Below are 72,089 nucleotides of genomic sequence, written 5' to 3' on the forward strand. Positions count from 1 at the left end.
ACTGGACAGTGAGCTGTCAAAAGGTTTTTGACACTCTGAAGGAAGCAATGTGCTTGTTAAGAAAACTCCAGATTATGTCAAGCAATTCATTATGCAGACTGATGCCTCTAAACATGGGATAGGAGCGGTCCTATCTCAAAAAATGGCCATGGTCAAGGCCAACCAGTGTCTTTTCACCAGTAGAAGGCTACTTCCCTGGGAACAGCGTTGGAGTGCTATAGAGAGGGAAGCCTTTGCTGTGGTCTGGTCCCTGAAGAAGGTGAGGTCATAACTATTTGGCTTCCACTTCCATGTTCAAACCGACCACATGCATCTCAGGTGCTTAATGCAAATGAAAGCTGAAAATCCCAAACTGCTAAGGTGGTCCATATATCTGCTGGGAATGGACTTTGAGATGGAACTGAGATCTGGACTTCCCATGCCAAGGCAGATAGCCATTCCCGGTTTTTCCACTTAGACGATGAAGACTGTCTAGGGGAACGTTAGTCTCATCCTCTTTCGTTGAGGGGGGGGGCATGGCTAGCCCTCACTTTTTGCCTGGAAAATGATGTCATTTTGACTGGAAGTGCATAGGATCCCTGCCAACCAGGTCCCCTGTGTCAGAAGCTCTTTCCCTAAACTGTACTTTTTGTTTCCCAATTGGCACAAGTTCAGTCCCCCTGGTATGTCCCTAGTAAATGCATTAGCACTGAAGTGGGACCCACAAGGGTAGAAGCACAAATTGTCCCACCCTAGGGTCTCCACACCAAGTCCATGCACCCTGCCATCGCTGACTGCCTGCCTTGGTGCTAAAAAAAACGAAGAGTTGACATAGCACACATCCCTGTGTGCCATGCCCACAGGCACTGCATGAGATATAGGTAGGACACCCCTCTGTCAGGCCTTATAACCCTAAGGCAGGGTGCACTATATCTCATGTGAAGACATATCTGCATGAGCAGATATGTCCCTGCAATATCCATGTTGATTCTTGGATATTGTAAGTGAACAGGGAAGCCATAGAGAGTACATCGTCTGGCCACTCGTCATTACAAGTTCCCCAGCTCCATGATGGCTTCAGTGAATTATGGGATATTTGGTACCAAACATCACGTCTTAATAAATGTGCACTGATTCCACTGTCAGATTTATTAGAAATTGCACACAGAGGACCCCTTAGAGGGGTCCCATGAAACCTACCAACTCTTAGTGTGATCACCAACTGGTCTAAGCCAGCCTGTCACCACTAGACAAAGTTCTGACCTCATGGGGTTAGTGCCAGCACCCTCAGAGGTCAAGAACCAAGCCTGTCCTGGGCAAAGGTGTTCACACCTTCCCCCAGTCAGGAAGAGTCATCTGTGTCGGGAAGCTTCAAAGGCCTTGCTGCCTTTAAAACGAGACTCTGCCGCTCCTGATAGAAAGAGCAGACTCACCCTCCTGTCCTAACCCCCATTTGGCAGGAAGACAGGCAGGAAAACTTAGAAAGAATTGGAAGAGTGCCCCCCTCTACCAAGTCCACCCCTGAGGTACTGGTGGCGAGGTAAAGCACAGTCTTAGTGCTCAACATTCTGCAGATGATGGGACTTCTCCAATCAGGGCTAGTGCTAGTGCTATGTCCCCCTCCCAAAGGAGGTGGGCATAATAGAGGGTATGACACCCCAGATTAGGGTCCCATTGGCCATTACCTGTTCCTCCCTTGTAAACACTACTAAAGTTAGTAATTAGGTGGCATCCCCAGACCCTCATCTCAGATTCCATGGACGCAAAAAGAAGACAAACGAAAAAACGCTGTTGGACCGAGAACTGCAGACCTCATTTTGACTTTGGGTACAAAATCCTGCCTGCTGCCCTAGAACTCAACAATCACCATTCTACAGCTTGTTTCGTCACTGTGTGGCCTCCTCAAGCCCTGGAGGGTCATCAGCACTTCACAAATCACCAAAGAACTCCCTTGATCTAGAGGTACTATCTCCCTGTAGGCACAGGCACCAAAAACAGCAAAGTTGAGTCTAGCGTCGTCCACCTCCCCAGCCAAATTGGCGCCTCTGATACCAGTGAAAAGTACACCTGCTCTGGAGGGTCAGCGCGCCTCTGCACCAAGTCTTGAGGCACCAGGAACTACCAGAGTTGCAAAGCACCAATACCCAGGGTACCAGACACCTTGCTACAAAAACGAGTCCAGGAGCACTCCAACTCTACAGTGAGCCAGCACCCAACAAGGGACCTCAGGACTCCAGAGACCTACCTCAGCAGTGACCCAGCAGCTCCAGAATCGTTGCTCCAAGGTGCCAGCTCCTGACCACAAGGTGCATCTTTGCCCACCATTGCTGAGCTGCACATCTTCACTTCAACCAGCTTTCCCGGCCAGGACATCTTCAATCCAACTGTGCTTCCGCAGCCCAAGAGCCTTACGACCTCTACTGTCCCTTGAGAGCTCTCGGACTTGCCAACATGTCCCCCTTTGCTTTGCTTTTGCAGGTGGTCCCTTGTCTTTGTATCACATCAGCTATGGAGACTCCTTTTGCCTTTTTCTCCCGAGAACTTGGCCTTGGCACTTTGTACCTTGACCCTGAATCTCCCAATTTCCGAAAGGGTATCCACACCAATAACTGTACTGCACTGCTTTTTCCAACTGCCTTTTTGCTTCCATAGGAAATGTATGGTGCCTTATTGTGCACAACTGTGGATATTGCATTTACTGTGAATTTCTCATATTGCCAAAAGTATTTATCTTGTACCCGAAGTTCTTGGTCTAAATATTTATATAAGTAGAAGTACTATTTTTCTAATTTGGTCTCAACTTCATTCATTGAGCTTGTAATAATGTATTGCCTTGGTGTGTACAACAAATGCTTAGCACTACCCTGGGCCGGACTGGGAACTGAAAGCAGCCCTGGCAAGTTTTGCCAGCCCAGCCCCCATCCGGCACATAGCAAGCGAGCGCAGCGAGTGAGTCCGACCACTACTAGGTGGGGTTGGGGGTTACAGCACATTTTTCATTACATATTCAATTGTATCGACTTTCAAAGCACAGTAAATAGTAGATGATGACCGTAAAGAGCACCAGGTCTGAATAGTGATGAGGATCCCTGCCCCCTCTCCTCCAACCCTCAAGCGGATCCGCCAAGAGTTCTGAACACTCATAAAAAATAAATGAAGAAGTCTGCATAATACATTCATTGACAAAAAATATTATATAGAAACGCTGGGAGCATGAACAAGCACTGACTGCAGCAATAGGCCTGGCTATGTTTTTACATGGGGAGGAGAGGAGGGGAGAGAGAGAGGGAAGGAAGGAATGGGGAGAGAGAGAGGGAGACAGAAGAAGAGAAAGGGAAAAGAAGAGGGAGTAAAAGAGGAAGAGAATGAAGAGATAGAGGAAGAAGAGGAATGGGAGAAGGACGGGGGAAGGATGGAAAGAGAGAGAGGGAGCAAGAGAGAGAGAGAGGGAGGGAGAGGGACAGAGAGAGGGACAGAGAGAGTGAGGGAGAGGGATAGAGAGAGAGCGGAGGAAGAGAGGGGGGAGAGAGTGAGAGAGGGATAGGGAGAGATAGAGAAAGAGAGAGGGATAGAGAGAGAGCAGAGGAAGAGAGGGGGGAGAGAGTGAGAGAGGGATAGGGAGAGCTAGAGAAAGAGAGGGAGCGAGAGAGAGAGAGGGGGAGAGACAGAGAGGGGAGGAGAGATAGAGAGGGAGGGAGTGAGGGAGAGAGAGAGGGAGTGAGTGAGAGAGAGAAAGGGAGAGGGAGTGAGTGAGAGGAAATGATAGAGAGAGAGAGGAAGCGAGAGATATGGGGATATAGAGAGGGAGGGAGAGCGAGTGAGAGAGTGAGAGAGGGATAGGGATAGTTAAAGAAAGAGAGATTGAGAGGGAGAGAGGGATAAATAGAGAGCGAGTGAGAGGGAGCGAGAGAGAGGGATAGAGAAATAGAGAGAGGGATAGAGAAAGAGAGAGGGGAGGGAGCAAGAGAGGGAGAGAGAGAGAGAGAGAGAGAAAGGGAGAGGGAGAGGGAGAGAGATGGGCGAGAGAAGGAAAGAGAGAGAGGGAGGGAGAGAGAGAAGGAGGGGGAGAGAGAGGGGGCCTGAGAGAGAAAGAGACAGAGAGAGAGAGTGGGAGAGGGAGAACGAGAGAGGGATAGAGAGAGAGAGGGATAGAGAGAGAGAGGGGAAGAGATGGAGAGAGAGAGGGAGAGAGAGAGAAGGAGCGAGAGAGAGATAGAAAGCAGAGAGATGGAAGGAGAGAGAGGGAGAGAGAAGGAGAGAGAGAGATGGAGAGAGGTGTATATATATATTTACATGTTATTCAGTATGTTGATACCTGTTTTGTTATACAATAAGATCTGTATTATCTAGTTCAACTATTCCCTTATTCTGTAGTGAAACAATATTGCATTATGTGAAACAACAATGGCTCTTTGGTGTAGTAAGGGTAAAATTATAATTAAATTAGTGGTATGCTCTGTAGTGAAATGATGGACATCTTTCTCTCTCTCTCCCCTTCCTCTTTCTCTCTCTCTCTCCCTCTCTCTCTCTCTCCTTCCATCTCTCCCCTTTCGCTCTCTCTCTCTCTCTCTATATATATATATATATATATACCTCTCTTTCTCTCTCTCTCTATACCTCTCTCTCCTTCTCTCTCTCCCTCTCTCTCCCCTTCCATCTCTCCCTCTCTCTCTCTCTCTCTATATATATATATATTTCAAGTATTGTCACTTCTAGGCAAAAGAAAGAAACAATTCGCCAATAGTATCCAGCAACAAAGAGTCGACCCAGAAGTGCTGGTGCAGGGTAGTTTATTTTCGTGAAGCCAGCGCTGCCGCCATGACGCGTTTCGCCTCCAGGGAGGCTTGATCACATGATATATATATGAAACAACAAAAGCCCTTGTGCTTCGGAAGTGCACTCAAAGCTGACTCTCGCCATCCAGCATGTTTGCCTCGCAGTAACTTGCTTTCCGGTATCCTCTTTACATTATGCCACATCTGACGCGTTTCGAGGCTGGAACACCCCGTAGTCATGGATATCTTCACAGAGGGAAATGACAACTCAGCGCTTCGTTCACCCTTTATTTATGGAATGAAGCCGCCCATAGTGGGCGTGGCACAGTCTGGACGCATGTAAGAATGCTGGTAAATGAAGTCCAAGAAACGCTGAGTACAATTATTTCCTTAAGTAGGCTCAGTCCCCCTGTGCTCCTTCAGGCTGTATTTTTTATTTCCTTCAGTAGGATAAGGATTCCAGTCTGCAAGTGTTCCATCACCCTAGAGACAGCTTGCTTTACGGAAAGGAAGAGTTCATCTCCGTGGCCGTTTTCCATCTAGACTTTGCAGTCGATAAAGAAACTGGTGCATCTCCCCACAGCCAGGGCAGCCGTGTGCTTAATGTGAAACAACAAAAGCCCTTGTGCTTCGGAAGTGCACTCAAAGCTGACTCTCGCCATTCAGCATGTTTGCCTCGCAGTAACTTGCTTTCCGGTATCCTCTTTACATTATGCCACATCCGACGCGTTTTGAGGCTGGAACGCCCCGTAGTCATGGATATCTTCACAGAGGGAAATGACAACTCAGCGCTCCGTTCACCCTTTATTTATGGAATGAAGCCGCCCATAGTGGGCGTGGCACACTCTGGACGCATGTAAGAATGCTGGTAAATGAAGTCCAAGAAACGCTGAGTACAATTATTTCCTTAAGTAGGCTCAGTCCCCCTGTGCTCCTTTAGGAGAGATAGAGAGAGAGAGGGAGAGAGAGAGAAGGAGCGAGAGAGAGAGAGAGAGAAAGCAGAGAGATGGAAGGAGAGAGAGGGAGAGAGAAGGAGAGAGAGGTGAATATATATATTTACATGTTATTCAGCACGTTGATACCTGTTTTGTTATACAATAAGATCTGTATTATCTAGTTCAACTATTACCTTATTCTGTAGTGAAACAATATTGCATTATGTGGAACAACAATGGCTCTTTGGTGTAGTGAGGGTAAAATTATACTTATATTAGTGGTATGTTCTGTAGTGAAATGATGGAAATCTTTCTCTCTCTCCCCTTCCTCTTTCTCTCTCTCCCTCTCTCTCTCTCTCCTTCCATCTCTCCCCTTTCTCTCTCTCTCTCTATATATATATATATACCTCTCTTTCTCTCGCTCTAGCTCTCTCTCCTTCTCTCTCTCCCTCTCTCTCCCCTTCCATCCCTCCCTTTTCTCTCTCTCTCTCTCTCTATATATATATATATATATATATATATATATATATATATATATATATATATATATATATATATATATATATATTTACGGTACGGCAGTATATGCGCATGAATGTAGTACAGAATGTCCCCTTGACTGTACTTCCGAATGTAGCCATCTTTGTAACAAATATGACCATCTCTGTGCTTCTGTACTACAAAATAGGCAATGATTGTATTACAGAATATGCAATAAGTGTATTATAGAATGTCATTGCTACCCTACCGAATGAGGCTACTTTACTATAGAATATGTCATAATTTCACTAAAGAATAAGGCTATTATTGTACTGTAGAATGGGCATTAATGTAATGGCGTTTCGTACTATGGTATATGTTCGTTATTGTACTACAGAATGGTCCCATGACTGTACTACAGAATATGCTATAATTGTATTACTAATGCAATCATTCTCCTACAGGAATGAGGCCACAACTGTACTAGAGACTATGTCATCATTTCACTACAGAGAATGGCTATTATTGCCCTACAGAATAGGCATTAATGCACCGCAAAACATGCTTTTATCCTACTGTAGTAAATGTGCATTATTGTACCACAGAATGTTCCCATGGCTGTACTGTAGAATGTGCCCATAGCTGTTTAGAACATGAGTATCGGATAATACTATCAATCAAATATTCTTTATCTATACTATCATCCCACTCTAATGTCCTTAAACAATCAGAGACGGCAGCACCAGACAGATACACAAAAATAACCACACGCGCAGAAAAGAGGCAATCAGATATTTAATTACACATGGAAACTCTGTCAGACTAGCATTTAGACACTGACACAGTGGCAGACACAGTCATGGTGCCACTTTAGCACACAATGTAGCTAGACACAAAGACCCAGATGGATGCAATCACACAGAGACAGACAGTGTACACACTGTGAGAGACACACATACACGTCACAGCCAGAAAAACAGTGATACAGCTATATCCCAAGAAATACATTAATATGTAAATAAGTAAAATGTTAGCTACCCAAGAGAACTACTCTCCTCATGGCTATTAAGTAGTTTGGAAACTACTGCAATTGTGATTTTTGTATAGCTGTTTTTATATTAATGATGTAGTATAAAATGTATTTTTATTTTTGTATAGTAATTTTGAAATTGCTGTAAAATGTTTCTTTTAGATTTTTATTTTTACGAGTACGTTTTTACTTGGTGATGTAAATGATGATAAATTGATCGAATAAATTACTTACTATTATGTATAAACAACACACACAATGGCACAGTGGTATACAAGTCAAACACATGCTGTTAATCAGACGTACATACAGCACAGAAACAAAGTGACACACAGCAAAGACACAGTGTCACACCATACTTACACAATGACATAAAACATGCACACGGTGACACTGCTGCATACAGCACAGATACAGTGAAACACAGATCAAAAGCACAATGACACATAGCCCAGAAAACAGTCACATAACACACAGTACAGGCTCATAGTGATACAAAGCACAGAAGTCATGATGCGCAGCACGGACAGTGATGGACACCACACAGCACAGGGATGCAGCAGAGACCACATCACAGCAAAGCACACATCTGTGGCACACACACCTGTTGCTGCCGAAGACACCACTGTCATAACATCTAACACACCCAGACTTAACATAGCCAGACACACACACAGACTCAAATATCGGACACAAGGCACAGTCACAACGACGACTAACACAACTGCATTTGCTATATCAAGCCACACACATACCACAGCCACAACTTTACCACCACAGCCAAGCCAAGAAAGGACCATGAGCCAAACTCAGAAGAGACTGAGGAGGTGGAGGTAACGAATGTCCCCAAAGTTACCTCGAAACTGTAGAACTGGTCCCAGAGAAGAACATCTCTCCACCGACCTAGTTTGCTACTCACCATGGAAGTTATCCAAGTCACGAGAACACAAGTCCTCAGCCTTGGCCTGTTCCTGCTTATGGAAATGATTCATGCACTGGGAACATTTATGCACAGCCCCTGTTCCTGCCTGTGAAAATGATTCCTGTTCTGGAAACATCTCTCCACAGCACTGGTCTGGTCCTATCTGTGGAAATGTTTCCTACGGTTCTGCGCTGCGCAGTAGAGTCAGAGAGTGTGAGTCTCTTGAGACGAGACCGACCGCACCAGAGTCTCCAGTTTGTGAGTGAGAGGCTGGGGGCCACCCATGCATCAAATAATGTTTGCTCCGTTTTTTTTTTTGCACATACTATCAGATTAGGCCCCAATCTGATGGTACGTGCAAAAAAATGTATTGGGCCTGTATTACTTTCATTGGCTGTCCCATGCAGCCCCGAGAGGCCTAGCAATCACAGTAGGCCGCGATTAAAGTAGGAGAACGAACGAAGCAGCCCGCCTGCACCTTGCGCACCAAATCAAAAATTGTAATCATCATGATGATTGTTTGTCACGGTCCCTGACGGTGACAATCATCATGGATTCCTCATGATTACAAATTTATTTTGATTTATTGCCTGCAGGCATAGCCCACAACGGTCCTGTTAGCACGCAACTCAGGCCACCTCGCTCCGCACTGCCTCTGCCCTGCTCACAACAAAAATCAAATCCACTACTGCGCGCGACGCCCGCCCACTGCCACCACTGCCCACCATGAATGGTCATTCATTGCCGAAGACTGGAGTGGACGGAAAAACTCACCTGCTGCTGGCCGCAGACGGGGGGCTAGAAATAATTAAATTATGGCCGGACGGTCAGGCCTGCGCACGGTCCCTCTGCCTCTCTGTCTCAGTCGACTGGGATGCAGGCAGTTTTAATTGAGAGAGGCCCAATGCGCATGCGGCATGACAATTGGTCGCCCATCAACCCCACCCTAAGGGTGAACTGAAGAGTGGCGCGCAGACGCGTTGGAGGAGGAGACAATGCATCTGCACACTGCTCACAGGCACCTCCTCCTCTTCCTGATTATTAAATCCACCTAGGAGCAGGCTACCTGCACGGTCTGCACTAGGTCAATGCAGTTGTGCTTTTTTGCCTGCAGGCTGCACCGCGTAGCGAAGACACAGACGGAGAGGAGTAGTAGTCTCAGTCTGTCAGAATCAGACAGACAGTCAGACTACTGTGACTCTCTCTAAAGCATAGCTGCCAAGGTTTGAGATTGCTTATGTGCGACATTTTCGTAGATTCAGTGTAGTTATTTTTATTTTACTGAGTTTTATATAGCGCGAACTTGACCCGAATCGGGTATCAGAGCGCTTTACATAGCACCAGTTGCATTACATGAGCACACATTTATTTTTTTGTTTGTTTTAGGCACGGCGAGATTAAGTGATTTGCCCAGAATCACAGGATGTTCAGCGTCAAGACTCGAACCCAGTTCCCCTAATTCAAGGTCGACCACCCTAGCCGTTAGGCCAACTCCTCTCCCCAGTATATAGATAGCTATAGATTTACTCTACCTAACTCTACAAATGTTTACCATGGCGAGATATATATACCTTCACGGTAACAATAGGTGGAGTTATGAGTGACATTCAATGACTAATGTGTGACACTAAAATGACACTTTCTCGCAAGTAAAATCAAGCAATGAGGTCCATGGAGACAGATAAATTTCAGAAGTTACACCCATAAGAGCAGCGAGAAACTGTAAGAGGATCTTGAAACTGCTACATAGCACCTGAAATGGAAGGGCACTAATCGCTCTTTCATGTTTTTTATTTATTTTATAGTGAAACACGTACTAGTGTAGGGTGTCAGAACACTTTACATCATGCACACATTATAGAGAGATAATTAATCATACGTGTGTAAATCAGTCTAAATGATATGGATGTTACATAAAACAGTGAGGATTATAAATTGTAGAATCAGGGGGCGTGGCTTAGCGCCTGACGGAGATGGCGGCTCCCGTGTAGAGCTCCTTGACGGGACCGGGCGGCTGCTTCTTCTTCGTGCTGCCTCGGCGCCGCGTTTTCTCCCAGAAGTGTCGGACCTCATGCTGAACAACCTCAGAGCTCCCTGGCTCGTTTTTGGACAGAAACTCACCATATTTCCAGCAATGTGAGTCCTTTTCTTCTGTCGCTCTATCGCGACCGCCATTTTGTTTTCACTCGCGATGCTGAGGTGCCGATTTTTCCTACCTCTAGTGAGCTGTTGTAACTCCTTGGGATGTTTAATGCCTTTTTTGTAGCTTTCCTGCTACATTGTGCCATATTATGAGTTACTGTGCATGTTTCCTGCGTCATTGACCTTGCCCACAGTGAATGCAATTTTTGGGCGGCCATTTCATGATTCCTATTCCTCCTCATCATACTTTTTGGTCACCTCTTTGCTTTTTCTCTCCATGGGAAGGTCTAAGGGATCTTTTTCCACAGTAACTCCAGCTAAACATATTTTTATTAAAAACTGGAAAGTTTTTACCCAATTTTCACGCCTACAAGACTCTCTTCCCCCGTCTGACGACATGGCAGCTTCTTAAACTGCGTCAGCGCATTCGGGGAAATCTCTCACCAAGCGTGTTCGTCAAAATTCCTCTTCTCCACCGAAATCCTCCTCGCCTGTTTCAATGGAAGTGTTGTTAGAGGAAATAAGGGCATTACGTCCCTTTATGGAGGAAACTAACTCCAAATTGGAAGATACCAACGCTAAACTACAAGTTCTCACAGCTTGATACCAGAGTATCAGCAATTGAACAGTCTATTCCCTCCCTCACGGACACTTGCTCTAAAGTTTCTCCTCTTCAGGCTCAAGTCTCTCTGCTTCAACGGCATGTGGAGGAGTTGGAAAATCGTAACAGGCGTAATAACCTCCGCATTTACGGCCTTGAGGAGAATCAGGAGGGGTCTGATCCAATCACATTCTTTAAATCCTTCATTCCTAAAGTTCTCCGTATGCCAGAGGGCACTGTTCTCAACATTCAGAGAGCACACAGATTGGGTCGCCCGTCTTCACCCACAGCTCCCTCATCGAAACCTAGAGGCGTTATCCTGTATTTCTTGGAATACACAGATCTATTGAAGGTCCTTTCTGCTGCCAAATCCTCTCAACGTATCACTTGGTCTGGATCCACTCTGTTCTTCGCCCAGGACTACGCCAAGGCTACAGCGAATCGGCGGAAGGCTTTCCTCAACTTGAGACCTGCTCTTCGTGCAATGGGCGCCTAATATGGTCTTTTCCACCCCTGCCTTTTTAAGGTTACTTTTAACAACAAGACCACTACGTACGAAGACCCGCTCCGTCTACAGAGTTTCATAAATGCTCATCATACCGAATCCATGGACGCCTCCTCCTCCAATGTTGGCTGATTTCTCTTATATGTTTCCCTTCTTTGGTCGTTGTCACAGTATCTTATGTCTTGAAGGCTGACTATTGTATATTCTAATTTCTTCCTATATAGTTCTTATTTGAATTTTCTTGAAAATTTTGTGTTCTGACTTTCTTTGTTTCGTTTGTTTGACTTCGAGTTTTCATATTCATATTGTGTTCATATTTTCTCCCACAGCTCTTTCACTTTTTTGATGTGGTACCTCCCGGTCCTCCGTCTTGTTCGCTCCCGGTTGTGCCAGCCGTCCCGTCTGGTTCTTCCCCCTCCCCTCGTATCCTTGGATTTCTCCTTTGTAGGTATGATCTTTTCCCTTGTATTCCCTTCGTTGTTTTTCTGCAAGTTGTACTTTTTTCATCCTTTCCTATCTTTTGCCTGTACTGTTTTTCACGTATTTTTCTCATCCTCTCACATTTTCTCTTCTTCTTTTCCTTCTCCTTTTCTACTCCCCTCTCTTTTCTTCTATTTCTCTTCTCGGATTACTTCTCTTCCCATTTTCTCTCACCTCCTTTTCCTTTTCCTTCCTCCTTCTTTTTTCTCTCAGATTTATTTCTTTTCCAGGTTAATGCATAATTTCATTTCATGTTTGCTTATCGATTGTATCCTTTTTTTCTCCTGTTTGGTTGTTTTTCATATATTACATTCTTGCACTTTTTATTGCATTGTTTGCGTTATATTTGCATTTAATACTTTTACTGCATATCATTCAGAGTTATCTCATGGAATGTTAAAGGTTTAAATAGTCCTATTAAAAGACAACGAGTACTAGCTCATTTGGCTAAATTAAAATCTGACGTTGCCATGTTACAAGAGACCCACCTTAACGATATTGAATCTTCTAAATTGAAAAGACTTTGGGTCGGTCATGTTTTCTCCTCCCCCTCTTTGGGGAAAAAGAATGGCGTAGTCATATTAGTTCATAAAAAGTTTGCTGTTACTGATACTCAACTTGAAATTGATTCTGATGGTCGTTTTATAATCTTGAGATTGACTGTAGATAATGTGCCTCTTGTTGTTTTCAATGTCTACGCTCCAGTTACTGTAGATCACTCCTTTTGGCCCCTCATTTCAGATAAATTGATTTCCCTAAATGACAATTACATTATTTTTGGTGGCGACTGTAACCAAATACATGATCCCTTCCTTGACAGACACTCCCCAGTTACCTTCATTCGATCCAAAATGCATAATCAATTTACTTCTGCTATTCGCCGTAAATCCCTAACAGACATTTGGCGACTCTGTCACCCTGATCTCCAGGAATACAGTTACTTTTCCCCTCCTCACAAAACCCAATCACGTATTGATTACCTCTTCCTTAGCAAATCCCTTTCCCAATGTGTCCTTACATCTGAAATTGGCTTCATCCTCATATCCGATCATGCCCCTGTCCTAGTAGACTTTGAACTGCTACCCTTCTCTTCCTCACCTGGCAGATGGCGTTTTAACAACTCCCTTTTGGCTGATTCCAAGTTTACTGACCAGTTCAATGCTTTCATTACTGACTTTTTTATTACTAACTCCACCCCTGATTCCTCTCCTGTCATGATTTGGGACTCTTTCAAAGCAGCGGCCAGAGGATTTATAATTAATTATGTTTCTAAAAAACGGAAAGGTTTTGAACGTCAATCTTCCCTTCTTCTTGCAAAAATTAAAAAGCTGGAATATTCCTACTATCGCTCACCCTCTGATTCCTCTCTTAAAGACCTTATCTCAGCAAAAGTTGCTTTTAATAAGTCCTCTACTGACGCCGCAGCCTCTTACTTACTGAAATGCAGTGCCCGCTATTATGGAGGTCAAAATAAAATGGGTAAACTCTTAGCCAACTACCTCAAAACACGTCAAGATAGGACTCGGATTGCCTCCATAACTGACTTGAATGGAGATTCCCATTTTAAAGACGAGGATATTCTACATGATTTTGTCTCCTTTTATAAACAACTTTATACCCCCGAATCCCCTCCTCTTCCTGATGACTTGACCTCCTACTTCCACTCTCTCACTCCCCCTTCTTCTTCCCATGTTGACTTTTCCACACTCGAATCTGATATTACTCTAGCGGAAATCTCCCACGCGGTGTCGGTGCTTAGACGTGGCAAAGCCCCTGGCCCTGACGGGTTTACTATTGAATTCTATAGCCACTTCTCCAAGCAACTCCTACCTCATTTACTTCTTCTTTTCAACTTTTTTGTTAATGATGGCTCCTCCCAAGGTACTTTTCAGGAAGCAATGATCTGCCTCATCCCCAAAGACAATAAAGACCCTACACTCTGTAAAAACTATCGACCCATTTCTCTTGTAAATACGGATTACAAAATCTTTGCCAATTACTTGCCCTACGCATAGACCCCATATTACCTGAAATTATTGGCCCAGAAGAATCCGGTTTTGTCAAAGGCCGCTTATCGTCTGATAATTCGAGAGTTTTCTTCAATGTCCTCAGCAAGGCTTCTACCATTCAATATCCTTTGGCAGCTATTGCACTCGATGCCGAAAAGGCATTTGACCGTATCAGCTGGGAGTTTATGTTTTGCGCTCTTTCTTGGATTGGCTTTCCTCCAAAATTGATTTTCCTCATTTCCCTCCTGTACTCTGGCCCCAGAGCTTCTATTTTCGCAAATGGGAAAGTTTCAGACTATTTCTCTCTCTCTAGGGGGGTTCGCCAAGGCTGCCCTTTGTCCCCCTTACTGTTTATTGTTGCACTAGAACCATTTTTAACAAAGATCAGGCAGGACAGTCTTATTACTGGTTATAACCCTGGTCCCAATCAAGTCAAACTCTCAGTCTACGCAGACGACATCCTTTTTTATTGTTCTAATCCTGAATTCACTATTCCCTCCTTTCTTCATCAAGTTGAAGCTTTCTCTTTGGTTTCTGGCTATCGCCTTAATCGTGATAAGTGCGAGATCCTACCTCTTAATGTCTCCTGCCTTCGTCACTACTTTGATCGAACTGGTTTCTCCTGGCAACCTTCCAAGATTAAATATTTAGGCCTCTGGTTCTCCCCTTCCATTTCGGATACTCTAAAATTAAATTTTGAGTCTATCTCCAAGAAACTCTCTGACTCTGTCGCTAGATGGAATCCGTTATTCCTTTCTTGGTGGGGGAGATTAGACTCAATTAAGATGATGTTAGCTCCTATCATCTTGTACTCCTTATCCATGATTCCTGTTCGAATTCCTCATTATTACTTCAAAAGATTGGATTCTCTTTTATCTAAATTTCTCTGGCAAAAGAAGCCTCCCCGGATTGCATTACCCTTTCTTAAAAAAGATAAATCCCAAGGTGGACTGAAATTCCCTGATTTCAAATCTTATCATTATTCCTTTTCCCTGAAACAAGCTGCTCGTTGGTTATCTACGGACCCTCTCACCTACCCACCAGTATGGTTGTCCATGGAGAAGTCTCTCATCTCCCCTTTTGACTTTTCGGAAGTCCTGGCCTTTTCAGCTCACACTCCTTTTTTACGCTCTCCTATTATCGCACATTCGTGTCACATCCTTGCCCCCCACATTCCCTCTACGTACCCTTCCCTTGCTTCTTTATCTCACCAATCCATTTGGCACAACAAACTCCTTCGCATCAAAAATCGCTCCTTCTGCTGGAAATCTTGGATTTCCAGAGGGTTAAAGTGGATCTCGCAATTGCTTCATGATGGAGTGCCCCTCTCCTTTCCTGAACTTCAGTCTCAATTTCTCTTCCCCAACTCCTTTAAAAAACAATATAACTTATTACTCCCTGCACTCCTTCTATTCCTTCAAACCCTCCCACCCTCGTCTGACTTCCCTCCCCTCTACCCTCTTTTATCTCCTCTTTTAAACTCCTCATCTTCAGCTTCGCGCATTTATTCCTGTCTGATAACACCTTCTGATCGCACTAAATCACGCGCTGAACTGGCCTGGGAACAGGATTTATCAGTCATTTGGCCCGTCTCTTTATGGGACAGGCTTTGGATTAAAATTCACAAAACTTCTCGTGCTGCCAACACCACACAAACCCTTTATTTTGTTTACCAAAGATTATTGTTTTCTCCGTCCAGATTATCCTCTTTCTCCCCTGATCTTTCCCCGGCCTGTTGGTCCTGTTCTTTTCCCTCTGCTGACTTATCTCATATGTTATTTCATTGCCCTAAGGTTGCTTCCTTTTGGCGTGCTATTTGGTCCCGTATTTCCATTATCTTCCGATTTCAACTCCCCTTTTCCCCTTCCACCGTGCTCCTAGGCTCCCTCTCCCCTATGTTGCCTCAATCCCCTTCTCACTATAAGTTATTGGATCTTTTCATTGCAGTGGCCTTTCATTTGATTACCTCCAACTGGAAAGACTCCTCAAAACTTACCTATTCTGCCTGGTGGAATGCTATCTGTTTTCACCATAGACTTGATACTAATTATGTTACCCCTGTCTCCCTTGCCATCAAACGTGCCCTACTCTGGATCCCACTCACCAACTACCTCTCCCTCTCCCTCTCCCCCTTCTATTAATAATGTCCCCATCAATACCCCTGATGAAGTTCGTAAACCCCCTTGAAGATTTACCGTTGTCTTTTTGCCTATCATTTTGCAGTTTTCTTCTCCCAACTGTAATATATGATTACATTATTTTTCGCATCCAATGTAATTTGTGCACATGTTATTCTACTCCATTTTACTCTTATTGTCTCCCTTTTATTTTCTATATTTTTTCTCTCTCTCCTTCTTTTTTCATGAACGAGAGTGAGTTGTTTATTGAATCCGCTTTCTTATTCTTTTGCATTGTTTTATTCTATTTTCTCTTGTATATTGCTCTTTCTTGAATGCATTTTCACTTTTGTACCTTCTGTTTGGTTTCAATAAACTTGAACTTAAAAAAAAAAAAAAGAATTGTAGAATCACATTTCATCCATACACGTATGCAATATATTTTAGGAGTGTTTGGTCTGGAGAAGCACAAACTCATGATTTCAAAGGAACCACTGTGGTTGGTTTTACTTAAAATAACATATTTCTACCCAAACTAAACCTTTTAGCAACATTAGGATAATGGAAGTCTGAGGAAAAACATAGTGCTCTGCTCTAACCTATAACACTCCGTTTGAATACAGACCCTTCAGTGTAGTTCATAAGTAATTGTGCTATATTAGAATTGTAATTTAGGATTGTAATTTATGAAGTGAGATTAAGAAAAGGATCTCTGTGACAAAATCAGTAACCCATTGAGCTACCCACATAAAATGCACTTTAGTGATCTACATGTACACGTTCTTTGCAGCAGGCATATTAACCCGCTGTGCTGCTTCAGGATGCGTGAAAACTGCTACTATACAAAACGCCGATCTTGTTCCAGCAGGAACATTATTCACAGAGTTATGCTGGCATGGTTTTAATTGTTGACAGAAAACTCCTGGACACACAAGAATCGGTAGAATGTGTTTTTTATTTGTGAAAACACAGCACCAGAGGAGAGAGGCGGCCCCACATCGCCGTAGTTAAAAGGGCAGATTTCCATGTCATACTCACTCGCAGGCGGAACCAGCAAATCAAAAGCGGTGCCAGCACTGGTTGCACCTGCTTATAAATACACAGAACACATGGGCCTCTGCATTGCATGGCGTAAAGTAAAAGCCAACTGAAAACACCTTCAGGAGAGGGAAACCTGGCCTATAATGCACCGCACGGGCCCCTGCGCCACAGCAGCTGTAACAAACAGTACTCTATTATTTAAATTAAAAAAACGGTTCCTACCTTAGAAGTCGAAACAGCATAAAAACCCACTGGGCTACACCTCACATGATCATACCAGGGCTTTAACATGTCAGCTCCAGTGTGACTCTTTCCGCTGTGCCCTCTCTGATGCATAACCATTATCAATGCAATTTACATTTGGGTTTTCAGCTTTAAAACATGACATTTTAGATTTCCTTAAGAGCCTTAGGAGACCCAGAACAGCGGCTGTTATGCAGGCTCAGTCAGGGCTGTAAAATAAAGTATATTTTCAAGTCCAGTGCTATTTAAATGGCAGAGTTCAGCCCGCCGCGACACCAGCCTGACATGAGCAGCCAGTAGCAGAGCTTCTACAGGCTCAGTCAGGCTGTACATTTAAATGATATTTATAAGTAACACAGACCTGAGTGAGTCACGGCCATGACGAGTCTCCGGCAGTCTCTTTGTAATGAAGATTGTGTGTGTGGAGTCTCTCTAAGATGAAGACTGTGCGACCGCTCTGACTTTGGTCCAGTCGCTGCAGCATGATGAGGCACCAATTAACGGGCGGCACAGGCAGCAATGTGAGCAGTGCACGCCGTCACACGCGCAAACTAAAGAAGCACAACTGTCGCTCTTTTGTGCCGTGGCCCGCCTCACGAGTGACTACTTCCTGCCTCCACTATCGGCAAATGACACAATGTATATTGTTGCAGTCACATGACACCATTTCATGTGAATGCAGCCGCCGATGAAGTGACTGACGTGGCGTCACAGACCGAAAATCGGCCCCAGCCACAAAACCGGCCCCCTGTCAGAAAACCGGCCCTCCACCCCATCCAGCCTACCAGGGGATTGCACAGTGCCCGGAAGTTTCGGTCCGGCCCTGGCACTACCCTCTCATAAGCTTAACTGCTCACCCACACTACCACGAAATAGAGCGCTAGTATTATCTATTTTTGCCTCTGTATACCAATAAGGGTCTCTTCAACCTCTCTGAACAGTGTACCCTTATGTGGTGCACAATATAGAGAGGTGGGTTTCCTACACAAAGGCTAGTCAAAGGCTAGTCAACTTCCTCATCATCGTGACTATGACTACCGCATAGACCTTCTACCAGAAGCTGGCATTCCATGCAGTAGGATTTGTGCCCTTTGTGAGTCAGAGACACAACATCTGAAACACCATTTTTAGGAGAATCTGTCCACAGGGTTCATTAGGCCATCCCAGTCACCTGCTTCCTTTCCTCTCTTCTTTGTGCCAAAAATAGGGGGGAGAGTTGAGCTTGTATATAGATTATCGAGGCATCAATTGAATAATTTTCAAAAATCAATATCCCCAACCCTTAAAACCAGTATTACTGGACCAAATTAAGGGAGCTATAATTTTTATGAAGCTGGATCTCTAGTGCACTTATCATCTCTTCAAAGTCCGACAGGGTGATAAATAGAAGACATCTTTATTGATGATATCCTTATTTATTACAGCACCATCCATGAACACATCGGTCATGTTAAAACTGTGTTAAAAAAGTTGCAACAACACCACCAAAATTAGAGTAGTGCCTATTCAACATGCCTGGGATGGAGTTTTTAGGCTATGCCATCGGACCAAAAGGCATTAGGATGGGCAAAAAATGGTACAGGCCGTAGCTCCATGGCCTTCTCCATTCTCATCTAAAGCCCTGCAAAGTTTTCTGGGTTTTGACAATTTGTATAGGTGTTTCATTCAAGATTTTTCAACTATCATCCAACCAATTACTCAACTCCCTTTAAATGGATGCAAGAATCTAAAGAAGTATTAAATCTTCTTAAAAGACTATTTGTACAGGCACCAATTCTCTGGCACCCTGATGAGACCTTACCTTTCCTATTGTAAGCAGATGATTCCCATCATGCTTTGGGAGGGGTGTGATCTTAAAGGCACCCTGATACAGGTCGGATACGCCCTGTAGCATCCTACTCTCACAAGTTCACTCAAAGTAAATTGATCTACAGTATTACTGATAAGAGTTATTAGCAATAAAACAGGCCTTTGAAGAATGGCACCACTATTCAATGGGAGCCAGGCACACAGTCGAGATTTATTCTGATCATAGAAATTTGCAATATTTTAAATCTGCACAAATCCTAACTCCACGCTAATAACGATGGTCACTGTTCTTCTCTGACTTTACCATAATGTATCTTCCTGGGCCTCAAAGTGGTTAGGCAAACACCTTAGATGCGGAAATACTCCATATGTTGTGGCATTATTAATGGTATAGTGGATTGTTTGGCACCTGTAAACACAGACGCTCCCTCACTAGCTGGTATTAAGGTTCTGATTTTAATGTTTGTGGATGACACGCTAATTATATCTAAAACTCCTAGTGGCCTGCAGCGTGCTTTAGACATTTTTGAAAAGTTTTGTTTCACGAAGGGCCTAGAAATTAACGTGGCTAAAACTAAAATGATGATTTTTAATCCGCATCGTACTTTTAAGGGGAATGTTTTTATGAATGGGAAGCCACTTGAATTGGTCAAGGCTTTTACTTATTTGGGTGCCCATTTGGGCAAGGACCTCAAATAGGAGCATCATATAAATGTGGCAGCTGTTAAACATCGCCAAATTGCAGGTGCTCTCTCTTTGGAACATAAAAAGTCATTGTCCAAACCAATCCTGCCTGTACTAGAAGTTTATGAATGTAAAGCAGTTAGCTCTGTCCTCTACGGTGCTGAACTTTGGGGCTTTGAGAAGTTGACACCATTGGCCCTTTCCGAAAACAAGTTTTTTCGTAACATCATTAGCCTCCCGCAGAGTTCACCTTTAGTACCACTAAGATATGATCTGGGAAGGAAAGCTATTGTTGATAGTGCCAGGTTACGCCCTATTCTATACTGGCGTAGGCTTTGGACGACACCTGAGCTTTCCGCTTACGCTGCAGGGTTTTTAGATGTCATGAAATCTGATTCATTTCATAAGATTCGTTGGCTTGCCCACTTAAGAAACAGCTTGGCAGCGCTGGGCATGCAAACTCTTAGGGATAGCCCTACGGAAGCTGCATTTCCTTCGAAAACAATTTTGAAGGAAAGATACTGGGAGCAGATTGCGTATCAGACATGGAGTGGTGCTGATTCTTCCACCATGGCGGGGGTCTTCATAGGGGCAAAAGTATTGCCCAAATTTGAACTTTATTGGGACATTATTACTAAGCCTGGAGACAGGAAGCTCTATTTTCAGCTCAGAACCGGTTCTTTAACCCTAAAGGCTTTAACCTCTAGATGGTCTGCTGTAAATACCACTAATATTTGTCCGGTATGTGAGAACACTGTAGAAACTCTTGCACATTTTCTTTTTGCCTGCCCATTGTATGCAACCCCGAGGCGTGTTTGGCTCACACCAATGTGTAAGCAACTGGGTACCAACAAAAGCTCTGCTGATGAGAGATGGATATGCACTTGCACCACGCCGTTTATCTCAATAGCTGTAGCCAAATACTTGGGATGGGCATGGGTTTTACGACAGAATTTTATTCGAGGTCAATTGACTGTTTCGAAATAATGTGAGATTTTCTTTGACCATGTATTGATTCTTTTTTAATCGATTTTATTATTCTCTTGCAAATTCACATCAAATGTTTTTATCTATTCTACTTTATGAAATATGCTGCTTATCTCCTCCTCTAGGGAATAGTGTATGTAAATATCTTTCTATTTGGTGATCCAATAATGCTGTTTTAAATTTAGTTTTATGTAATCCTGTATGAACCATGGATAAATTGTACTTTGCTAGCTTTTATGAGTTTTATCTCGAATAAAGCGAATTTGACTGACTGACTGTTGTGGCATTGCCTTGTCTTAGAAGAATAATAGTGTGACAACCACACTGGCCACTTTCACATCTCGCGCTGTCCCACATAATGGGAGGTGCATATACTGCACCTATTCAGCAGGAATAAGAAGCACAGGGCTACCACCCGTTTTCTCGATCTGGGTTAGTAGTGGCAAAATTCCTGATCACCAAGCGTTGGAAATCCCCTCTGGCCCCTCACACATTCGCCTGGCACCAGTCCCTACTTAAATGGCTAGGGCGAAGGGAGTGGCTCTGCGTAGAGAGGACCTACTTGGTATCTGTAAGTTCCCCCTAGCGTCTCAATGGGATACTATGTTGTCGAAGCTGCAGGACATAGTTACTAACACAGGGGAGCCTTGAGACGGTGGCCAGGCCTGACGCCCAAAACTCACCCTCCATGGGCACAAGGGTAGAGTAGTGCCGCCTTTCAGAAATGTATGGCCCGCCTCATAATGTCTCTGTCATTGAGCCCTGATAGGGCTGGTCAACTTTGTTATACCACATGTCGCAGCAGGTCTCAAGCGACTCCCTTACCCCTCCTTCGATTAAGTTGTCCTCATTTTGTTGTACCCTATGTTCACAGTTTGGCCTAGCCTATACCATGTCTGAAATACCTAAAGACTGGTCAATGGTAAGACTCTCGAGCACTGTTATGACCTCTAAACAGACACTGTCATGAGTCTTATCTCAGTATCCTGATGAATAACTCACTTGTTTATACGGTACCGTACTGAATATCGCAGCACTTGTTAGTAACTATACATGGTATCTATGTATCTATGCATTGTTCATGTTGTATGATTAAAATGAGAAAATGCCAATAAAAAAAGATTTTTTTTTTAAAAGTGGTAAGGCAAATACCTTATCCAGAGCTCTGGATGCTAGAAAAGAGAATGCAAGAAACACTCAAGTGGAACCTCCTCTAATCCTACAACATAAGAGCCAGGATTTGGGTGACTTATCAGTAATAATTATATTACAGGAATTTCTAACCCATATCAACCTCCAAGTTCATTAAGTGAATATCAATGAATGGATTAATGGTGATCCTAATAGATCCTATTGATGATGGATTGTATTTCCAGGGGAATGTTGTGTATGTACCAAGCCCTGACTCACAACTATTAGTATTACATTGGACACATGATTTCAACTTAACAAGACATCTGGGAGTACGGATACACCCTGTGGCATTCTACTCTCACAAGTTCACTCAATGTAAATTGAACTACAGAATCACTGATAAGAGTTGTAAACAATAAAACAGGCCTTTGAAGAATGGCACCCCTATTCAATGCAAGCCAGGCACACAGTTGAGATTTAGTCTGATCATAGAAATCTGCAATTTTTCAAATGTGCACAAACCATAATGCCACGTTAAGAACGATGATCACTGTTCTTCTCTGACTTTACCATAATTTATCGCCCTTGGCCACAAAATGGTAAGGCAAACACCTTATCCAGATCTCTGGAAGCTGGAAAAGGGAATGCAAGAAACACTCAAGAGGAACCTCCACTAATCCTACAACTTAAGAGCCAGGATTTGGGTGACTTATCAGTAAAAATTACAACACAGGAATTTCTAACCCATATCAACCTCCAAGTTCATAAAGTGAATATCAATGAATGGATTAATGGGGGCGTGGTTTGGGCGCCGATAGGGATGGCAGTGTGAGCGTGCAGCTCCGCGCCGAGTCCCGACATTTCTCCTGAAATCCCTGCCCCTGGTGCTCCCGGAGGTGCGGATTTACCGCACTAGGTGTTGCTCGAGCAGAGCGGTGAGTCTGGGGGCCAACGGGACCTCGGAAACAGAGCGGAGGTCCGATCCCGGAGTTCGGAGGAGCCGGGCCGAGAACAAAGGGAAATGGCGGCGTGAGAGACCTGAAGGGCTGCCCACGGGACGGAGCGCACCCGAATTGAGTCGGGACTAGAGCGGCTGCCTGGCAAAGTAAGTGGAGCGGGGGCTAGACGGAGGGGGTATTTGGCACTGACCAGGAGACGCGCAAAGACATCGTAGCCCCAGGGATCGGTGAGTGCGGCGCCCCTCCCCCCCCCGCTCCCCGACATGGTGGCCGAGTGAACGGCGGGCTGCTCTTGGGCAGAGACGCCTGCAGTCAGCAGCGGTTTAAATATCCGGGGCACTAGCTGGGATCCTTTGGAGGGAGCAGCGTGGAAAGGCTGATTCAGCCGCCTGCACAAGGGACATTGCAGGCTGGCGGCGGACTCCCACGCAGCAGCGGGAGCGGACCCGGAGCGAGAACGTGACCGGATCCTGAGTACTGGGGAGAGCTGCGGCTGCCGTGGGTGACTGGACCCAGTCTTGGACGTGCCCTGCACACCAGTTGGGGCTGCGGGGGGCCACTGTAACCGGCGAACCCCACCCCTCTGGACAGCTTACAGTGTGGTGGTGGAACGAGCTCAGAGCGAGGGCTGGGACCGCGATATAAGCCTGACACAGTGCATTACCCGTGGGCGGGCAGCGCAATCGGCTCTGGAAGACACCCGCCTGCGCACACAGCCATAGACCGTCTGTGGAAACCCGTGGATAGAGTGTGCTCTGAGGGTGCAGGAGAAAGGAGGAATGGGCATGAGTGATCCTTTGATTGCGGGTGCTGTGCCCTTGTACTAACGAACACTTGTCCCTACTGGGAGGCGTCAGTGGGCGGTGTGCCTGTGCCAGGGGATCTGGGAACTGGCGTGGCCCTTGGCGGTGGCTTGGGAGCAGTACCTGACGCGATCGAGATGGCCGCTCTCAGCGGTGTTTTGAATATGACACAAGGGCGAGAACCTTGGTCCAGGATGGCGGAACCCAGGCCCCATTGGAGGCTTCGACGCAAGAACAAAGGCTGAACCTGCGTCTCGACAATATCCTAGAGGCGATAACCGCGATGAAGGAATCGCTGCACCAGGACATAGCGCAGGTTGCAACGGGGCTGGGTCTCCTGAAGGCAGACCATGCCAAGCTCTCGGACAGAGTGAAAGAGAATGAACAACTGCTTCGGGAGCTGAAACCAGCGGTGGTGACCGCGGAACACAAGCTGACGGATATTCTTGGCCGCCTGGCGACTCTGGAGCGACGGGCGGAGGATGCTGAAAGTCGCAACCGGAGGAATAACGTGAGGGTGGTGGGCCTTCCGGAAAAAATTGAAGGGGGGGACGCTGTGACCTATATGGAGAACTGGTTTAAAACGGTTGTGGCACCGGAGAGTCTATCTCCCTTCTTCTCCCTGGAGAGAGCACATAGAGTTCCGGCCAGACCGCCCCTGGAGGGCCGACCACCTCGGCCGATGGTGGTAAAACTACTGCACTACAAGGACCGCGATCTGCTGATACAGAGAGCACGGTCTCAGGGCCCCTTCCAAGTGGACAATGCCAGAGTTACGGTCTTTCCGGATTACACACAGGAAGTTCAGAAATGCAGAGCGACCTTTTTATCCGTGAAAAAAGAAGTGAGGGAAAAGGGGATTCAATACTCCTTGCTCTTCCCTGCCAAGTTAAGGGTGATCCTTGATGACAAGACCCACTTCTTCCAGACTCCGGATGAGGCATGGTCGTGGCTTGAACTATACCGTGCTGGAACGGATCGCGCGAACAAAAGTGGAAGGGAAAGGCAAAAACCGGTCCAGATTAGGAAGTCGCAGCGCAATTGCAAACGGAACAAACTCAAGAGGGCCATGCGAGAGGTTCAGATGGCAGCAGACAGGAAAGGAGCATTGGCAGCGACGGCGATCATCACGGGGTCGCAGCAGGAGAGGACATCGGGGGGGTCGGGATCAGAGGAGGAGGAAGAGAAATCTGGAGGAGCCGAATCGGACACAGGGAGCGCGGAGGGACCAGCGGTCACCCCGCAGACTTCGGATGGACTATTTAATGAGTGACGTTCCCGGGAACTGAGCAACTCCGAGATACCTATTGGGACAGACTCTCCAGCTTTTTGGTGGATTATTAGGTATGGAGCTGTGAAAGCAGCATGGGATTGAGGGCGCGGGGTGGGAGCTCTGCCTGCCCTGGGTCGGTGCTCAACCACCCTCTTGTGCCCTTAAGGCCTTCTGTGGTGACGACCACAGATTAGTGTAATGTGTGCTGTGTTGATGGTTTGGAACGGGGCTGAAGCTGGGTTATTAGGTCCTGTCCTGGGGAGAGGGGTTTGGGGAGTTTTGTGGGGTGTTTTGAAGGGGGGGTACAACTGCTGCAATGTGGGGGACAACTGTTTGTTACTAATACTGTGCAGAAACGATTATTATGGGGACGTTACCTAATTTAAAATGCATTACATGGAATGTCCGTGGACTTCGAACGATGGTGAGACGTCATAAGGTGCATGCCTACTTGGTGAGGCGTGGCGTTCAGATAGCAATGTTGCAGGAAACTCATTTGACCAAGAAGGAATGCGTTGCCCTACAGAAGAGGTGGCGGGGTCAGGTGTTTGGCACGACATACTCTGCATTTGCCAGAGGGGCGCTAATATGGATATGGGCGGGGACACCATTCCAGGTCACGAACCAGCGGGTTGATCCTGAGGGCAGATATGTGGCGGTGGAGGGACGACTTTATGGTAGGGAGGTGGTCCTGAGTAGTGTATATGCCCCCAATTCCGATCAGGCCCGCTTTTTTGATAGTTTAACAAGCTCGCTGGCCTATTTCCTGGCAGGCCCTATCTTATTGTGGGGCGACTTTAACTCGATCGCTGATGTGGTGCTGGACAGATCGCATCTGCCATTAGCCGACTCCCCAGTGCGCAGGCTGGCTGCTCACAGGAAGGATTGGCAGGAAAGGTGGGGACTGGTAGATGTGTGAAGGAAGCAGCATCCTGAGATTAGGGATTATTCCTACTTTTCCACGATACACGAATTACATGTTAGGCTAGACTCTGTGCTGTGTAGTGGCCCCTTGGCGGCTGTGGTGGCTCATTCGGAATATCTGACCAGGACCATTTCGGATCATAACCCCTTATTGGTGTCAGTGCAGTGGCAGCAGGCGAGGTCGGCGGTTCCAACATGGCGGCTGCGGCCTGATACACTTGAAGATCCGGTGTTTAGTGACACGGTCCGACAGGGCATTGACCACTATTTTGAGGTGAATGAGGGCTCAGCCACGACGAGATCGGTAGAGTGGGATGCGATGAAAGTGGTGGTGAGAGGCGTGTGCATGGGCAGATTTTCGAATGTGAGGACGGCAGTCTTGAATGATCTGGCGAAAGCAGAAGAGGTATTAAGGGGGCTGGAACGGCAAAGACCTGAGCGACCGGACCTACAGGAGCGATTGCTGGAGGCTAAGGAGGTGGTGGCGACTGAGACTGAACGGCTGCGGTGCTATGATTATAAGTTGTACACCATTAAGGTGCACGCGGAGCGGGATAAAGTGTGTACACTCCTTGCCAAGCTTGCCGATCCAGAGCCTAGGGGGTGCCCGGTCATGAGTATAAGAACAGAGGAGGGGGACATAGTCTACTCGCAATCGGCAGTTCTGGCGCGATTTCGGTCTTATTACACGGGGTTATACGAATGCCACCTAGAGGCGGAGGTATCTGAGATAGCTGAATACTTGGACGTGATCCCACTACCAGTCCTGGATAGCGAGGATGTGAAGGAACTAGGAGGACCCATAACATTGGGGGAAATTAGAGTGGCTATTAAACAGATGGCTAGAAATAAAACTCCAGGGGTAGATGACTTGCCGATTGAATTCTATGCCAAATTTGTTGACATCCTAGCGCTCAAATTGTTGGTGGTGTACTCGGAGGCAGAGCAGTTGGGATGCTTGCCTGAATCAATGAGGGAGGCGCTAGTGGTACCGCTGTTGAAACCAGGTAGAGAAGCGTTGGATGTGACGTCTTACCGACCCTTGTCTATGCTGACGGTGGATTATAAGATCTTGAGTCGCATCCTGGCCACCAGGTTACTGCCGCACATGACCACATTAGTGCATAGGGACCAAGCGGGATTTATCCCGACTAGGAATACTTCGATGAATATACGTCGACTGGTCCGGATTTTAGATAGTGCCAGGGCCTCAGCTCATGGCCCCGCGGTGTTAGCAGTTGATGTCGAAAAGGCTTTCGACAGCCTCGAGTGGGAGTACCTAGATGGGGTGTTACTGAAATTCGGGGCCGGAGAAGGATTTCGGAGGTGGACGAAGGTGCTTTACTCCTCGGCGAGGGCGAGGGTACGGCTGGGGCCAATTGTATCTTCGGCTTACCCTGTTTGTAGGGGGACGAGGCAGGGCTGCTCACTGTCCTCCCTGTTGTTCGCATTGGCGATGGAGCCGCTGGCGGCACAGGCAAGGACAGGTGCAATGTACAGAGGGATCGCGCAAGGGATAGAGTCGCATTATATATCATTATATGCTGATGATCTGTTATTGTACCTAGCGGACACTGGACAATCCCTAGAGGGAGCAGTGGATATGCTGACTAGATTCGGGCAGCTGTCAGGCCTTCGGGTGAATTGGACCAAAACCTGTGTGTTCCCTTTGCGGGCGGGCACACCCTGTCCCCCGCTAGCGAGAGACGTGGTGTGGGAGCCCTCCTGCTTCACCTACTTGGGTGTGCGCATCTACCATGAGGCTGCGGACCTATTAGAGGGTAACGTAGGGCGTTGTGTTCGCGCGCTAAGGGGTTGCATGGCTTTTTGGGCCTCCCTCCCTCTGTCGGTGTTGGGTCGAGTGGCGTTATAAAAGATGGTGGCACTTCCGCGGCTGCTTTATTATTTCCGGACACTGCCGATATGGATCCCACAGCGGGTCTTTAAAGAACTGAAGATGTTGGTGACTGGCTTCCTTTGGGGTCATGGACGACGCAGGGTGGCGTTGGGTACCCTGACTAGACCCAAGTTTGAAGGGGGGATGGCAGTCCCCGACTTTGAATTATACTACCTGGCGGCGCAACTGCAGATATTGACGCAACATATTGCTAGAGAATTCAGGGGTCCTGAATACGCACGTGGGACTGGTATCCAGAGGTATGTCTTGTCATATATAGTCATGCAACAGAAACTAGATATGAGGGACCTTACGGTGGAGGAAAGGACGCTTAAATTGTGTTGGCACAGCAGTCTGAAAAGAGCGAAGAGGGACCGGCCGTATGCACCGGAGATACCGCTGGGGATGCTGACCGCGCTGCCGCATGGGGGCGATTGGTCCCCGCTGCTAGATTGGGAGGAGTTGGGCTTGCAGATGGTGGGGGATTTGTACATTGATGGGGTGTTGGTCCCCTATCAGACGTTGCAGGAGCAGTTTGGCTTGCCAGACGGGAATTTTCTACTGCACACAGCAGTGGTTGCGGCGATGCAGAGGCATTGGAGGGGGGGGGCTGATCGAGCCGGAAGCGACCATGGCATGCCAATACGTGGTGATGGCTGCGGGCACTGTTAAAGCAGTAACTTGCCTCCACACTAGACTGTTAAATGAGGGACTGATGCCACTTCTAGCACTGAAGACGCGATGGGAAGACAGCATAGGCAAGCCCATACCGGACACTGTCTGGAGCCATGTTCTGCGACGGACGTGGAAGGGTACAAGGAACGCACGATTTCAGCAGGTGCATTTCTTCATTATCCATAGGGCATACCTGACTCCGGAGAGGATAAAGCGGTACTTTAGGGTGCTTGACGCAATGTGACCGAGATGCTTGGCGCCTGAGGTTGACCTGGATCACCTGTTGTGGGGATGTCCGAGGCTAGGGGCGTACTGGCTTGAAGTGGGGGAACTCCTGAATGCAGTAACGGATAGGGAAGTAGACTTTGACATGGCGGCATGTCTACTGCTCTGGTTCCCTCATACAAAGAAGACGAAAATCACGAGTACATTTCTTGACCTGGGGCTCATGTTGGCTCAGAGAGAGATAACTTGGCACTGGAAGTCTAAAGAAGGCCCGTCAGTGAGGAGATGGATGAATGAGCTGTTGAGATGGTCGGGATGTGAAAGTGTTATCAGAATGCGACAAGCCACTAGAACTGGTAACGAGAAATGCTTGGAAAAGGCGAGAGCCTGGGAAATGGTGGTCCAGGCATTGCGTTACTACATGATAGAGGATGACGTGGAGGCACAATGATTGAACAGGGCTCCATGTAGCTTGACTGACTGCAAGCAACTCATGATGAGTAACGTGCTCCAGTGATGGTACGGATTACGTGCGCCCGTGTCAGCAGCAGTTGGGGGGGTGGGGGGAGGGGGAGTGACTTAAGAGGGGTAGCTAAGCACTACGACACAGTCTAGGAGACTACCGGCAGATGGGAAGTAGGGCTGGTCCGTGATGAGGGGGGCTCCCGAGGAACGCAGGCAGGCACCCGGGAAGTAATACTAGGGGGACCCGGGAGGAGGTCTCTAGAGAGACATAGGTGGGACTGCATTGGAGCGGGTGAGAGCTGTTGACGTTGTCCCCATTGGAAAACTGTGTCTGTTTGACGGTGCATGGGGGGTGGGATTTTAGGGGGATAAAAGCAGATACTGAATGGTGCAGCTGACCAAACACCCAGGAGAGGTGGACACTGTGGCATATACTTGAGAACGAAAAACTTGGCGCGCCGCCCAGCCTCCGGGATGTGGGCTAAATGGCTGTGTACGACATCTATGTCACTTCAACTTTTGTGATGCCATAAGTGTACTGGTTGCCCTACTCTGAAGTCTTGTTTCTAATTCTGCAATAAAAATAAATTTACAACAAAAAAAAATCAATGAATGGATTAATGGGGATCCCAATAGATCCTATTGATGGTGGACTGCATTTCCAGGGGAATGTTGTGTATGTACCAAGCCCTGACTCACAACTATTAGTATTACAATGGACACATGATTTCAACTTAACAAGACATCTGGGAGTACAGATACACCCTGTGGCATTCTACTCTCATAAGTTCAGTCAATGTGAGTTGAACTACAGAATCACTGGTAAGAGTTGTAAGCAATAAAACAGGCCTTTGAAGAATGGCACCACTACTCAATGGGAGTCAGGCACACGGTCGAGATTTATTCTGATCATAGAAATCTGCAATTTTTTTAATCTGCTCAAACCCTAATGCCACGTTAAGAACGATGGTCACTGTTCTTCTCTGACTTTACCATAATTTATCGCCCTGGGCCACAAAATGGTAAGGCAAACACCTTATCCAGATTTCTGGATGCCAGAGAAGAGAAAGCAAGAAACACTTAAGTGGAATCTCCACTAATCCTACAACATAAGAGCCAGGATTTGAGTGACTTATCAGTAATTACATCATAGGAATTTCTAACTCATATCAACCTCTAAGTTCATAAAGTGAATATCGATGAATGGATTCATGGTGATCCCAAAAGATCCTATTGGTGATGGACTGCATTTCCAGGGGAATGTTGTGTATGTACAAAGCTCTGACTCACAACTATTAGTATTACACTGGACGCATGTTTCCAACTTAGCAAGATATCTGGGAGCACAAAAAACCTTAGCAACAATTAATCGCCATTTTTGGTGGCCAGGTTTACCATTAGCTGTGTAGCGTTATGTGTCCACCTGCGCCATTTGTGTCCACACAAATATAGATTGTAAAAAAACATTTTCACTACTCCGTCCCATTCCTGTGCCACCGCTCCCATGACATAACTCTCTATGGAATTTATAGCTGAGTTTCCACCTAGCAACAAAAACACAGTAGTGCTGATAGTTGTATACCATCTTATTAAAGTATATCACTTCATAGCCCTCAGGAAACTCCCCTCAGGTCCGGAACTAGTCAGCTGTTTGTTCAGTATATAGTACAGTTGAATGGATTTCCCAGAATACTGATTACAGATCAGGATCACAATTTACTTCTCATATCTAGCAGAAGATATGTAACAATCTAACAATTGATAGTAGACTATTCACAAGTTACCATCCAAAAACCAGTAGAATAATAGAGGGTTGTAAACCAGACCATAGGTCAGTATTTACAATGTTTAGCTATCCAGCAAGGAAAACCCTTAAGCGAAGGTCTCTGAAGGGCAGAATTTGTATATAACAACTCAGAACACTCTTCCTTAGGATGTCCCCCCTTCTACTGAGCTATTGGTTATCATCCAGACATCCTTCCATTCAAATGGTCAGAACCCTCGCTCTAACCTTCAATCCATGAACATTACAAATATCTGTTTAACATCTGGAAACAAGACACACTTGGAAGAGGTCAAGGAGGGATAAAGATATAGATACAATTGATACCTGCACATGAACAGCATGAAATCCAAAACAAACTGTGGAATAAACTGTATAGGGACATTCATGAGCGTTTCAGCACCATGATCACATTTCCTTTGAATCTAGAAAGTTCCAGGACTATTAGTCACTTTGGTCCCAAGAATGTTCCAGATTATTTTAGAATGGTCCAGAATATTCAGGAAGCTGAATATACAGTATGGTCTTGTTGACCTCAGTAGAATGTTGCTGAATATTCTAGTACCTGCTCATGTGTAAGCAAAGACTATTTAAGGCACACCCCTTCAGCTCTGCTCTGCTTGGCAATTGACAGTTCCCAAGAGAAACAACTACCTGCCTCTCTGCTCCAAGTTTCCAGCAGTTACTTGAGTCAGCACCAACATCAGGTCTTCCGAAGAATCCAGACGCCTCTCCTCATCTATCCCAAGAGCTGACAGACCCATTCAGCCACTTCTAAGTCACACCTGAAAAGACAAAGATCAGACTCTTCACTGCATCCAATGACAGATGAGTAGCATGCGCACATAGCTAATAATGACATTAGTAATTATCTGAAGGTTGCTAGAACTATTCTATGAATGCTAAGAGTGCCATTATTTATGGCTCCAGAACAACTATGATAATTTCTTGGCCCATTTGCACACCATCCAGAGAGACTTGAAAACTTGTTATATTCTAGACAAACAAGCAAGTCTAAGAAATATTGGGAATTTGAAACAGTAATATTGGAGATTTGACATTCAAGTAGAGACCAAGTGTAAATCTAAAAGCAAGTTAGAACATTTGCTGTTTTAACTATTTGTGCAGTACACTATATGAATGTAGAGTCAAGACAGGGGGTTGGTATTAAACATGTGTCTCTAAGCAGTATATGTGAGGGTAGTGTGAATCATCAGCACAAAGAAGCCTGTAACCAATCAGAGAGGGAAATCTCACTAACATACATGTATAGCAGTTAAGCTGAAGACAAAGGAGACATGTTTTCCCTCCTGCTCTTGTTTCATCCTCCCTACCCCCCAGCACCATCCATGACTAGTGTAATTTAAAAAACATGAGCGAATGGGAGAGGTTTGACATTCTTCAAGCGTATTTGACTCTCACCCATACATTGGGTATCTGATACATTTTGGTGTTTTTTTGTAGTGCTGTACCTTATTGTAGAATAAATAACTTTTCTTTTCTAAAGGGAAACACTGGGTTGTTCAGTTATATTATCACACTGCTGGTTGCGTTGTTGAGTTCCGACCCCTCCACTAACCTAGCTGAGAAACATTTGAAAGCTCACCGTCGCTACCTCTGGGGATCAAGTACTGAAGGAGTTGTACTTAGGCCAGGCTTGACGAGCCATACATCTTATCAAATATTGTGACTGTACTTATATTCTCTCTTCCCAGCGCAAATTATCCTCTCTCACCCCTTTCTGTTGCTGTTGTATTGTTAAATTTGGGGTTGCTGCAGGGAAGGGTTTTTTGTGGGCATCAGTGCCTATAACATATTGAAAATGTGTTCTCGTATTGATCGAAGCAAAGTGGCAAGTGATCTCTTTTTGAGCCTTAATGCCGGAACCTCTGTGAATAAAGCAGTAGCTCTGGGCACATCAAGACCTAATGATGGTCTGAAATCCAAATTTGTCAGGTTAGAACGCTTGAAAAAGCAAGAAATAAGTAAATGGTGGGACGGAGCAACATTGAAGGAATACCAGAGGTTAGATAGAGTCCCACGTGGTTTAAGATCACAACTTTTTCCCACTTATGACGATCTTGAGGAGGATCTCCTCCTCATTTGGGAAAAAGAACTTACTGGTAACTCTATGAGGCTGATGAATTTACTTATTGAAAACTGTGAGAGAAAGGTAACCAAAATTGTCCAGGAAGTGGATACTTTAGAAAAAGAAATAGCTGACTTGCAGAAAGCGGAAGGTACAAAGAAAAATTATGACATCCTGAATGATATCTTAAACAAATATGAAGATGAGATTAAACAGAGGAAGGCGCGGAAACTAAAACGGGATGAACAAGATTACACTATGGGTAGGGTCTTCACTTTCGCCAAAAGATTCGACACCCTAATTATAAATGATACCCTCAACAAGAATAAAAATACGGTGTCGACAAGCAGCTTAAACACTATATCATCTAGCAGTGTATCTGTTAGTGGGGATGAGGGAACTAGCAGTACTAACGCTGAACATGCTAATGGAGTATCAGCTCCTACCTCTTCCTCTTCTTTTTTAAAGGAGGTCCAACGCATAAAAATTGGCAATTCGAGACAGCGGGACCTAAGGGGAGAAGGGACGGCAAGTCCAAGAGAGGTAAAAGGGGCGGCCGGAAACTCAGATGTAAGAACCCACTACCAGACCAGGTCATGGCAGGCCAATCAGAGGAGGTAGATTGCACCAATGATATCCAGATAATGAACCTGACGGACAGAGATTTTTGTCGAGACACTCTAACAGTATTGAAAAAGGGGTTGAACTTTTGTCCGACTGGTATCTGCAATATGACTGATGTAAAAATCGACATGTACAAATTTGTTAGACAACTAAAGATTAAAAAATACTTTGCAGCAACTGGTGTGGAAATAAATCAATCTTCTAAACATATGTGGGGGGATGTTACCATTCATGATGTGGAAGCAACCAGACTACTTCTTTCCATCACTGAGAATGAAAATGATCCAATTACTTTACAGAGGGTATTGCAAGAATTGGACTACTGTACTAATTACAGTGAGGATAGTGGTTTAAAAGGCAAATCTAAATGGACCCCCAGATTGGCCAGCAACAATAACATCGATGCTTTTTACAAAATCATAATGCAGGAATTGAATTTATTAGAAAAGAAGATTAGGACATCTAAAATCCCTTCTCGTCGGTGTAATCTTACATTGGGTGAAAAAACAGCTTTAAAGACATTGGCAGCAGATCCCTCCCTTGTAGTTAAGGAAGCAGACAAGGGGGGGAATGTGGTAATAATGCACAAAACTAATTATGACAATGAAATAATGAGCCAACTTAACAACCAAGCATGTTATATTGAACTTCCCTCTAACCCTATTTTTGGAATAGTGGCGAAAATTAATGAGTTTTTGAAATCTTGTCATCAAGAAACCATTCTATCAGACAAAGAGTATAAATACCTATTAGTAGACCGTCCTCGCTTCCCATGCCTATATACCTTGCCAAAGGTTCATAAGGACATCACCTGTCCACCTGGTAGGCCAATAGTGTCTGGCATTGGGGGGCCTACCGAGAAATTGTCGGAATTTGTAGCCATTTTTTTACGACCCTATGTCACCAGCCTTGCCTCGTATATTAGAGATACCAAGGACGTACTCAACGTCTTTAATGATTTCAACTGGGAGTCGGAAATGATAATGGTCACTATGGATGTATCCCAACTATATACTAACATCACACATGACAAGGGTATTTTGGGTTTGGAATACTTTTTATTCAAGAGACCCATAGAATTACTAGACCACACTAATATGCTCTTAGCTATGTCTAAAATCATTTTGGAAAATAACGTTTTCCTTTTTAAGGACACTTGGTACCGCCAGAAATGCGGAGTAGCCATGGGTTCCAGATTTGCGCCGTCCTTTGCCTGCCTCTACATGGGGTGGATGGAGGCGAAGCACATCTGGGGTCCTGGTGGTACAGAATGGCACGATTGCATCAATTACTATGGTAGGTATATTGATGACCTGTTGTTTATCTGGACGGGTACCGAGACTCAACTCTTGAATTTCTTTGAGTACATGAACAACAATGTATATAACATGACCTTTACTATGAATTACAGCCGCACGGAAATAACTTTTCTGGACCTGAAATTCTATGTACACAATGGTAAACTATGTAGCACACTTTTCAGAAAAGAGACCTCATGTAACGCTGTGTTACACGGAAGTAGTGCACATCCTAAATCACAGGTTAACTCAATTCCGTTTGGCGAGTTCTATAGAGCTCGCCGGAATTGTAGTGAAGAGACTGATTTCACTACATGTGCCAATGACATAGAGAACAGATTTTTATCCAGGGGTTACAGTAAGGGTGTTATTAGTAGAGCTAAAAACAGGGCGTTTAAACTTAAACGTAACGTAACACTGCAAACTAGACCTAAAAACACTGTGACGAAGAAATTGGTGAGATTTGTGACTAGCTATAACTTATGGTCCACTAACATCTATGGTATCCTAAAGAAATACTGGTTTATGCTCACTGCAGATCCCGTCTTAAAAGAACATATTTTGCCACACCCATCGATGACCTTTCGGAGAGGGGTCACGATTGGAAATATGATTAGTCCTAGCTATCCCACGATTACTCGTAAAACATCCTGGCTACACTCTCACAATAAGGGCTCTTATAGATGTGGGAACTGTAGTATGTGTAGAATGTCACTACATGGGATTAAATATTTCAATTACAACGATTCAGGTACTTATCACATCAAAACCCACATTGACTGTACAACCACATATGTTATATATGCTATACTTTGTAAATGTGGTAAAGTCTATATTGGGAGTACCATTAGGAAACTTAAAGACCGTGTCAGTGAACATTTCAGGGGCCTTAAGAATAGGGACAGCAGAGTTCCGATAGCTGCGCATGCCATGGACTGCTCAGCTCAAACTGAACACCTGACTATGTCCTTCCATGGCATAGAGACGATGCCCATTGATATTAGGGGTGGGAATCGCGAACTCAGGTTACGACAGCAGGAAGCGCGTTGGATAATGCGGGTTCATGCAGTGGAGCGGGGCTTGAATTTTGATGACGAACTACAATTTTTTCTGGTATAATGTCACAGCTAATCAGAATGGTCTCTCACGCTCCAAAAATATGATGGCGTTTTCATCTGAATGTTTTATAACTGAATTTCTCTGTAATTTTGTACAGGTTGCACTATGTGTTAATACTGTACGACTCAATTGACTGTGTACTACTTTTTGGACTGTATTCTATTTGTAACACTAATCTGACTGTTGTGTGATTTATAACCTTGTTTATTTTCATAACTTTCCGCTTCTTAATAACGGAGGCTTTTAATAGGGTTTCCGTTTTTCATTACTAATCTACATCTAATCTCTTTGTTGACATTCTCCTATCCTTTGTGGTTTCTGTACCGTTTGGGATACTTTTGGATTATTATGCACTATAGGATTTTTTTCCTATGTATTCTATTAATATAAGTCATAAATATTGGTCTTTAACACGTCTCTTTGGCCACTTAAAGATGGCGACTATGGAATAGTATGTAGGATAGTCCTACTTTTATTTCCCTCTCTCTGAACACCACACGCGTAGCAAAGATAAGGAAGCAAATGGAATGGCGCGTGTGCTAAACGCCGATACACGCTAAAGGAACACACTGTTTCCTACCAGGACCCTGTACTCGGAGGTATGTCCTTTCGGATGTTTTTCTGACGCTTTTCTTTTATGGGCCTTGAACAGATAAGGTTTTAGCGGGTTTGTAAACTGTTTTGCAAATAAGAATGCAATTATCGTAATGCGGTCGGGATATAATTTGGGCATCACGGCTTTGTGTCCGGACCGGATAATGTGTTATTAAGGAGAATGTCTTCGCGTAGATTAATAATTTTTAAGAGGAGTAACTCGCTTTTATAGTGTTAAACCAACCTCATGCCAAACTAAGTGTGTACAATTGATACTTATTTTCTTTGACTCGCAGGAGATATTACGAGCGTTTTTATGGACTGGGTGGATATGTACAAACGACTGTAAGGACTGGACGTCCTTTCCCCTTTGATAATTACTTGGAGCAAGACGCTTTTTTTTGGGAGATTAAGTGAGTGTATATAATGTCACTGATTTGGATTACTTTTAATGAAACTGTTATTAGGAGACATAGGCAGGCTGGATAACTGAGCTTGTGTGTGCTCACGTTGTTCTATGTTTGTTATAGATCTATAGCTAGAACAATACGCCCACGCTTACCTATTGGAACTTTTGCAGTAGACAATTTTGGTGAGCATTTATTTTGACTTTTTTACCGCATGTTGGTTGGCATGCACCTATTGGCTCACAGATAGGTTTCTCACTGACTTGGGTGTGAACTGGGTCTATCCTTTTAGATACAATCCTGATTTTGGGTTTCTTTTTGGTGGTTACCATCTCCTTTGACTGTTCTTTCTCTTCACATTTTGGTTATCATCTCAAATGTGCAGTAATCGAACTATCACTCACTTGTGTCTTGGTGGTTTTATTACTTTATTGTCCGTATATCACAATGTATCATCTTCATTTTGGATGACGTCTTAGTGTAAACCACTCAAAGCTGTGTGCGTTAATGTTATAACAACTCAGTCACCTGTTTTTGAACGGTTGCCACTTTGTTATATATAAACTGTAAATAGGATAAGTTTCTTTTTTCTTATAACAGTGTCTCTTTAGTGGAATGTGATTGTGATTATGTTTATTGTAATATTATATTTACAGCCCTGATGAAGTCTAGCGGTCTTAACGACCTAGACGAAACACGTGTTGGCAGCGGTTGTTTCTCTTCCTAATGTGTGAAGATTGGATTCTATCATTTGAATGAAAGAATTTTTTTTTTATGAAGAATAAAATGAAGAGCACCTGAAATATTGGGACTTGATACTTTGAACTTACTTGAACTCTTTCAGCTCAGGATCTATTGCATGTTTGTAGCCATACTCGGACTAAGTCAGTGCAGTAGAGTAAACAACCCCAGCCCCCACAGCTATGGCCCAGTAGCCCCTGCCTGCTAGTGCTACATGCCCCCCCCCCCCCAAGTGGATTTTGATGATAGGCGCCAAGCAGTATGAGATCTTACAGAAGCCAGTTCCAACTTGCTACAAAGGAGCAATAAGCCCAACCGTAATTCTTAATTACCCAAGAATGTCCCCACCATGATTTACTAGGGCATTGTTGCCATCAACCCGAGGAGCGATTTCCTTGGGAGGGTCAAGTCTAACTGATACCTTGAACTTTCAGTTGGCTCTCCAGAAAGCTAAGAGTGGGAAAAAGATTTTGGAGGGGGAAGCTGAGATTAGAACAAGAGGAAAAGGTGAGGGAGAGACAGTAAGAATGGGCACAGTAAGAGCGAAAGAAGGAGCGTAAGGAGCAAGAACTGGAAAGAGACAGGCAAGAAAAGGAAAGGGAGCGTGAATTGGAGCGAGGGAGAATAGCTCTATAAAAAGATAAGCTCTGGATGGCAGGTAAGACCACAACCTCTGGAATAAGCAACTCCACTCTACATTCTTCAGTTCGTTTTTTTTTTTTTTTTCTATTCTTTTCCATAAGCACAGAAGAAACAAATGAAAAATGACATTCCAACTTGACATCACATACAAAATGCGATTGCATGAAACAATAATCAAAAATAAGCAAAAGAGCAGAGGATGATTGAGATCACGCATATTTCTGCCACGTCCCAACCACTTTTCATGGACACCAAATTGTATCCCGGGCCTGCGACCTTTCAGCCAATAATAACAACATTAAGAACCATTGCCCCACACAATGAAATTGTAGTTTGATAACAGTCTAAATAAAGAAAAATAAAGGGGGAAAAAAAGTAGAAAAAAAACGAAACAATTAAAACTACAAAGAAAATTGCATAGGCAACAATAGGCAGTTCTCAAAAAACACCACAGCGTTGTTTCCACTACAGGCTATCCCTCGAGACAATCCAAATTTGTGCACATGCACCTCTCCTCGATCACTCTGTAGCCGTGTAGCCCCCCCCTCCCCCAGCAGTGATACATAGAGGTCATCACACCGTTCTAATGAGCAAATACACTCTTAGCGGTTCCCAGATGTCTCTCGGTCGTGATGTGACCGGCAGCTCCTCCGCATAAGTATTAAGAGCGTGCCTACAATAAACTAGGTCTAACAGCCAAGCCTTCAGTGTAGGTCTAGATCTACCACCCCACGGGATGGCCACTCTGCCAGCCGCCAGCAGTAGTGCCAATCTCATAAAGATGCCAACCACTCCTCGAACATGTGGCACACAGCAGAGCAAACACACCACCGGAGTACACTGCACATCCACCGTCACCATCTCCTGTATGCTATCTATTACAGCGCTCCAGAATTCACTCACCCTCTCACAGCCCCAAGCCAAATGGAGAAAATCTGCCCCATCCCGCCCGCATCTATCACAACACGCAGTCCCACGCAAACTAAACCTATGTAACCTCGCTACAGTATGATATACCTGATGTATGTATTTAAAATGAATTATCCGAATGTTACCATTCATAGTGAGTTTCCCTGTCAGACCACAAATATGCGTCCAATATTCCTCAGTGATGGGGGCAGGCAAACAGTCATGCCACCGTTCCCAACTTTTATCGGGCACCTCAACAGTTTCATCCTTAATCATCTTGTACAGTCGAGACACCAGTTTTTTATTTGTGGGAGCGGATATCACAAACTGCAATGACAGTAGCTCGGGGGGTTCCTGCGGATATGTGGGATAATGCGAGCGGGCCGCGTGACGCAGTCTATGTACCGCAAAGCGAAATAGCAGAGATTGGTTACTGACATATTGCAGTGCCTCAGGCTCTATGATCGAGCCTTGCGGATAAATGTCACGCATATGCAGAATTCCGGCTTCGCTCAGCAATATCAAAGAGGGGCGCTCGTGCGTGACCGACAAGGCAGCATGATATTCTAAATTCATGAGTGAGGCGTAGAGCGGCAGCTTTCGCGCTAAGCGCCCTATATTATTCCAGGCCGCAATCTTGGTGTCTACCGCATTTATTTCCGACTTGGGAGTGCCACGTGTGGTATGAGTAATTATGCTATGGAGCGGAATTGGAGCAGCACCCCCCTCCTTAACCGCAACATGCGGGGTAAAAGCGTGGGGTTTGTACCAATAATAAGCATACTGGGCCTGCGCACTCAAATAGTACGCATAGAAATCCGGGGCCGCTAAACCGCCTTTCTCATATCCCCCCGTGAGAGTCGACCACTGCACTCTCACTGCCCTGCCCCCCAACACCAGTCGGATCAACTGGCTGCGAAGGTTCTTGAAAAAAGCTTTCGTGAGCACCACTGGAATATTCACAAACAAATAATAGGACTCGCAGTTCTCCGGTGGCTTATCTTTTTTGAGGAACGTGATGACCAAGGCCTCGCTCAGGGAAGGAGGCAATACCCCGCTCTCATACGCCTCGGCATACATTTCTAACAGATACGGGCAAGCAAGTCGGCATACTTCTTATAGAATTCAACTGTGAGCCCATCTGGGCCGGGCGCTTTTCCATTGGACAACGCCGCTATTGCCATCTTTATATCTTGCTCATCTACAGGTAGACATCAATATTTCCTCTGCACATCAGAGAGCCAAGAACACCATATATCATCTAGGTATGCCTCAAATTCCTGGTCTGTGGCAGCGCTGCGAGACCGGTAAAGCTCCTCATAGAAGCTACGAAATTGCTCCACAATATCCTCCGGCCTGTAATGCTCACCCCCCTGATCATCAACTATCCTGTCCACACGAGGCTGGTCCCGTCGTTCCTTTATTTTAAATGCTAGTGTGCAGCCTGGCCTTCCCATAGCGCCGTGCTGTATGTCTCCTGGACACATATTTTATCTTAGTGTCAGCCAGGTCTTCATAATCTCTGATTAATTCCTGTTTGCGGGCCAATGTTTCCGCCTCAGGGGAAACCGAATAGTCCCTCTCTAACTCGTGCAGTCTATTTTCAGTGTTCTGGATCTGGGTGCGTATGTCTTTTAAAATGCCTGCCGCCGTTCCTATGCAAACTCCCCTAATGGTAACCTTAAAGGCCTCCCACAGTGTAGAAGCCTCCTCCACTGCCACTTTATTTAGTGCAAAATACTGCATTATAGCTTCCCTCACAGTAGACTCATAAATTGGATCGAGTAATGCCTCCGAACGCAGCCTCCAAGTAAAAGGTTGCCTCACAGCCCCCGGGACAGCCACCTCCAGCATCACCGGACTGTGGTCCGACAACGTCCGAGCCATAGGAGTCACCTCCAGAACCCAATCCATCACATCTGCTCCAATCAACCAATAATCCAACCGCGACCAACTTCCATACACAGGCGTCGCATGCGTGCCCTCTCTCATCTGCGGGTGTCTTTCTCATCAAATATCATACAGCCCAAGTTCCTCCATAGCTCTCGCTACGCTCATAGCCACTTTGGGAGTCCGATTCGATATTGGGCTAGATTTATCCAGGGCCACATTCAGGATCGTATTCAAGTCCTCCCCAAACCACAGGAGAGGTTGGCCATTCGCGCAATTGTCTACATATGCGGTCCTCACATGCCGGATCATCCAATGTCGGGCCATACATATAAAAAATATATATCAGTGCACCATGCAGCCTGCCACACACCGTCGCACATCTCCTCTCGTCATCCGTGTAAGTGTGCAGCGGCGTGAAGTCCACCCCTTTTTTGACCAATATCAGCACACCTCTTGCATATGTTGAATAAGATGTGGCCAGTCGGAAGCCCGCCCAGCGACCCGCTACCTCTCACTCTGTGTGTCGGGTCAGGTGCTTTTCTTGCAATAAAGCGATGTGTATCAGGTGTCTGTTTAAGTACGCTATCACCTGCCGTACTTTTTTGGGAGAGTTGAGGCCACGCACATTCCAAGTTAACAGCCTACATCTACCTGCCATTAAGCAGCACAGCGCACATAAACCACTTGGACAGATCCAAAACCAGAGGGGGGCCAGTCGTAGTGAGACTTGTCGGTAGCGCCTCAACTCTCAAGCAAATAACCACCAAAGATTGCCTACAAAAACAAACAAACCACAAAGCAAACAATCCCATTCTTCCCCACACCATCCCCCCACCCTCCACCCACTCCAACCTCCCAATCAGGTCGGGAACATGTATTCCCCCCCCCATCCCCATATCCTCGCCCCTAGCTAGCCCAGGTATCATAAGGGGAACACCCACAGCAGGGCGAGGCTTGGTACGTGAACTCGCACCGAAATGCGGTTGCCAGAATCAATATTCGCCCCCCTACCTGACTCCTGACAAATGTTTACAACAATAATATAGTACTCCACCCAGCAAGCAATATAGCCGTATTGAGAATAATGACCCCACGGCCCCCCTTCCATCACCTCGCCCATGCGCAATTCCACAGTACACATGTCCTGCTTCAAAACGATACACCCAATCAGCTCCACTGGTCGTCAATGCGGTCCCCACAGTCTCACTCCGTGTCATCCAGCCCCGATTCTAACATGGACATCTCAGCTGTGTGCTGTTTAGGTTTCACCTTACAAATGTGTTTCGTGAAATTCAGCGCTGATTTAGCGTCCGTGAAAAAGTGCGACTGTACTTCATGGGTGATCTTTAACTTGGCCGGATCCTGCATAGCATACGGTACAGCCGCTTCTCTCAGCAGCCTTTTCACTGGCACAAATTCTCTCCTCGCCGTTTGCACTGCAGGTGTATAATCAGGAAAAATGATAACTTGTGCCCGTTATACATCACCGGCTACTTGGCTCTAGCTTCCCTCGGAATGGCGTCCTGGTCTGCATAGTTTAGGAGCCTTGCAATAATCGGTCTGGGAGGTGCGCCCGGTTTGGGCCGTGGCCCCAGCGAGCGATGTGCCCTCTCTACAATCATTACCGTCGACAGGGCCGGCCCAAGTAGCTCACGCAGCAATCCATCAATGAAGGTCTCCATTTTATTTATGGGCGTGGTTTCCGAAAGGCCAAGAATACGTACATTATTCCTGCGTGATCGCGCTTCTAAGTCCTCATTCTTGGCGCTAATCACCTCTAGCACCTTTTCCATCTGGAGCAACTGCGTGCGGGCCTCCGCCTGTGCGTCATGTTCATCTGACACTCTGTTCTCGAGAACGTCCAATCTATGTTCATGCTTCTCAACTTTCTTTTTAACCAGGTCTACTTCCACTGCCAGAGCGTCTATCTTGCCATCTATAGTTTTCATTCTGGTACAAAACGGGGTGGTGATGGACGAAGCATCTGAACCAATCAAACACTCACACCCAGTCAACAGATCTGGGTTTAATCCATAATCGTTCTTTAGCCCACTCTGCCACCCCAGTTCAGACATGGCCATATGCAAATCAGTCTGACCCTGTGCCTCATGGGAACAGTCCAGCCCGAACTGCCAAGCCATGCCTTCCCTGGATCGGAAACAAGCTTCCTAGGACCGGTTTCTGGCATTACAGCCGTCTTCAGCCAGGCTTGCTCGAATCCAGTGGCAAAGTGAGCAAGGGACTCACGTCTGAGCATACCCTGCCAACTTATGGCGAACAAAGCGGTACAAAAGGGGGTGGTGATGGACGGAGCATCTGAACCAATCAAACACTCACACCCAGTCAACAGATCTGGGTTTAATCCATCACCGTTCTTTAGCCCACTCTGCCACCCCAGTTCAGACATGGCCATATGCAAATCAGCCTGACCCTGTGCCTCATGGGAACAGTCCAGCCCGAACTGCCAAGTCATGCCTTCCCTGGACCGGAAACAAGCTTCCGACGACCGGTTTCTGGCATTACAGCCGTCTTCAGGCAGGCTTGCTTGAATCCAGTGGCAAAGTGAGCAAGGGACTCACGTCTGAGCATACCCTGCAACTTATGGCGAACAAAGCGGTACAAAAGGGGGTGGTGATGGACGGAGCATCTGAACCAATCAAACACTCACACCCAGTCAACAGATCTGGGTTTAATCCATCACCGTTCTTTAGCCCACTCTGCCACCCCAGTTCAGACATGGCCATATGCAAATCAGTCTGACCCTGTGCCTCATGGGTACAGTCCAGCCCGAACTGCCAAGCCATGCCTTCCCTGGACCGGAAACAAGCTTCCTAGGACCGGTTTCTGGCATTACAGCCGTCTTCAGCCAGGCTTGCTTGGCAGCTAGCGGGCCGTCGCCATTTTCAGCTCACAGCCGCCGTTCGAGTCGTGGTGATTTCCAGGGCAGCCACAGGGCCAAAAGCTGCCAAACTTCACAACTTTATGCCCCTAAACAGCCTGCATGCCCTGGGGGAATCACACCGCAGGTATGGGGGGAGTGAAGGATGGTATTTGCCCGGTATAGATTCTGGCGCGCGGAGCTCCGTTAGAAGGCAGCCATTCCGCTACGCACCTAAGCCACGCCCCCCCCACATTCTTCAATTCTTGCCAAGGTTCCAAGAGACTGTGCACATGTATATGAGGAAACAAAATATTGTGGAATTGGTAATGAGTTTTGAGTTTGCTTATAAAGTTTGAGCTTTCAATGATGAATCAAGAGCAGTAACTGTTTTGAGGTTGTCTATGGATGGGGCAGGAAACATTGCAAGGATGCCTGTTGCTGAGCCATGTTGTGCATATTGTGCATGCACAAGCACAACATGCCTTTTTAACATTGCGGCGGGCGGTGCTGAAAGCACCGCTCGCCGCAATGTTGAAAATGCAGGATGCACCCGCCAGTGTGGCGGGCGCATCCTAATGTCATCCATGGGACCGCCGCACATATGGCGGGCGGTCCCTTTTACCGGTAATGATGCCCTTTGTTTCTTGGAGTATATTGCATATTTGTAAATGAGTGGTTCCTTCGGGATGGAAGCTAAGGAGTTTCATGCCCTGAACCAGATAGTGGTTAGAGAAGGACTCATGAAGTAATGCTATACCCTATATAGTTAATATCTGTCAGATCTGACAGAGAGGGATCCAGAGAAAAACGCGGTGTTGACTGACAAGTGGTTAGCTAAGAGGGGTAAGCTGGAGCAGCATGGCTTTAAGCCAAAGGGATAGAGGAATTCTCCATAGAATGGTTTGATTACAAGCTAATAGATAAGTGACAGGGCGAATCCTAAAGTTTCAAGAGAGCGGGCCATATAAGATATTGCAGAATGTATCTGATGTGAACAACTTGCCTGACACAGGTGCCCAAAGAGAACCCAGGAGGGTGTTCCATGTGAACTGCTGAAGCCTTACCTCCAGAGAGATGGATACAAGAGGAAAAGGTGAGGGAGAGACAGGAAGAATGGGCACAGCAAGAGCGAAAGAAGGAACATAACGAGCAAGAACTGGAAAGAGACAGGCAAGAAAAGGAAGGGGAGCGCGAATTGGAGAGAGGGAGGATAGCTCTATAAAAAGATAAGCTCTGGATGGCAGGTAAGACCACAACCTCTGGGAAAAGCAACTCCACTCTGCATTCTTCAGTTCTTGCCAAGGTTCCAAGAGACTGTGTGCACATGTATATGAGGAAACAAAATATTATGGAATTGGTAACGAGTTTTGAGTTTGCTTATAAAGTTTGAGCTTTCAATGATGAATCAAGAGCAGTAACTGTTTCGAGGTTGTCTATGGATGGGGCACATTGCAAGGATGCCTGTTGCTGAGTAAATGGAGTATGAGTGAATGAAAGGGGCTCTGAATAAATGGTCTGCTCAGAAGCCAGCTCAATGCCTGCAAAGTTTCAAAGAAGGCAAGCGATCAATTGGGGTACCATTTGAGACTTTGGGGCCCATTAGGATGTAGGGCAGATCGCACCCGCCTGCATGGCGGTGGCGATCCGCCCTACAGCCTAGCCCGCCCGCCACCCAAATCCCCCGCCATATTAGTATGGCGCAGGGACCGCGGCGGGCGGGAAGACCGCCCGCCGCATTTCCACCCGGTCGACAAGTCGACTGAGCGGAAAAGGGTTTCATATGGTGGCGGTGTCTGCTAGACACCGCCATCCATATCAGGATGCAGGCAGGAGGGAGCTTTTCCTTGGCGGCAACAGAATGCGGATTTTGAGTTTGGGGGCCCGTTGGAGGCCCCAAGGATGTTGGGGGGCACATCGGGGGTACCTATGGTACCCCCCTACATGTGCATGCACAACATGGCAGGCTTCGCGCGGTGCCTGCCATCTTGTGCATGCACATGCACAACATGCATTTTTAACATTGCGGCGGGCGATGCTGAAAGCACCGCTCGACGCAATGTTGAAAATGCAGGATGCGCCCGCCAGTGTGGCGGGCGCATCTTAATGTCATCCACGGGACCCCCACACATATGGCGGGCGGTCCCTTTTACCGGTAATGTTGCCCTTTGTTTCTGGAGTATATTGCATATTTGTAAATGAGTGGTTCCTTCGGGATGGAAGCTAAGGAGTTTCAGGCCCTGAACCAGATAGTGGTTAGAGAAGGACTCATGAAGTAATGCTATACCCTATCTAGTTAATATCTGACAGATCTGACAGAGAGGGATCCAGAGAAACATGCGGTGTTGACTGACAAGTGGTTAGCTAAGAGGGGTAAGCTGGAGCAGCATGGTTTTAAGCCAAAGGGATAGAGGAATTATCCATAGATTGGTTTGATTACAAGCTAAAGGGTAAGTAACAGGGCGAATCCCAAGTTTCAAGAGAGCGGGCCATATAAGATATTGCAGAATGTATCTGATGTGAACAACTTGCCGGACACAGTTGTCCAAAGAGAACCCAGGCGGGTGTTCCATGTGAACTGCTGAAGCCTTACATCCAGAGAGATTACACAATGAACATCATGCTATGGCAGAGAACGTTGAGGAAGGCAGTGAGCCTCTTCCTGATTTGCTCCAAAGTGACACGAGGGATGGATGTGTGGAAGGGATACGTTTCAGTAACAGAGAAAATGTACAGAATTCTTTAGATGATTTTTCCATCTGTTCCAGCTTACTTCAGGGTTGACACATGTATGTTTCATGAAACTGACAAAAGATACAGTCTTCCTATCCAGAGTAAGACTTATCACATTCACAATTTGCACAATTGTACTCTGCACTTTGATGGACTGCTACATTTGCACTTGGATGTACTGCTTCATTCATTGTCTTCAGGTAGTTTAAAACAGATAAGAAAATCTTCAATACATTACTGTGGTCTTCTATCACTTTTGAAAAAACCTTTTGGATGTTAAAATATATTTTTGGATTTCAATTTAAAAAAAAGTTGTAATGAGTAATTTTGATTTTAGAAACGTGTGGTGAAAATTATGGCAGCAAGTGCACATTTGGTATTGTGAAAATATATTGGGGGGGGCTAGTTATTGCTATTTCACCAGCACTTCGGTAACTGTATACATATATGTCTATACTGTATCATTTTTGTGAAGCGCAGATTGAAATGGATATGAATACTAAGACTTATTTAATGTCTGACCAAGTACCAGATTGCATCAAGGCAGGGGTGGTCAAGATGTTGGCCATGGAGGTGACTGAGCATTCGTGTAGCCCTTAGGCCAGTCCAGTAGGGTTAGTGACTAAGCAATGTTCCACAGACTTGCTCATTTGTGTAGACTACCGCCGCCTTTAAAAAGTCACAAAAACTCATGCACATTTAATCCCCATATCTGATGAGCTTGTGGACCAGATGGGTTCTGCAAAGTACTTGACTTCCTATGATCTGACCAGCAGATACTTGCAGATCATGTTAGCATGAAATGTCAAGCAGTACACCAGGGGAGTGATTCCATCTTAATGTAATACCCTATGGGTTACAAAATGCTCCTGCCTCTTGCAGAAGCTGTAGAACCTTGTTCTCGCTAGGTAAGAAGAATCCTGTGTGGCCGACCTGGATGATATTGTGGCATTCACCAATTCATAAGAGACAGGCCTGAGTGTAGTATCCTCAGATTTGTACATATGTTTCTGTACTCCTCTTCATCTAGCTGCACAGCCAGTGTGAGTGTTCCGGGTAGAATGTTAGTGTGATTGACATGAGTGGAATGCTGGGGTGCCTGGTGTAAGTGTTGTCAGTTGGGAGATGGGCTGAGCAGCTAGGAGGCTGCTCCTGGTGGGTCTGCTTGTTCCAGATCTCTACTTCCTGTATTTAACTTATGGACTCAATAAACCTTCTACTTAACTCAACTTCATCTGCCTTGGCTACATCATTATATGTATGTATGGACTAACATACTACATATTTCTTGGCGACGATCTTGAGGAGACTTTCCTGCGCAAAACGTGCCATCTAACAGGAGTTGGGACTATCCAGTAACGAATATGGAACAAGCAACTAGCATCTCAAGAAGAAGTAACCTCTACAAGCACGCAAAGTAGCCCCACCAGTGTCCACTACACCGGACAGCCCTAGCCCAGGCGTGTTGTCATCAAAGCGGCGAAAAGGACTGTCTACAACATTAAGCTTTAAAACATGCCAACATCTTGCAGAAGAATCTACGCATCAAGAAACGTCTGCAGCGCTACTCGTAATCTCTACAGCGCAACCACAATTGTCTACAGTGCCACTACAATTATCTACACTGCCACTACAAACTTATGGTAATGACTTGCTGTTTCAGTTTGTGCCTCTTGTGCTTTATCAAGTGATTCTGTTTGGCGTTTGTCTGTGTACAAGCTTTTCAGTTCTCTTGGTGTGGGATTTGAGGTGATTTGTCTCTCCAAGTTAGCGCACCACCGTCGTTAAAAAAAAAAAGTTGGACTCTGCTTTTGTGTTAGGGTTGGTGTTCACCTATATGGACCTGTCTGCCTCCCACCCTGCTACGGATATGCCATCAGGGGGAGTTTGTTACAGTTTCATGGTTTCCAACATTTTGTAATAATGATGCCTCAAAACGACAGTTGTCAGCGATTCAAAATTTAAAATGGGCTTGCGCATCTCACCTTGCCATTTATGCCGCGAGGAGCCTTTCTTCAACTTTCGGTGAGGTTCTCTGGCTTCGTGGTCGTTGTGGCTGCTTTAGGACGTTTTAAAGCAGGATCGCGCCGTGAGCTACTCGGCGTGTGTCTCCTGTGCGTCCCTCCATCTTGTGTTTGGGGGATCAAGACTTTCGACATTGATTCACAATGGAAGTGGTGAGTCTTTTTCGGATGTCTTGCCAAACTTTTTCAATTAAGTTTTTCTTCAGTTCAAGTTCGGATCATCTTCGAGACGTTGTGTAATGTTGGCGCAGCACCGGGTTCATTTTTCTGCACAGGTGAGATAACGATTTTTGTGACTGAAGCATGACATCGGGTGCACAGGACTTTCACCAATTACTCCCAAAAATTCAGGATGTCTAATTTCAGCTGCATTGACTTGGACTCAAATGCAGGTAGAACTTGTATATTGGTCTGTTGATTCTGGTGTATTACAGATTCTGGATGTGCCATCTACTACTTTTACACAGTGTCTTCTCTAACTCCGTGTGACGCATCACTCGCCTTTCATGTTTGGACTCCCTGTCTCTCAGGATCGCGTTTTATCAACGTGTGCTGCACCATTCATTTTTGCTGTTCGGACAGCCTTTTGCTCGTTGTCTCGGTGACAGGCACACCTTTGCCAGTTTTCATATAGCTCGCTGTGTTGTTTAATAGTACATTTAAAATGTTTTAAATTGCGCAAATTCAGAAAATGCTGTATAATTCTAACGTCATGTCATATTTTTGTTGGTTTTATTTTTCTTATGTTGGGTTGTCTTACCCTCATGACTGAACTACAGTGTGCTGTTCATGCATTTCAGATTTTGTATCCCTGTCTAGGGATGGGAGTGGGTTCTCAGTCCCATTTCCTCTCATTCACAATTTGTGTCAAGGGGGTTTTCCCTTGTCAAGTTTGGGATGGGTGTCTGCCCCATTTCAAGGTCTAATCCATGCTTCTTTGCTGTTAACCCTCATGTTTGGGTTATAGGGTGATGATCCCTTCTCTACATTTCATGGTAATTTCACCATTCATTCTGTTGTTAACCCTTATGTCTGGGTTATAGGGTGATAATCCCTTTTCTACGTGTGTTGGACACTTTGTTGTGTGTCATTTGTGTGTAAGTCGCCCTGCGCGTCACTTTCCAGTGTGTCCAGTGTGTAAGCCGCCTCGTATCACTTTTCTTTGTCGTGTGTAAGTCGCCCTGTGCACCACGTTCTCTTGTTTGTGTGGTCGTTCAATGGCTCACTTTGTCTTGTGTGTGTAAGCCGCCCTGCGCATCACCTTGTACTCCTACCTTGGCTTGTATGTGTAAGTCACCCTGTGCTTCACCTTGACTTTATGTACGTTTGCCACATTGTGCTGTACCATCCCGTGCTGCGTGTGTTCTTGGGTTTCTGCCCCTTGTTACACCTTCAATTATTTGGTTATGGGTTAGTCCCATATTTTCTCAGTCCCTCACATGAGGGGTGGCATTTGGGGTTTCTTTTCCTTTTGCCACGGTCTCCTTTCGTGAGGACCTCCTCTTCACGTTAGGTCATGCTCACTTGTTGTTGTGAGTTTTTCTTTCTCCCTTCTCATTTTTGTTCAATAGTAAAGGAGGAGGATAGTGTTTACTGTCTCTTTCTTCCTTATTTATTTTCTTGTTTGTCTGTTTCCCTCTTGTGATGTGGTGTCATCCTCATCCCTGGGTTTATGGATTTCTTATTACGATTGTTTATTCTTACTGTGTACAGTTTTTCCTCCATTGTTATTTTCTCGTTTGTTTTTCATTTCGAGAGGAAGAGGATAATGTAGTATCCTCAGATTTGTACATATGTTTCTGTACTCCTCTTCATCTAGCTGCTCAGCCAGTGTGAGTGTTCCGGGTAGAATGTTAGAGTGATTGAAATGAGTGTAATGCTTGGGTGCCTGGTGTGAGTGTTGTCAGTTGGGAGATGGGCTGAGGCTGCTCCTGGTGGGGCTGCTTGTTCCAGATCTCTACTTCCTGTATTTAACTTATGGACTAAATAAACCTTCTACTTAACTCAACTTCATCTGCCTCGGCTACATCTTTATATGCATGTATGGACTGACATACTACACTGAGGCCCCTAGAAAAGGTGTTGGTCAGGATACAGGGCAAAGCTGACCATCAAGGCAACCAGGTGCTAGGTAAAATGCAGTCCAATGTAGTCTACCTTGGGTATCAGTTGGGGCCCAGGAAGATTCTCCCACTAGATGTAAAGATTAATTTTGTGTTGGAGTGGGAAGTGCCTACTAGCCAGACTGAAGTGAGAACCTTCGTAGGACTCACAGGTTACTACAAGACGTTTATAGCTAACAAGAGACCACAGTGGCCCAATTTACAGCATTGACATCCAAGAAGTTGACATAGAAGAGCATTTGAACTGAAGAGTGTCAAAAGGCTTTTGAGGAACTGAAAATACTAAGCAACGCACCTGTATTGAAGGTTCTTGACTACAGACAAACCTTCACTATACAGACAGATGACTCAGACAAAAGAGTTGGAGTGGAAGGGACTGAGCTCAATGATAAGAGGAGAGAATATCCAGTGGCCTTTGCTAGCAGTAGTGGGAACATTTTTTGTCAGTGATTGAGAAGGAGTGCTTTGACATTGTGTGGAATTTGAGACAGTTCCACCCATATCTGTTTGGTACCAAATTTGTGGTGCAGACAGATGGTTCACAGATAGAATTTCGATGACAAAAACATTGATGTTAAAAATATCGAGAAACAAAATATAGGATACAAAAATATCGACTCCCATACCTAAAAAGGTAAGCACAAAAATATCGAATCAAAAATATTAATGTAAAAAAACTATAGATGTAAAAAATATCGATTTAAATATACATATAAAATAAAATACTATCTATGAAATGTAATAAATATTATTAAAATTTTTTTTTTAACAGATTTTATTTTATTGACTGAACACACATATTATGCAAAGCTCTGTCATCCAGAGTCTACTGCCATCATCAATTTGTCAGTACAGCTTCAGCAGTGTTCATATGCATAGATATACAATAACACAATGCAAGGAAGAAACTAAATAATAGACACAACCACCCCCAACCAATCCCACCCCCCATGCACCGCTACTCGCTCTATACACAGCATAACAACCATATATACAGCAAAAATATTATTAATTTTAACAAAATAAATTACATTAAATATACTTTTTAACAAAATATAACAAGCTTAATTCAAAAAATAAACACAAACATGATACGTTTCACATATATATCCTTTAAAATAATTAATAAAATACTGTCTTTAATTTATTTTAAAACTTAAAAATTATATAAAAATAAAATATACATGTAAAAATAATTTAAAATATAAAAAAACATTATGCACTAATTTAAAGCATTAAAATATTAGAAACTATTTAAACTTAAATTTCCCAATACAATCAGTGCAACATTAGGAAAAGGGTTGGGTAGTAAAATAATTACATTTACTATTCCAACTCCAGTGAGTGCAATAGTAGGAACAGTGTTGGATAGCAGAGGGGTAAAAATTACTATTCCCACTCCAGTGAGAGCAACAGTAGGGAAAGTGTTGGATAGTGGGGGGAAAACTTACTATTCCCACTCCAAAGAATGCACCTGTAGGGAAAGTATTGGATAGCGGAGGAGTAAAAATTACTATTCCCACTCCAAAGAGTGCAACAGTAGGGAAAGTGTTGGATAGTGGAGGGGTAAAAACTACTATTCCCACTCCAGTTAGAGCAACAGTAGGGAAAGTGTTGAATAGCGGAGGGGAAATAATTACTATTCCCACTCCAAAGAATACAACAGTAGGGAAAGTGTTGGATAGCAGAGGTGTAAACATTTCTGTTCCTACTCCACTGAATGCAACAGTAGATTAACAGATGGATAGCAGAGGGGTAACACTTTTTACTCCCACCCTAGTGAATGCAACAGTAGGGAAAGTGTTGGACAGCACAGAGGTAAAAATTACTATTGCCACTCAAGTGATTGCAACAGTAGGGAAAGTGTTTGATAACAGAGGGGTCAAAATTACTATTCTCACTCCAGTGAGTGCATCAGTAGAGAAAGTGTTGGATAGCGAAGAGACAAAAATTACTATTCCCACTCTAGTGAATTCAAAAATAGGGGAAGTGTTGGAAGCGGAGAGATAAAAAATACTATTTCCACTCCAGTGAGTGCAACAGTAGTGAAAGTGTTGTATAGTGGAGGGGTAAAAATTACTATTCCCAGTCCAGTGACAGAAACAGTAAGGAAAGTGTTGGATAGTGAAGGGTAAAAAAATACTATTCCCACTCCAAAGAATGCAACTCTAGGGAAAGTAATGGATAGCGGAGGAGTAAAAATTTGTATTTAAACTCCAAATAGTGCAACAGTAGGGAAAGTGTTGGATAGCGGAGAGGTACAAATTACTATTCCCACACCAAAGAGTGCAGCAGTAGGGAAAGTGTTGGATAGAGGAGAGGTAAACATTACTATTCCCACTCTTGTGAGTGCAACACTAGGGAAAATGTTGAATAGCGGAGGGGACAGAATTACTATTCCTGCTTGTAACGAGGGGGACCCGGACCCGCCAGGCTTACCTGCGGACTCGATAATTCTCGCCTCAGTGCCTACTCTAACCAGGGAACACACTCGGTAACTCTGGGCATTAAGTTTGCCTCATCTCTACAACGGCCCCCAGAGTGCAACAGTAGGGAAAGTGTTGGATAGTGGAGGGGTAAAAATTACTATTTCCACTTCAGTGAGAGCAACAGTAGGGAAAGTGTTGGATAGCGGAGGGGTAAAAATTACTATTCCCACTCAACTGAATGCAACAGTAGAATAACTGTTGGATAGCAGAGGGGTATACATTTTTTATTCCTGCTCCAGTGAATGCAACAGTGGGGAAAGTGTTGCATAGCAGAGGGGTACATTTTACAATTCCCACTCCAGTGAGTGCAACAGTAGGGAAAGTGTTGGACAGCGGAGAGGTAAAAATGAATATTCCCACTCCAAAGAATACAACAGTAGGGAAAGTGTTGGATAGCGAAGAGGTAAACATTACTATTCCCACTCCAGTGAGTGCAACGGTAGGGAAAGTGTTGGATAGCGGATGGGTAAAAATGACTGTTCCCACTCCAGTGAGAGCTACAGTAGGGAAAGTGGTGGATAGTCGAGGGTAAAAAATTACTATTCCCACTCCAAAGAATGCAACAGTAGGGAAAGTAATGGATAGCGGAAGAGTAAAAATGACTATTCCCACTCCATATACTGCAACAGTAGGGAAAGTGTTGGATAGCGGACGGGGGAATATTTACTATTCCCACTACAAAGAGTGCAACAGTACAGAAAGTATTGGATAGCGGAGATGTAAAAATTAATATTCCCACTCCAGTGACTGCAACAGTGAGGAAAGTGTTGGATAGCGGAGAGGTAAAAATTACTATTCCTACTCCAGTGAGTGCAACAGTAGAGAAAGGGTTGGAAAGCGAAAGAGTAAAAATTACTATTCCCACTCCAGTGAGAGCAACAGTAGGGAAAGTGTTGCATAGCGGAGGGGAAACATTTTTTATTCTGAGTCCACTGAATGTAACAGTAGGGAAAGTGTTGGATAGCAGAGGGGTAAAAATTACGGTTCTCACTCCAAAGAATACAACAGTAGGGAAAGTGTTGGATAGCAGAGAGGTAAAAATTCCTATTCCCACTCCAGTGAGTGCAACAGTAGGGAAAGCATTGGATAGCGCAGGGGTAAAAATTACTATTCCCACTCTAGTGGGAGCAACAGTAGGGAAAGTAATGGATAGCGGAGGATTAAAAATTACTATTCCCACTCCAAATAGTCTAACAGTAGGGAAAGTGTTGGATAGCGGAGAGATAACTATTACTATTCCTACTCCAAAGAGTGCAACAGTAGCAAAGTGTTGGATAGTGGAGGGGTAAAAATTACTATTCCAACTCCAGTGGGAGCAACAGTAGGGAAAGTGTTGGAAAGCGGAGGGGTAAAAATTAGTATTCCCACTCTAGTGAGAGCAACAGTAGGGAAAGTGTTGCATAGCAGAGGGGAAACATTTTTTATTCCAACTCCACTGAATGCAACAGTAGGGAATGTGTTGGATAGCAGAGACGTAAACATTACTAGTCCCACTCCAGTATGTGCAACAGTACGGAAAGCATTGGATAGCGGAGGGGCAGAAATTACTATTCCCGCTCCAAATAATGCAATAGTAGGGAAAGTGTTGGATAGCGGAGGGGTGAAAATTACTATTCCCACTCCAGTGAGAGCAACAGTAAGGAAAGTGTTGCATAGCGGAGGGGAAACATTTTTTATTCCCACTCCACTGAATGTAACAGTAGGGAAAGTGTTGGATAGCAGAGACGTAAACATTCATATTCCCACTTCAGCGAGTGCAACAGTAGGGAAAGCATTGGATAGAGGAGGGGTAAAAATTACTATTCCCACTCCAGTGGGAGCAACAGTAGGGAAAGTGTTGGATAGCGGAGGGTACAAAATTACTATTCCCACTCCAAAGAATGCAACAGTAGGGACAGTAATGAATAGCAGAGGAGTAAAAATCACTATTCCCACTCCAAATAGTGCAACAGTAGGGAAAGTGTTGGAAAGCAGAGGGGTAAAAATTACTATTCCTACTCCAGTGAAAGCAACAGTAGGGAAAGTGTTGCATAGCGGAGGGGAAAAAAATACTATTCCCACTCCAAAGAGTGCAACAATAGGGAATGTGTTGGATAGCAGAGGGGTATAAATGACTATTACCACTCCAAAGAATGCAACAGTAGGGAAAGTATTGGAGAGCGGAGGAATAAAAATGACTATTCCCACTCTAAACAGTGCAACAGCAGGGAAAGTGTTGGATAGTGGAGGGGTAAAAATTAATATTCCCACTTCAAAGAATGCAACAGTAGAATGACTGTTGGATAGAAATGTAATATCTTGATATTGCCATTGCATTGGGAAATTATATGAAAGGCATAAAAACATTTTAAGGGATAAACTGAAGGGGGGTTAGTAATTCTATCCTTCTTTCTAAGATTCCCTCATTCAGCTTACGCAAAATAGCTCAGTCTAATGTACACATTATTGAACTGAGTCGATATAATGCTGCTATTGTGGAAAGGAAGTGGATACCATATTTTTTAATATTTATATAATTGATAATGTATTTCTAACTAAATTGACTTATCTATTATCTAGATTAATATATATAATATTGAATTTCTTTGGGATAAAGGTTGCTGCTATTGGGGAAAGCTTGTGGATACTGTACTTTTTAGCATTAATTTTACTGTAGGGAAGTTTTAACAAATTAAATTGTAATTTATTTATTGTGGTTTCCCGTTGTGTTTAAAGACTATGGTCTAAATAAACAAAGAGTTAAAAAAAAAAGCGAGAGCAACAGTACGGAAAGTGTTGGATAGTGGAGGGGAAATTATTACTATTCCCACTCCAAAGAGTGCAACAGTAGAATACCTGTTGGATAGCAGAGGGGTAAACATTTTTATTACCACTCCCGTGAATGCAACAGTAGGGAAAGTGTTGGATAGCGGAGAGGTAAAAGTAACTATTCCCACTCCAGTGAGTGCAACAGTAGGAAAAGTGTTTGATAGCAGAAGGGTACAAATTGCAGTTCCCACTACAGTGAGTGCAACAGTAGGGAAAAGGTTAGATACCGGAGGGGAAGCAATTATTATTCCCACTACAAAGAATACAACGGTAGGGAAAGTGATGGATAGCGGAGGAGTAAAAATTACTATTCCCACTCCAAATCGTGCAACAGTAGGGAAAGTGTTGGATAGCAGCTGGGTAAAAATTACTATTCCCACTCCACTGAGAGCAACAGTAGGGAAAGTGTTGGATAGCTTAGGGTAAAAAATTACTATTCCCACTCCAAAGAATGCAACAATAGGGAAAGTAATGCATAGCGGAGGAGTAAAAATTACTATTCCCACTTCAAATGGTGCAACAGTAGGCAAGGTTTTGGATAGCGGAGAGGTAAAAATTCCTTTTCCCACTCCAAAGAGTGCAACAGTGGGGAACGTGTTGGATAGTAGAGGGGAAAAAATTACTGTTCCCACTCCAGTGAGAGCAACACTAGGGAAAGTGTTGAATAATGAAGGTGGAATAATTACTATTCCCACTACAAAGAGTGCAACAGTATAGAAAGTGTTGGATAGTGGAGAGGTAAAAATAACTATTCCCACTCCAGTGAGTGTAACAGTAGGTAAAGTGTTGGATAGCAGAAGGATTCAAACTGCTATTCCCACTACAGTGAGTGCAACAGTAGGGAAAATGTTAGATAGGTGAGGGGTAAAAATTATTTTTCCCACTCCAGAGAGTGTAACAGTAGGGAAAGTGTTGAATAGCGAAGGGGGAATAATTACTATTCCCACTACAAAGAGTGCAACAGTACAGAAAGTATTGGATAGCGGAGATGTAAAAATTAATATTCCCACTCCAGTGAGTGCAACAGTGGGGAAAGTGTTGGATAGCGGAGGGGTAGAAATTACTATTCCTACTCCAGTGAGTGCAACAGTAGAGAAAGTGTTGGAAAGCGGAGGGGTAGAAATTACTATTCATCCTCCAAATAGTTCAACAGCAGGGAACGTTTTGGATAGCGGAGCGGTAAAAATTACTATTCCTACTCCAGTGAGTGCAACAGTAGAGAAAGTGTTGGAAAGCGGAGGGGTAGAAATTACTATTCATCCTCCAAATAGTTCAACAGTAGGGAAAGTTTTGGATAGAGGAGCGGTAAACATTACTATTCCTACTCCAGTGAGTGCAACAGTAGAGAAAGTGTTGGAAAGCGGAGGGGTAAAAATGACTATTCCCACTCCAGTGAGAGCAACAGTAGGGAAAGTGTTGCATAGCGAAGGGGAATTTTTTTTTATTCCCACTCCACTGAATGCAACAGTAGGAAAAGTGTTGGATAGCAGAGAGGTAAACATTACTATTCCCTCTCCAGTATGTGCAACAGTAGGGAAAGTGTTGGATAGCAGAGGGGTAATAATTACTATTCCCATTCCAGTGAGTGCAACAGTAGGGAAAGTGTTGGATAGCGGAGGGGTAAACATTACTATTCCCACTCAAAAGAATACAACAGTAGGGAAAGTGTTAGATAGTGGAGAGGTAAAAATTCCTATTCCCACTCCAGCGAGTGCAACAGTAGGGAAAGCATTGGATAGCGGAGGGGTAAAAATTACTATGCCCACTCCAGTGAGAGCAACAGTAGGGAAAGTCGTGGATAGCCGAGGGTAAAAAATTACTATTCCCACTCCAGAGAATGCAACAGTAGCTAAAGTAATGCATAGTGGAGGAGTAAAAATTACTATTCCCACTCCAGTGAGTGCAAAAGTAGGTAAAGTGTTTGATAGCAGAAGGGTACAAATTGTGATTCCCACTACAGTGAGTGCAACAGTAGGGAAAAGGTTAGATAGCGGAAGGGAAACAATTATTATTCCCACTACAAAGAATACAACGGTAGGGAAAGTGATGGATAGCGGAGGAGTAAAAATTACTATTCCCACTCCAAATCGTGCAACAGTAGGGAAAGTGTTGGATAGCAGATGGGTAAAAACTTACTATTCCCATTCCACTGAGAGCAACAGTAGGGAAAGTGTTGGATAGCTTAGGGTAAAAAACTTACTATTCCCACTCCAAAGAATGCAACAGTAGGGAAAGTAATAGATAGCGGAGGAGTAAAAATTACTATTCCCACTCCAAATAGTGCAACAGTAGGCAAGGTTTTGGATAGCGGAGGGGTAAAAATTACTTTACCCACTATAAAGAGTGCATCAGTAGGGAAAGTGTTGGATAGTAGAGGGGAAAAAATTACTATTCCCACTCCAGTGAGAGCAACAGTAGGGAAAGTGTTGAATAGCGAAGGTGGAATAATTACTATTCCCACTACAAAGAGTGCAACAGTATAGAAAGTGTTGGATAGTGGAGAGGTAAAAATAACTATTCCCACTCCAGTGAGTGCAACAGTAGGTAAAGTGTTGGATAGCAGAAGGATTCAAACTGCTATTCCCACTACAGTGATTGCAACAGTAGGTAAAAAGTTAGATAGGTGAGGGGTAAAAATTATTTTTCCCACTCCAAAGAGTGTAACAGTAGGGAAAGTGTTGAATAGCGAAGGGGTAGAAATTACTATTCCTACTCCAGTGAGTGCAACAGTAGAGAAAGTGTTGGAAAGCGGAGGGGTAGAAATTACTATTCATCCTCCAAATAGTTCAACAGTAGGGAACGTTTTGGATAGCGGAGCGGTAAAAATTACTATTCCTACTCCAGTGAGTGCAACAGTAGAGAAAGTATTGGAAAGCGGAGGGGTAGAAATTACTATTCATCCTCCAAATAGTTCAACAGTAGGGAAAGTTTTGGATAGAGGAGCGGTAAAAATTACTATTCCAACTCCAGTGAGTGCAACAGTAGAGAAAATGTTGGAAAGCGGAGGGGTAAAAATGACTATTCCCACTCCAGTGAGAGCAACAGTAGGGAAAGTGTTGCATAGCGAAGGGGAATTTATTTTTTATTCCCACTCCATTGAATGCAACAGTAGGAAAAGTGTTGGATAGCAGAGAGGTAAACATTACTATTCCCACTCCAGTATGTGCATCAGTAGGGAAAGTGTTGGATAGCAGAGGGGTAATCATTACTATTCCCATTCCAGTGAGTGCAACAGTAGGGAAAGTGTTGGATAGCGGAGGGGTAAAAATTCCTATTCCCACTCCAGCGAGTGCAACAGTAGGGAAAACATTGGATAGCGGAGGGGTAAAAATTACTATTCCCACTCCAGTGAGAGCAACAGTGGGGAAAGTCGTGGATAGCCGAGGGTAAAAAACTTACTATTCCCACTCCAAAGAATGCAACAGTAGGGAAAGTAATGCATAGCGGAGGAGTAAAAATTACTATACCCACTCCAGTGAGTCCAAAAGTAGGTAAAGTGTTTGATAGCAGAAGGGTACAAATTGCGATTCCCACTACAGTGAGTGCAACAGTAGGGAAAAGGTTAGATAGCGGAGGGGAAACAATTATTATTCCCACTACAAAGAATACAACGGTAGGGAAAGTGATGGATAGCGGAGGAGTAAAAATTACTATTCCCACCCCAAATCGTGCAACCGTAGGGAAAGTGTTGGATAGCAGATGGGTAAAAATTACTATTCCCACTCCACTGAGAGCAACAGTAGGGAAAGTGTTGGATAGCTTAGGGTAAAAAAATACTATTCCCACTCCAAAGAATGCAACAGTAGGGAAAGTGTTGGATAGTAGAGGGGAAAAAATTACTATTCCCACTCCAGTGAGAGCAACAGTAGGGAAAGTGTTGAATAGCGAAGGTGGAATAATTACTATTCCCACTGCAAAGAGTGCAACAGTATAGAAAGTGTTGGATAGTGGAGAGGTAAAAATAACTATTCCCACTCCAGTGAGTGCAACAGTAGGTAAAGTGTTGGATAGAAGAAGGTTTCAAACTGCTATGCCCACTACAGTGAGTGCAACAGTAGGGAAAATGTTAGATAGGTGAGGGGTAAAATTTATTTTTCCCACTCCAAAGAGTGTAACAGTAGGGAAAGTGTTGAATAGCGAAGGGGGAATAATTACTATTCCCACTACAAAGAGTGCAACGGTACAGAAAGTATTGGATAGCGGAGATGTAAAAATTAATATTTCCACTCCAGTGAGTGCAACAGTGGGGAAAGTGTTGGATAGCGGAGGGGTAGAAATTACTATTCCTACTCCAGTGAGTGCAACAGTAGAGAAAGTATTGGAAAGCGGAGGGGTAGAAATTACTATTCATACTCCAAATAGTACAACAGTAGGGAAAGTTTTGGATAGAGGAGCGGTAAAAATTACTATTCCTACTCCAGTGAGTGCAACAGTAGAGAAAGTGTTGGAAAGCGGAGGGGTAAAAATGACTATTCCCACTCCAGTGAGAGCAACAGTAGGGAAAGTGTTGCATAGCGAAGGGGAAAAATGTTTTACACCCACTCCACTGAATGCAACAGTAGGAAAAGTGTTGGATAGCAGAGAGGTAAACATTACTATTCCCACTCCAGTATGTGCAACAGTAGGGAAAGTGTTGGATAGCAGAGGGGTAATAATTACTATTCCCATTCCAGTGAGTGCAACAGTAGGGAAAGTGTTGGATAGCGGAGGGGTAAAAATTACTATTCCCACTCCAAAGAATACAACAGTAGGGAAAGTGTTAGATAGTGGAGAGGTAAAAATTCCTATTCCCACTCCAGCGAGTGCAACAGTAGGGAAAGCATTGGATAGCGGAGGGGTAAAAATTACTATTCCCACTCCAGTGAGAGCAACAGTAGGGAAAGTGTTGCATAGCGAAGGGGAATTTTTTTTTATTCCCACTCCACTGAATGCAACAGTAGGAAAAGTGTTGGATAGCAGAGAGGTAAACATTACTATTCCCACTCCAGTATGTGCAACACTAGGGAAAGTGTTGGATAGCAGAGGGGTAATAATTACTATTCCCATTCCAGTGAGTGCAACAGTAGGGAAAGTGTTGGGATAGCGGAGGGGTAATAATTACTATTCCCACTCAAAAGAATACAACAGTGTTAGATAGTGGAGAGGTAAAAATTCCTATTCCCACTCCAGCGAGTGCAACAGTAGGGAAAGCATTGGATAGCGGAGGGGTAAAAATTACTATTCCCACTCCAGTGAGAGCAACAGTAGGAAAAGTCGTGGATAGCCGAGGGTAAAAAATTACTATTCCCACTCCAAAGAATGCAACAGTAGGGAAAGTAATGCATTGGGGAGGAGTAAAAATTACTATTCCCACTCCAAATAGTGCAACAGTAGGGAAAGTGGTGGGTAGCGGAGGGGTAAAAATCACTTTTCCTACTCCAAAGAGTGTAACAGTAGGGAAAGTGTTGGATAGTAGAGGGGTAAACATTACTATTCCCACTCCAGTGAGAGCAACAGTAGGGAAAGTGTTGAATAGTGAAGGGGAATAATTACTATTCCCACTACAAAGAGTGCAACAGTAGGAAAGTGTTGGATAGCGAAGATGTAAAAATTTATATTGCCACTCCAGTGAGTGATACTGTGGGGAAAGTGTTGGATAGCGGAGGGGTAGAAATTACTATTCACGCTCCAAATAGTGCAACAGTAGGGAAAGTGTTGGATAGCGGAGCGGTAAAAATTACTATTCCCACTCCAGTGAGAGCAACAGTAGGGAAAGTCGTGGATAGCAGAGGGTAAAAAATTACTATTCCCACTCTAAAGAATGCAACAGAAGGGAAAGTAATGCATAGCGGAGGAGTAAAAATTACTATTCCCCCTCCAAATAGTGCAACAGTAGGGAAAGTGGTGGGTAGCGGAGGGGAAAAAATTACTTTTCCTACTCCAAAGAGTGTAACAGTAGGGAAAGTGTTGGATAGTAGAGGGGTAAACATTACTATTCCCACTCCAGTGAGAGCAACAGTAGGGAAAGTGTTGAAAAGTGAAGGGGGAATAATTACTATTCCCACTACAAAGAGTGCAACAGTCGAGAAAGTGTTGGATAGCGGAGATGTAAAAATGTATATTGCCACTCCAGTGAGTGATACAGTGGGGAAAGTGTTGGATAGCGGAGGGGTAGAAATTACTATTCACGCTCCAAATAGTGCAACAGTAGGGAAAGTGTTGGATAGCGGAGCGGTAAAAATGACTATTCCTACTCCAGTGAGTGCAACAGTAGAGAAAGTGTTGGAAAGCGGAGGGTTAAAAATTACTATTCCCACTCCAGTGAGAGCAACAGTAGGGAAAGTGTTGCATAGCGGAGGGGAAACATTTTTTATTCCCACTCCACTGAATACAACAGTAGAGAAAGTGTTGGAAAGCAGAGGGGTAAAAATTACTATTCCCACTCCAGTGAGAGCAACATTAGGGAAAGTGCTGCATAGCAATGGGCGCTAGAGGGCGCACAAGCGAATGGCCGCACTTTAGTGAGGCTCTGGCTGCCTGGTCCGAACTATCCTGAATTTCTCCTTCTGTCCTGCAGATGCCCGCCTGTAAATCTCAGCGAGTGTGAGTTGCTGTGCCCTGCAGATCCTGTCCAAGTTTGGAGGCGATCCGACGTCGGACACCGGACTTCGTCGTGTGGGAAGGCTGACTGGGGCGCGCTGCTGCGGAAAGGCGGCGCAATAGCCTGGAGGCGCGACTACGAGAGGCCGGGGCTCGCCACGAGGTAGACAGGCCCTGGACGCGGGGCGGCCCGTCTGGAGAGTGCGGAACCTGCTGATGTTCGGCGGACCTGCTGTGGCGGTGAGTCTTCTCCTTCCACTGGCCACTGTAAACAGCAGAGACACTGAGCGGTGACACGAAGACTCGCTGGGACTACGCGAGGAGCGGAGGCCTGCCGCCTGCAACGGGAGGTGATTGAGCGGGGCCCCGGGCTTGTTGTGCAGCTTCCCGTTAGCACCAACCCTCCATCCGAGGGCTCGCCGCTGCTGCTGGCGGTGGATTGAGAAGCGTCAGAAGGGGCCGCCATTTGCACAACCACTGTTCTGATAATTCGGATGCAAAACAGATCGTCGGCGGGCAGTGAGGACCGCGCTAACCGTACCTTTCCGAGCGCCTCTAGCCCCTACAAGAGACGTACAATGGGGAAGAATGACAATAAACAGCCTAAACTCTCTTTTGAGCCCGCGGCCACTAGAAAACAGCTGCGAGACACGGCGGGCTCTGGAGGTGCCCGTGGACCGGCGGGCACTGAACCCCCCTCCACGTCCATGACCCCTGAGATGCGCATGATGATGGAGGAGATGAGACAGGGCTTCGCCACAATAGTGGACAAAGTGGATCGGCTGTCCTCGAGGATGGACGGGGTCGCACAGAAACTGGAGGTCCATGAGGAACGCCTGACGGAAGCAGAGCGACGCATATCGGCCGCGGAGGATACGTCGACGTCCCACGATACCCGACTATCCAGAATGGACAACATACTGCGTGTGATAGCGGCGAAGAATGAGGAGTTAGAGGCGAGGAGTAGACGCAATAACATCCGCGTCATAGGAGTGCCGGAATCCACCAACACAGGACGTATGGAAGAATATGTTGAACGCATCCTCACGACTGCAGTGGGCAGGGAAGCCTTCTCCAGTCAATTTATTGTCGAAAGAGCACACCGTTCTCTATGTCCACGGCCCGAACCGGGGAGACCGCCGCGGCCTATTATCGCTCGGTTACTCAACTACTGCGACCGCGACACGGCACTACGGGCGGCGCGGACGAACCAAAACCTGTCATGTGATGGTGTGAACTTCTCAGTATACCCGGACTTCACCCCTATGGTACAGGAACAGCGGAAGAAGTTCTTAGATGTGAAGAAAAAGCTTAGAGAAATGCAAGTGGACTATGCACTCCTGTACCCTGCGCGACTCAGAGTGACCCATCAGGCCAAACAATATTTTTTCACTAATCCGCAGCAGGTGGAGGACTTTATTAAAAAACCTTTTCTTCCAAACGCCTGCAAATTGCCACAAGTCGACGGACCTTAGCAGCGGACCATATGTACAGCTGACATCAGGGGCAGCGCCTGCAACTCGCCGGACCCGCTTCGCGGGTCCCGCAGCGCGGCTGCCAAGGAGGGGGCTGTTGTTCTTTAAGGGGCTGGTGCCTCACGACCGGCAGGGCTGCGAGCACAGGCAGGGACTCCGTGGACCAGGAGTCCCTGCTCGCCCAATCACCACCAGCTGGGCTGCTCTCCCTGCCGGCCACGCCCACCCGCCCACGGATAAAGGAGTGTATCGCCTCCTACCTGGTGGGACCTTTTCTTCCAAACGCCTGCAAATTGCCACAAGTCGACGGACCTTAGCAGCGGACCATATTTACAGCTGACATCAGGGGCAGCGCCTGCAACTCGCCGGACCCGCTTCGCGGGTCCCGCAGCGCGGCTGCCAAGGAGGGGGCTGTTGTTCTTTAAGGGGCTGGTGCCTCACGACCGGCAGGGCTGCGAGCACAGGCAGGGACTCCGTGGACCAGGAGTCCCTGCTCGCCCAATCACCACCAGCTGGGCTGCTCTCCCTGCCGGCCACGCCCACCCGCCCACGGATAAAGGAGTGTATCGCCTCCTACCTGGTGGGACCTTTTCTTCCAAACGCCTGCAAATTGACACAAGTCGACGGACCTTAGCAGCGGACCATATTTACAGCTGACATCAGGGGCAGCGCCTGCAACTCGCCGGACCCGCTTCGCGGGTCCCGCAGCGCGGCTGCCAAGGAGGGGGCTGTTGTTCTTTAAGGGGCTGGTGCCTCACGACCGGCAGGGCTGCGAGCACAGGCAGGGACTCCGTGGACCAGGAGTCCCTGCTCGCCCAATCACCACCAGCTGGGCTGCTCTCCCTGCCGGCCACGCCCATCCGCCAATCACGCCCTAGTTATAAAAGACCGTTGGTTACCCGCAGCGCGGGAGCGCGCCGGGAGAAGCCCGGGACAAGGGCGGGCCCGTTTTAGCCCGTTCTAGACCGAGCAAGACCGGACCGGGCCACCCCTCTTGGCCGTGCGGTCCCACTGTCTGCTGTTAGGTAATTGTATTCTTTCCTTACCCCTGACAAGGTTGCCTCTCTTTTACGAACAATGTCTGTACGTGAAACTCGATACAGGGCAAAAAATGCAAAAAAGGGCACAGGAACTTTGGACGATTTTATAACAAGGACCAATACAAGCATTGACATCGAGATTAACAAACTCCAGCATAGAGTGTCCTTGGAACTGGAGGCAGCTAGAAGACTATCTACAGACTTAGGCTTGGGCAAAAAATCATCCCTAGGCAGTATTGCCTTAGTTAAAACTCCTGAGCGCCCTGTTGCTATGAATTCCCTTGTCATACCGGTTGAAGTTCATTCTGTTCCTGAAGAAATACTACTACCCGTTGATGTTACACTTGACCTTACCTTAGAAACGCCCAAAAAGAATCCATCTGAAACACTATCTAATGCGGTCACACCGTTGAAGGACAACGAAAATAAAGATAATGATGATCCTAATGATAGTATTATGTGTGCCACTAAGGTAATTTTACCACAAAAGAGAAAACGTCAGTTTAAGTCAGCGTACGTTAGGAAAAAAGCCAAAGTGGCAAAAAGTCAGTGTTTAACAGCATGGTCTAATCCACAGGGAGGTACAAAAGGTTTGCTTCATCATTCCATATCCACTACAGAGCTGTCTAAAAAAGATAATGTGATCGAAACTATGAATGCAGTCAATGTTGTCAATGTTGATGTGCATCATGCTCCAATGGTGGAGAAGACAGGTACACCCCTGGAGGATTTGGAGGGTGGAAAGGAGGATTTTGTAAAAACTGTATGGGAGACGTTAAAGAAACTTTTAAAGCCCCTTGAAGTTAGGTTATCCTGTATTGAAAACCAACTCCTTGAGGTAGAGAAAAGTATTATTACCTTGTCGAGTATAAGCTTAAACTCATGTGGCAATAAGCCACAGTGTTCTGATGTAGATTCTAGTAGCCTACAGGTCCCCATCCATTCTGTACCCTCTAAAACGGATGCTACTTAAACGATTATGAAGAGCACTTTGAAAGCAGTTGACCATAATGTGCGCTCAGTTTATACCTTTTCTGCTACCCCCCTGGTTTTGCCAAAAGGTAAAAATGCAAATAACTCGATTGGTAATGGTTCTGTACCAGTAGTGAACAACGGAACATCGAGTACTGAAAATGTGTGTCCTCCTGTACCCATTGCCTCCAATCCTCCTGTACATGTTGCCCCGACCCCAAGTGTGACCTCGTTAAACAAAAACACGAAAAAGATTGCACATAACCATTACACATCCCACACTAGCAAAATCCCAAGGGGAGGTTATATTGATCTTCCACCGGACGCAAGTCCCTTTGTAATTGCATTAACTGGGGTTCCTGAGCTGGATAATCAACATGAGGAAAACTTTTTTTCCCTGAAAAACAAGGTAATATATTGGCTAAATGAGAACAAGCCTATTCCGAATAATATAAAAAGTAAAATCCTCATGGTAAGAAGGGTACCGTGGATTGGTCCTATAAATAAAACCGTAATGGGTGATTGCATTGTTGTTTCATTTGAGGGCTCTCTTACTGCCCAACATATATGTACACGAACCACATATGCAGGTACATCCCCCATTGAAGTAAGACCTCTAACATTTTTTTATCCTCCCTTGCGGCATACGAATAATGGAGGAAATTGGACCATGGTCAATTACCATTCTATGCCCGGTACCAAATTGAGCAGACATGGCACTATCAATGCGTGGAATGGAATTTCCACCTATAATAGGTTTAGCCCTCTGGATGGAGTTGATTGACTCCCAACCCAGATAAATTGTTCTACCAACACACAAGTTATTGATCATCTAGCTGGTGCTGAGGGCACTTTTATTAAATCTGTTAATTGTAAAACAAAGATTGCAGCTGTAGAGGGGGGCAAGGACTGTCATTTTAAAAAGGGAGTCTTTGATAAGCAGCACATAATTGCAGCAAGCATGAGGAACTCTGGGCAAAAACCAGGAGGTTCGGCTAATGGAGCTCCCAACGGTGTAGCGGGCCTGCCAGCTGGCTCACTCACACATTATGTAGACACACCATCAAAAGACTCAATGACAGGACCAGAGTCTACTACAAATCTAATTTGCATAGATAAAGGGGTAAAAACATCTTTGCTTATAACCTCTTGGAATATAGTGGGGGTAAACAAAAATTTGAGGGACCCAGAATGGGCAGAATACATAGATTCCTGTGATTTCTGCCTTCTACAAGAAACTTGGGCAATACACATACCCCACAGGATAGGATATAAAACCTTTGGTATCGGGGCTGTACAGTCAAGTAGGGGTAGACCTTCGGGGGGTCTCATCATATGGGTCAAAGTTACGCTGAAGATTAAGATCAAAATTATTGAAACAGGCTCATTGGACATTTTGGTTCTGAAAATTACAAATGCAAAAAAGGAAGAATGTTATCTAATTAATGTCTATAATAGACCATCCCTGCACTCCAAAAATTCCCCCACCATTGAATTTCTGGATAATTTCTTAAGAAGGGTGGTTGGTGAGGCTCCGGTAATCATGGGCGGAGATATTAATTGTAATTTCGAACCTGTCCTGGGTCTTGTGGATATCCTTGAGGAGGAAGACCAAGCAAATAACATTCCTCAGCTTGAGAGTACAAACTTTGTCAACTGTTCTGCATTGGTCGTACAACTGGTAAGACTAACGGTCGATCACAATTTTAGGGCATGCAATGGCCGATTTCCCTCCGACCTTTCAAAACGCCCCACCTTTGTAAGGTCCGATACCACAAGTAATTTGGATTTTATATTTGTTTCATTGAGTATTTGGCATTATATGTTGGATTTTGTGGTGTCTAACAGGGGTGAAAGTGATCACTACCCATTGGAATTGTTGGTTGATGGTATTTTGTTCAGTGAACCCCCTCTTTCACCATTAATTGAGGTTCCTAATCCGAATCCATGTGATGTGTTTCATGTCAGCAATAATAAGCGTGTACTGAAATGGTGTCATGTACTTGAACATGGAAATGCACTGACAAAAGTATATTCAACCTTTGATTCGATTTTTGGGTCTTTAGATGACTATTCCTTTTCATCCAACTGTTATGATAAATTCATTGAACTCCACCATACACTTTTTGAAAAATTAAAAATATGTTTGACAAAAATGCCAAGGAAAAAACAACAAAATGCGAGGATGGGGTGTCATGGTAAATTATGGTATGATCATTCATGCAGATCAGCCAAGAGGGAACTACTGTTAGCAATAAAAACCAAATCGAAGGATGATGTTAAAGCAGCCAGGGAAACCTATAAGTCCACCCAAAATATTTCAAAAAGGACATGGGAGGAGTCGATTTGGGCAGAGATGCTGGTCGCAGCTAAAGTGAAAGACAATGTTGGGTTTTGGAGGATAGTGGCCAATGGGTCTCATGCAGGTAGAGTTGTGAAGGATGTCTTTTTAGATGGGTTGACTTGGGTAAACCACTTTACATCTCTTTACAAACAATATGATAACGGGTCTGATGTCACTCCCTGGTCCCCTCCACCAATCGAGTGTATGAATTTCACAATTGACGAGACAGAAAGGGCAATCGCTGATTTGAAGAATAGCAAAGCCCCTGGTCCTGATAAAATACCGGGTGACCTGTATAAACACGAGGTCGAAGTTTGGGCCCCATACATAAATCATTTATTTAATGCCTTGTCTAGCAAATGTCTATTTCCAGATAGTTGGCGTGCTGCGGAGGTTGTCCTAATATTTAAAAAGGGCAGCAGGTTTGTTCCGTCGAACTATAGACCGATTAGTCTGATGGACATCCTGCAAAAACTTTACTCCAAACACCTACTGTTTCGGATTAATGATTGGCTTGAGGAAAAAGCCATACTTACCAAATTCCAAGCCGGTTTCAGGGGCAAGATCAGTACCATAGATCAGGTTTTTAGATTCTGTTGCATATACTGGAAGTATGTGCACATAAGAAAGGGTCGCCTGTACGTCGCCTTCGTGGATTTGAGGGCGGCGTTTGACCTTGTTCCTCGTAACCTGCTCTGGAGGTTACTTAGTGAAGCTGGTCTTCCTGGATGCCTCCTGGCCCAAATAGTCCACCTACATGATGGGAATCACGCCAATATTAGGTGGGGACCGAACGGGGAACTGACACGCGATATCCCCATAGAGCGCGGTGTACGCCAAGGATGCGTTCTGGCTCCCACCTTATTTTCGCTTTTTGTTAATGACATCCCTGACTATTTGAACAGCTGTGCTAGCGATTCACCAAAACTTAATGGGGAGATGGTGCCTGCGTTACTCTTCGCGGACAATACCATCCTGATATCGCAAACTAAGAAGGGTCTTCAGGCCCTCCTGAACTCCTTTAGCACATACTGTATGAAAAAGGGCCTAGAGATAAATGTTAAGAAAACCAAATGTATGGCTCTAAATCCCCCCAAGCCTGATAGAGGGACCTTAAGTTTGGACGGCCAGGTCCTAGAAACAGTGGATAATTTTTCCTATCTGGGGGTAGTGTTAGACTCAAACCTAACCTGGAAAGATCAAATTGAGAAAAGTAAGATGTCCTACGCCCATAATGTTAGACCAATTATCAGTAAATTAAATGCTTGCTCAAGTAAAAGTGTTACACCTGCACTTGAGCTATTCAAATTCAAAACTCAGTCTGCTGCCCTTTATGGGGCTGCGATATGGGGGCCATGGTCAAAGGACAGCTTCTATGGATTGGATAATAGATTCATGAGATCAATCGTAAGGGTCCCCATAAGTACACCTCTGATACCACTCCAAATGGATTTGAATTTTAGAAGAACTGATAATCATACAATTTTAAGACCACTAATGTTTTGGGTAAGACTATGGTCTACTCCCGAATTGATTGACTATAGGAAAGGACTTCAGGAGATATTGGGTCTCGACTCTATGCACTCCATTGTATGGCTCAAGCATATTAAAAAATGGTTTCTTATCTTGGGCTTACCACAGTTCTGGGAATGTCCGGAAGGGTTACCGTCTAACGCAAAACCTATGGTGAAACAAGCATTTTGGTCCTTTATCTCCATTCGCTTAGTAAATGGTAATAGTATTGGTTCCCTTACCAAACATTTTTTAAACTTCAAGGAAGAGCCCCTTTTTGAGGCATTTTTGGACGAGATTGAGCCTCCGCTCGCGAAGTCTCTATTCTTGAAGTTTAGGTATGGGAATCTTATGACAAGCTGTAATGTCGAACGCTGGTCTAAGAGAAAAGGTGATGGTATTGACCCTACACAGGGGAAGTGTGTAATGTGCTCAGGCTCTTATATGGAAGACGAGAGCCATATCCTTTTTTCCTGCCAAGCGTACGATAAAGCAAGAAAAAAGTGGATCAAACCCCTGTGTAACACCCTAGGAATAAGAACATGTTCCCAGGCTCATAGGATTGCAAAGACTAATAACCTACAAATTGTTGTATTTAGTATTAGTAGATTTCTCCTCTCAGTTTACTTTGCTAGAAGGAAGGTTGGTCAACTATTATGAAAAGTTAAACCATGTACATACTTTGCCAACCAAATGGTGTATGACTTCGCCCCTCGTTATCAAAATGTATATGGCGACAAAATTTATTTTTTTTGTATACATGTATACTTATTTTGTACGGAAGACGGTTTTAGCACATTTAAAAAAAAAAATATATATATATAAGGACATATTTTAAATTGTATTACGTAACATATGTGTTGTATGACATGCTATATGTTTTATATGTATCTTTTATGGCTGAAACAGTCGAAATAAAGATCAATTGAAAAAACTCCGTGCTGCTAGAGGAGGCAGGCGAAACGAAGAGGATGATGGTGTAGACGGAGAACCTTTGGAGAATGCCGGCGACTGACGGTGCCTCTCTGCTATACACTGATTGACCTCATATCATCGATTTGATACTTGATTTGTCCCCTTGAACTTGACCAAGCCCCTGTTGGGCTACCTTGTTATGGGATTGAGTTGTAGATCCAGTGCCACGCAAACGGGATGTGACTGAGTTGGTGAATTTCGTACTGTGGTCCGATAGTTGGGATATCGTTGGAGCGCACAGACTGATGGCACAACTGGTGGAGATGTGCGTTGCAGCTGATATGGGGACACTCTCACTCGAATGCCCTGGAGTCTCCCCCACCTGGGGTGGACGCCATGGAAGATGCTGGCATGTTGGACAGGTTCTAATCTGCAGGGGTAATGTATACCAGGCACCACCCCCCTATCTCTGACTGTTCTCGCATGGCACGAGCGGGGCGGGAGGAGATTATCGGGGTGGATTGTTGCGTTCCTCTGATGCCCCCAGAAGGGGATTCCCCACACAGTTTTTTGATGGTTGTTGAACATGGGTTTCGGGGTGGGGGGTGGGGATGTGGTACTGGCAAGATTGGGTTGCTTCAGTGGAAGGGGGGGGACTGGGAGCGAGTGCGTTGGCTTGCTGCATACGGGGGGAGGGGGGAAGTATGATTGTTGGGGATTGGGATGTTACTATAGGCACTGTTTTGGGAGATATCACTGACGTGCATACAGACGTTGAAGCTAGTATGATTGACAGCGTTACGGAATGGGAGATGCGAATGTTTCATACGAAGAGAAGATCTGCACTTGGTACAGTACGACTGAGGGCTGCTAATTTGGACGTGATTCCATATCATGAGCACGGTGGCTGCAATGGGTGTTGATGCATTGGATAACATCTCAATTTTGTCCTGGAATGTGCGAGGCCTTAATGATCCCAGGAAATGTAGAAATGTACTTACATA

The sequence above is a fragment of the Lissotriton helveticus genome, chromosome 5_1, assembly GCF_964261635.1.
Source record: "Lissotriton helveticus chromosome 5_1, aLisHel1.1, whole genome shotgun sequence".
In the NCBI taxonomy this organism is placed as follows: Eukaryota; Metazoa; Chordata; class Amphibia; order Caudata; family Salamandridae; genus Lissotriton; species Lissotriton helveticus.